General features: G+C 43.2%; 3 pseudogenes; all 3 read left to right on the forward strand.

The window, feature by feature from the left end:
- The first annotated feature begins 9,673 nt into the window (after positions 1–9,673).
- LOC124970694 (olfactory receptor 2T6-like) lies at positions 9,674–14,448 on the forward strand (annotated as a pseudogene).
- Positions 14,449–15,326: 878 nt separating this feature from the next.
- On the forward strand, positions 15,327–38,887 carry LOC124970695 (E3 ubiquitin-protein ligase ZNF598-like; annotated as a pseudogene).
- Positions 38,888–44,663: 5,776 nt separating this feature from the next.
- LOC124970697 (olfactory receptor 2T29-like) lies at positions 44,664–52,206 on the forward strand (annotated as a pseudogene).
- The last annotated feature ends 19,883 nt before the right edge of the window (positions 52,207–72,089 follow it).

The raw sequence follows: 72,089 nt of genomic DNA on the forward strand, positions 1-72,089 counted from the left end.
CCGGCCTCCTCCTGACCACTCCTCATTGGGTGTGAGGCAGCAGGGACAGGTGTCAGTCTCTCTAAGGCTGTGTCCTCCAAGCCACAGGCTGGTCCCACAGCATGATGTGGGTCAAGTCTTGGCACATTTTCCTAAACACAGAAGTATTTAGTTCCCTCCAGCCTGCTCTGCACTTCACACATGGTGATGAAGTTACCAGGGTGCTGCTGAGCTCAGAGAACCCACAGCCGACATTTGGTGACCTTAAGGCAGTTCACAGGCTCCTCCACTTAGCATTCCAGGGACATATAACACCCATTTTCCATGGAGAAGTGAGGGTCAGGGAAGGGGAAGACCTCCTGGGCTGAGGGGCTTCTGACTGCAAACCTGCCTGGAGACCCCTGCCCTGAGGTGGCTTCTCCCCAATTCTGAGTGCAGGCAAGAAGCCCCTTCATCTGGTCTGTCAACAGTCATCTGTGCCCATGTCTCTGCTCCAGGCCTCCAGCTAACACACGGGCACAGATGCCCACACACCTCCAGATACTGAAAGGCCAGCAGGCCCCTGGGCATGAGGAGGGGGCCCTAGGCCACTGTGACCAGGGCTTGCTCCATGCATCACTGGGTCAGCCCTTGGAAGACACACTCTCAGGCAGGTTTGTTAGCATGATGTCCATGGCATCTCACAAGAACATGTGTCCTGAGCCACAGAAATGCAGCCGGCTCAGGGGGAGACAGTAATCAGGGATTGCTGTGAGAGGAGGAGTGTGTCGGGTCCATGACCCAGAGGCATCGGCAGCCAATGCAGGGGGCCAGGCCATGCTGAGCTCAGCCCGGCCCACCCTGCACAATGGGTGCTCGTACTGGGTCACATCAGCGTTATCAATCCCATTATCCCCAGGCACCCTCCAGTTGCAAACAAGGACCTTGACACTCCACGTGGCTGCTCCAGGTGCCTTCAGGAGCCCAGCGGGACCTTCCAGGGCCCATGGTCACAGGGCTGGGTGTGTGGAGGTTCTGTTGCCCACGTGACTCTCTGTCCACCATCAGTTCCACCAGGCTCTGGGCTCCTGTCAGCAGTAGTCCTGAGTGGCAGTGGAGATACAGAGCCTGAGAGGAGGGGACAAGAAACAGAATGAAAGGGAGAAGCACAGAAGGAGGCCAAACAGGAGGAGATGCAGGCGAGTCCTGCATGGTGGTAGAGAGGAGAGGTTGCAGGTCCAGCGGTGGCTGTGGGGACCTGAGCTCTGTCCCCACACAACCCAGGGGAGGCTCAGCCCTTCTGCTGCCTCAGTGACTTCCCAGGTCAGTCAAAGCAGCTCCAGACATCCCTAGAGCTTTTACCATACCCCTGGGCTGTGCCAAACCTGGTGGTCCAAAGTGACCCATAGCATCAAGATGGCTGACAAGGGCAGCCTGTCCGGAGGGGAATACTCGGGAGAGCAGCAAGGCCTGGGGGACCCTGTGACTCAAGGTCCCTGAGCCATGTACCCAGAGATGACTCTGCCCTCAAAGAGCAGCTGCTAGCTGTCCCTCTCTCCCCAGGCCTCCTCGTCCTCTCCCTGCCTCTGTGCATGTCTCTGTCTCCCTCTCTCTCCTGGTTTCATGTCTGCACCACCCTCCATACCACAGGAAGGCACTGTCTATTAAAGTCCCCCAGGCCGATCATCCTTGATAACAATACCCAAAGGACTCTGTTGGGCCTGATCCAAAGATCCTGCCTCCCTTGCTGGGAGGAAACCCTCCAGGACCCCCAACTGCCTGACTGGCTATGTCCTGGTGACCTTGACCACTTGCCATTTGGGGGCTGAGAGATGTTTTCTCCTCTTCCCACCAAACTGCTCTGAGGCCCAACTTTCAAACTGGGGCACTCAGGATCAGGCCTCACAGAGGTGACAAGACAAGAGGGACAGTGCTCTGCCTGTGACTCTGCCACAGCTGGTAATGGTGACAAAACTGATTGTGGAGCCTTCAGATGGCCATGCTCTCACATGGAGCTTGCATGGGGTGGTTTAGAGCCTCCTTCCCTCGAGAGTTCAGAGCAAGAGCAGGACCCAGCCCTCATGGAGACTGTTGTCACTGCATGGCAGAGCCCTGGACAGGCCTCAGAGGGTTCTGCTCCCAGACTCAGTACTGGCCCTCTCTAACTAGGGGAAGCATCGTGTAGGGTAGGAGTGACATGTGCGTGGCCAGAAGGGAGAGGGGCATTCGCTCAGGACTCATGGGAGGCTCGTCCCCTTCAGGTCCAGGAACATGGATGCAATTAAATATCTGTGATATTGCTGCAAATGTAATAAGCAGAGGAAATTGACAGCAACTCCAATGAAATTACAATTTAAAAGACGAGGAAGGTCTCCAGGGATGCCAACAAAAGGGGACTCAGCTGACCAAGATCAGGTAAAATTGTATTGGAAATGTTCCCTGCCTGATTAGCATAACAAAAAAAAAGTTCCAGTGTTCAAAGAAGAAAAAAGTCATTCTGTTTAAATGAATGGGGGAGGGGCATCTTCCTACAGAGTTATTTCTAGATGTGGTCAGAGAGATAGAGGGGGGCGAGCTGGGCAGACTCCCAGACACAGCTCCAGTAACCCCCTCTCCAACCTCACCTCTTCCCTCTGCTCAGATGGGGCTGGCCGGCTAGTTAAAAAATTCTGTTATGTACATTTATACTTTTTGTAAGATTTTCCCTTTGACAGTAATTTAGAGTAAGCCATTGCACACATTTGGGGTTTGACTTTATTTGGAGATTATCCCCATTGATCAAAAAATGCTAACTGTTTTTATTATCACTTCAATACATTACCTTACTAGAACATGCAGCAAGCAACACGAAAACCAGTCAGGCAAAGAAGGACAAAGCATGGCTTTTGCAAGGCAACTGAAACAGGCAGATTTCCTTCCTCTCTCATTGCTGCCTAGGATGTGCTGGGAGGCCACAGCAAGCAGCCCACACCTGGCCAGCACTGCCCAACCAAGTCCACAAGCCCACAGTCAGTGAGCCCCATCAAGCAGTGAGCCCACCTCCAGGCGGTGAGCCCACCACCATACAGTGAGCCCACCACTAGACAGTGAGTCCACCAGCAGGCATTGAGCCCACCACAAGACAGTGAGCCCCATCAGGCAGTGAGCCCACCACCAGGCAGTGAGTCCACCACCAGGCAGTGAATCCACCTCCAGGCAGTGAGCCCACCACCATGCAGTGAGTCCACCACTAGGCAGTGAGTCCACCACCAGGCAGTGAGCTCCACCAGGCAGTGAGCCCCATCAGGCAGTGAGTCCTACCACCATGCAGTGAGCCCACCTCCAGGCAGTGAGCCCACCACCATGCAGTGAGCCCACCACCATGCAGTGAGCCCACCACCAGGCAGTGAGCCCCACTAGGCAGTAAGCCTACCACCAGGCAGTGAGCCCACCACCAGGCAGTGAGTTCACCACCAGGCAGTGAGCCAACCAGTATGAAGAGCTGCTGCAGGAATTGCAACCAGATTGGCAGGTCCAGCCACAGGCAGGAACACTGAGGTTCGCTGAAACAGATTTGATTCAGCTGAACTAAACTCTGGTTGGAAGAGACAGGTACACACTGTGCAGACAGAGAGCCCAGAGGTGTGTGCTCAAGACACTCAGAGAAGCAGCCACGAGGTCAAGCCCCTCCTGCCCAGGATGCCTGGATTCCCCCATGCCAACACGGGCCACCCTCTCCCTCTCTTCTTCCAGGCTGGTGTGATGGTAAAACTACAGTTGTGAGTGTTAGTGAGGGTCAGGGGTGCCAGGAGTGAGGCCACAGGAGGTCCAGAGCAGGAGATCTGAGGAGTCTCTGAGCATCAGAGACACAACTTCTTCCTAAAGGACGCCTCATGTCCCATGACAGCTGCAGTCACACTGGACTCCCAAAGCCTTCTAGAGGGCAAGATGGGGCAAGGGATAAGGAAGAGCATCTCCTGTGTCTGCACAGTCACCGGGGAGGTCGAGTACGTGCTCTGTTTGACCTCAGTGACTAACCCATGGGGACAGGGTCATGTCAACTGCAGGGAAGCCCTGGAACCCTGGCCTCCCCTTGAGACAGCTTAGCTGACCTTCTGGGCTCCAGGACTAAGACGTGCATGATGACAGTCCCTCCACAAGCTCTCCCCAGTGTGGAATGCTCAGGTTTGCTGGATGTCAGCTGGGAGTTGTCTAATTCTAGCTGGCCTCTGTGTGGAAGGTGAAGGCAGGCATCTGCTTTGCTGCAAAGCTCCGATCTTTTCTGGGACTTCTTCACCAGCCACCTCCACCTGCCTTCCTGCGCACACTACACTGGGGTGCTGGACCCCTGTCTCATAGTCCTGGCACTATGCTCACAGGTGGGTGCAGAAGGGGCAGGGGCTGGACTGTGGCTCCCTGGCCAAGGCCCAGCCCTCCCCACCCACCCTGATTCCTCTGCTCTGTGTCCACATCAGTTACCTGTCAGCCTAGCCTTCCGTGCTACATGTGAAACTGCAAAGTAGATTCCCCTTGGGCTGAGCATCTCCGAGAGTGAGGGGCTGTGGCTAGATCAGAGCCAAGGAGTAACTCTCAGACCTAAAACTGGTGGTGCAGATGGCTGGTCAGTGGCCAAAGCACCACCCCAAGGAAGGTCATGGTTCTAGTTGCTTCAAGTCTGTCTCCAAGGCCATGAGTCTTGCCTGATCACTGATGCTACCCCAACACTTAGAGTTTCTCCATGGGCACCCAAGTCTGAGCCTTCCTGCAGCCCTTGGGTACAGAATGCAGATCTAAAAACCCACCCTCACATTCCACACCAGCCCGTCCCAGACCCAGCACACAGTTGCCAATGGTACTCGGGTCCCTATTTGTTTATGGTTCATGACATGCTGGTCCTGTGCTGACTGCAGAGCACATAAGGCCTGTCACACCATCCTGTCCTCAGAGGAGCCATGAGGCAGATGTTGTAGGGTGGCTGTGGAACAGAGAACCCTGCCTCAATCAGGACTCAATCAGGAGAGACCACACTGCCCTGGTCTTTCTCTTCACCACACATGGGGGGACAACCCACCATGGATCCATCCAGGTGCCTCTCATCCAGTTGGGCTCCTCAGTACTCACACCTGGCATCACATTTGTGACTGGCATTACCTCCACCTAAGGCTGTAGTATGTGGCTATCCCCTACCCAGACACTGTGACAGTGTCCCCAGAGACACTGAGTTGATGTTCTGTTTTCTTAATACCATAGCAGGCTGACTCCTGGTTGCACTCTCTGAGAGGTTTCTGAGAGGCATTGTGGGTGGCCTCTTTGAAGTTCACCTGTGCAGGAGGAGCCCCTTTGGACCAGATCCCTGAGTGTGTCCAGCTGCCTGGGAGGACCTCCCCACCATGTGACCTCATAGGAACTCTCTCTTCACTTCCTTGGCACATCTGAATGATGCTCGTGAACCTTCTGGTTGGCCTTGCAGGGATTGTGAATAATCTGCATGTTTTTCAGATGATTTCTGATGATCTTTTTTTTGAAATATAGTGTCAAATATTTTAATCAGCCAACACCATGTGGAAATTAATGACTTATTTGTGCATCCACATGTCGTTTTTGTCATTTTTTTCACAGCCTATTTTTACTTTAGTTTGTTTTAGTTCATTTTGCTTTGTTTCATTTTGATTTTTGTCCATTTACTTCAGTCTTTTCTCAGATAAAATTACTTGTGGGCATATTCTGTCTACATTGTTCTCTCATTTGCAGCACTAACTTGTTCACTGTATCTTCCAGTGGTAGGAATTAATGAAAATATTCCTGGTATGAAAGATATCCATCTATTCCACAAAATGATACATAGGATCAGAATTTTAATTCATGAACTGCACCTTTGGGCAGTCTCTGTACAGTCCTGTAACTATTTTAGCATAGAATTTCAATTGCTCTTTTGGAAATTTGTCAACTCATTTGTCTGAATTTTCATAACTGATATTATGCTGCTGTCAAGTTGATAAGGCCATTTCCCCTAAAATTCAATAGTAATTTGACACAAAATATTATTCTATAGAGTTGGTTACTTTTAGAGAAATAGTTTAGAAAACACATGTAGCAGTTATATCTTACAATGAAGATATTATTCACATAATTTATTTAGTATGCTCAGTTGTCAATTCCCTTAATCTCTGACTTCTATAAGTACCCTGCTGTTCTTCTTATACCAGTGGTCAGAACTACCCTTGCTCTTGAGGTATATGTGTGGATGTTTTTCTAAAGGACTGTGTTACATCTTGCTTGCATCACCTAATATTTCTGTCACAGCTGCACTGCTGAGCTCCACACATCTCAGAGCTTTCCCACATGATGTAGTTACATCACTGCAGTTGCAATCTCCTTTGCCATAGGTAGTGTTTTAGGTGTGTGTTTAAGTAGTTAAATTTTTCTGACTTAGGTATAAACCTGCTATCCTATTTTAGAGTGGTAAGACATTTTTGTGAAAAAATTGTGCTATGGGAACCAACTTAATGTATTGAGCATACAATGTGTTTTTATTTAAAACTGAAATTCCAGAACTATTCCTTTCTTATTTATAACCTTATCTTAGATTATACTTGGCATGTTTCAGTTGTTCTTTTTATTGCATCTTCTTTTGTACCTTTTTACATTGGCTTTCTTTGAAGGGTGTACTTACAAGTTCAAAGGGGTTGTTCATCCTTTATAAGGTTGTAGTTGTGATTAACATAGTTGTTTTCTATCTAATTCCTGTGCCTTCTTAAATCTCCTGAACTCTGATCATCCATGCTGCCTCTTTCACATTTTCCCAGAGTTCAGAACACACACGTGGACATCCACACATACACATGCATCCAGCCTTCCATTTTAATTCTCCTGATTATGTTAGTGCTCCTCAGAATTATTCTTATCCACGTGACTTTTTTTTTTTTTTTTGGAGTTTTAAGTAAAAACTTACCATTTCTGACTACTTCAGTGAGAGAACAGTGGTGGACTCTTGGTGAACATGTAGAAATTGAATGTGTTCCCTTTGTGGCCGTGCAGAGGTGACACTGGGAATGGGGCTCTGGAGCAGCATTCAGCTAGCAGCCAGCTGATGGGAAGTGGAGGAAGTGTGGGTAAAGGGCTTTTCAGAACCTCAACTCACCCTGCTCTGTGTTGTGTGTCTGACTCTTGGGACTACCCCTGCCTCTGCAGACCTGGCTGGACATGCACACATATTCACACACTCAGTTGTTAAGAATATCTGAACTCTGTGCAGTTTTGCCAATCATGTTTGTATTTCAACATTCATTTTAAGTGAGTTCTCTGTTCACTAATACTGATATTACATACTTTCTTCCCTCTGCTTCTTTTGAATCACAAAATGAAAAGTAAGACTAGCATTTGTACTCAAATAATGGGACATAACTGACTACTCACACCCCAGTGTATCTCAGACTGTCTTAATTTTTGGTCTCGACATTATTGACATCTGAAATTGAATTTAATATTTTATGCTGTATTTTAATTAATATGATAATTTTACATATGTTCTGGGCACAGTGAAAAGGTTTGGTACATGTGTGCTCTGTAACAATAAAATCAGAGAAATTCCCACATCCGTATCATCAAGCATTTTTCCTTTCTCTATGGTAGAGCAACCAAAATTCACTTCCCACTGTTATGAAATGCACTGTACATGTGGCCAGCCACAGCCCTCTGGAGAGCAATTCAGAACACACTGTGGGCATGTGGCTGTGACTTGGCATCTGCTGACCACTGTGGCCCTGCCTCTGGGTAGCACCACCCCCATTCCTGGGAGGTCGACCTTGGGTTTGCTCATGATTTCACATGGCAGTGTTCCCTTTAACCTGACTTGCATTGTTTAGCATGGTGTCCTACAGGTTCATCCAGATTGCCACAGATGGCAGGGCCTCTTAGTTTGTATGGATAAATAGTTTTCCTTCTTTCCATGTTCCACTGTTCCTGGGCCCATCCATTTGCTGTTAGGTTGCCTTCTGATCCTGTGTTGGACAGTGTCTGATGGCACTGCAGTACCTGGGGAGTGTGGCCTCTCCTCAGCATGCTGCTCATCTTTCATTGGGCGCATGTCTTGCATTGGCATTGCTTGGGTCAACAGCAGTTCCAGTTTTAACTTTCTGAGGAACTTCCACACCATTGGCCATTCACAGTTGTCCTGATTTATTTTCCATGCACCATGTACAAAGGGCCCCTTTCTATGTATCCTTGCCAGTTTTTGTTTTCGCTTTAAGCTGTTCTAATGAGTGAGGTAGCACTATGTGATGGTTTGGTCTTTGTTTCCTGGAGCTTTTCCTGGAGCTGCACATTTTCCATATGCCTGCTTGCCATTTGCAGTACTGGGTTCCTTTAGTTACCTGTGACCTCTGGGGTTCCTTCCAAATCATCTTTGCCTAGTCTGTGGGATTTTTTTAAAAGTCTCTTCTTATTTCATTATATTTTCAAGATGGGAATGAGCCACACACAGTCTGGATGTCCACTCTCTTTCTAAAACTCTGGGAGGTTTCCTGGTGTCCTCTGGTTGATGAGGTCCTTTAGACCAACCAAAATTCACTTCCCATTTTCACCAGCCACCATCTCTAGAGTTTGTGACTGATAATTCAGGAGTCTTGTGAGAGGGAAAAGGTGTGGGAAGAAAAGTCCCAGGATAGAAGGCACATCCTGGATCACGCTGTCTGCCCCAGATGTGTGTTTTGCTCTTGCAAACCTGTAAGAACCACAATGACATAAGATTGGTAAAAACATAACGGGTTCAAATGTAAAAAAGGGACTTTTTTTTTAAAGAGCAGAATGAACATACAGTAAAGGTTAAACAGACAGTTAGGACTTTTGAGCTGCAACTTAATTCTGCTCACAGTACTTTTAAAAGAAGTTCTGATCTCCATGCCCTGCCTAGAAGAGTACCCCTGGCACCTCACTGTCCCTCACATCCTGCACAAAATTTGTGCCCCTGTCATCCTGGCTCCATTAAGCTCTGGCCATCAAATTCATCACTCACCCTTTAGAGCACCATCCTGGTCCCCCTCTTGGCTATTTTATGTAATCCCACACTGTCCAAACACTGCTGTCCCCACAATCATAACTGGTGCTGTAGGAAGCACATCCCCTGGCTACTGCCTGCTCTATTTCTCCCATAACAAAAACCTAAGGTGTGGAACACTCTCTACTACTCACTACCCTATTGCCAGCAGTGTCTCATAAATGCAGATTTGCAGTGATAGCAAATGCAACATTGATGAGTGAGTGAAGGAGGAGCTAACAGCCATGGCCAAGGATCAGATAGATGGGGTCATCCTGTTCACTGACATTCACTGTGGTTTCTAGTTTTGTCTAAAACTTAATAGCTATTTGCAGCTGAAGCATTTCAGTTTTAAAATTGTGTTGAAAATTCCTGATTTGACCAAATGTCTGACTAACCTATTTGGCTACTTGAATCAATGTCCAGTCCTCTCTGGAACCCTGGTATTCTGCCTTAATAACTAAATTTTCAAACTCTGAGCAGCAATTGCCAAGTGTCCACTTATCTCATTCCATCAAAACCAAACTTTCTAGTTGCTGCAAATCCAGCTCACCAAAAAATTGCCTGATGTCAATTATACAAATAATCATAATTTACTCATGCTTGCTGTACAGACACTTTCACATGGTCTGCCATTCCACTGTGACTCTCATCAGCCCATGCATATCTGTTTCCCAGATCAAACACAATGGATAAAACACAATGTTCTCTGGCAACTTTATGCTGGTGGGGCTCTTTCCTCACAGTTGAATCTCTGGCCTCCTCTTTGCTGTCATCTCCATCACCTTCTCCATGGCCATGACAGCCAATGGGGCTGTGATCAACTTGATTCCTGATCTACATGGACCTCAGCTGCACATGCCCATGTGTTTTCTCCTCAGCCAACTGTGCTTCATCAACATGCTTTACATCTCTACCACTGTGCCCAATATACTGGTGGGCAAGGGGACCACCTCCTTTTCTACCTGCACCACCCAGTACTTTCTCTATTTGGTCTTCGTGGGGGTCAAGTTCTTCCTGCTGAGATTCATGACCTATGAAAGCTACATGGTCATCTGTAGCTCACTGCACTACCCTGCTCTCATGAGCTGCTGCACTTGTTGGTTCATCCTGGCCAGTTCCTAGTCTGGTCGTGCTCTAGACAGTTGCCTCCTTATGTCCATCACCATGGGTCCCCCATTCTCAGTTACCCACAAGATTAACATTTTCTGCAAGGTACCCACCATGCTGAGACTGGCCTGTGGTGATAGGGCCACCTGTGTAATGGTGATGTAAATCTGCTGTGTCATGATGTTATTGATTCCTTTCTCCATGGTGTTCACATCTTATGCCCACATCTTTCTCATGGTGAATCATATGATGTCAGCAGAGAGGAAGGGACAATCCTTCACCACCTGCTTATCACACATGATGGTGGTGAACTTATTCTATGGGAAGACCTTGTATAGGTATATGCTTCCCCAGTCCTACCACATCCCACTCAAAGATAAGATCTTCTCTGCCTTCTACACCATTTCATTCCCCTGTTAAACCCTCTCATCTACAGGTTGAGGAACAGGGATGTGATGGGAGCCTTGGGGAGGGTAAGATCCTGCCCGAGGAGCCTGCAGGGTGGTGAAAGATGCTCAGACATAGAGAACCTGTATGTGTGTCCCAGGTCACCTAGGTTGCACCATGAATGATGTGGGTCATGTTGGCGATGGTTTCCAAGGCCAGTTCTGCAAAGTCCTCCTTAAGATCCCTCCCATCAGAGGCCTTACACCTTGGGGATGTGCATATATGGGTGACACCAGGGTCCTGGGAAAAAAATGACTTGGCCTTTCTTTGTTCCACCAGTTTCAGTTCTTCTGAAAAGAATAACTTCTGAAGTTCAATTCCAGTTCTCTGGTTCCAGTTCATGCAGAGAATGTCCCCAGATGTCCACTTGATATTGTATACCCTGTACATACTTGATGTCTTCATAATGACTTTATGAACTGTCCATTGTTAGATTCCAAGGAACATTGAGAGATGTCACCATTTGAAAGTGACTGAGCATTATAAACCCTCCAAGGGAATCCCTACTAAGACTCACAAGAGGGTTTGAGGATCCAGGTATCTTTTATTTGAGTAGCAACTGAAAACTTCCTTTATCTAAATTTGGTTCTGGAAAATTGTGAATCATGAGTTCTTCAGGATGTCAAATCCTAAGTTTTTAACTATTATGTTTTATTTGTTATGGGGAAAATAACCATTACTTTGGAAGTGAGAGAGGGAGTTGGGAAAGAAGTGCCCATTAACTAGCAATTTCCATAATCATGACCCAGCTTCCTCTGCAGTTAGGATTATTGATCACATGGAAACTCTTCATAGGTATTAGTGGTGGGAGGTATGATTCTATCCTCTATTGCCTTCCAAAGAAATTACGAACAGCATTTTTTTCTTCTCTACATCATTTGGTTTCACATTGGATATCATTAGCAAAATGAGGCAGAAATGCATAAATCGGTTTTCATAGGAAAATTAGAGGTGGTAAATGATTTAATACAATTTCCTTTTAGGAACCTGGAATCTGGGGAAAGTGTTTAGCCTCAATTATTGATCCAGTCATGAAAACTAGGAACACACCACAGGCCCTTTGTCCACCTCTATATGGTGATTTCAGGATTTTTCCTGTTGCAAAGAAGAACATATAGACTGCTCTTGCTAAAGTCAGTCACCCTTTGCTTGCACCTGCTCATGGTAACAAAAAGCAGGACAAAAATGTGATGGATGTTGCTGCCTGCACTCTGTTTCCTTTACTCTTAGGCAGTCTGTCCTGCACTCATGGATTGCAGAACAACAAATTCCATAGATACATTTCTTGTCATGAGAGTTGAAACTACTCCCAGGCAATAGCAACTTTCTTATAGACAAGGCTCAACCAGTACAACTGAGAAGACATCTACTAGACCACTGTTAGACCAGCAGTGCTACCTGTGTATGCCTCTTGTCAACCCCACTTCCATCCCTTCCCTAAGAAGTTCTTGTGAATCCCTTCCTCTGATGACAGGGCTGAGAAGACAGATCCCCTTGTATTTGCAGCAAAGCTACACCAATTCAGGCCCCTTTCCTACCTTCACCAGTGTTCATCACTGTGATAGGCACCTTGGTTTGGGTGGCAGAACCTGGTCAGTTGGTAAGGCTGGAGCTCAGATTCCCACCATGTTCCAGGGCTCACAGATGATGGTGGATGAATCAAACACAGCCACACTTGCTGTTGTACAGAAGAAGCAGCTGGGTGCTGGGCAGAGTCTTCAGCCAAATGAACAAGTGCCTGGGAACTTCATGTTGGACTGACTTTAGCTCACTGGGAAAGCAGACCTGCTCTTGACCAATGGTACAATGTCATTGCTGCAAACCAAGTGCAGCCTTGTGGAGGCTGTCTGTCTGGAGAATTCCCTTTTCCTCAATCTGACTAGACTGGCTGAGGAAATGCAAGGTTCCAGATGACAGCAACCCAGAAGACGTTGAGACACAGGAAGCAATAAATAAGAAGGAAAGGAGAGATTGATCTGAAAGAACACAGTGGCAATTTCAGGAATATCTTGAAAATTCTGTGAACTTCTGCCAATCATGTTATGTCCCTGAGACCCAATTTTCTATACTGTAAAATTTGAGTGGAGATATATTTCACCTTCTAAGATTTTAAAGATCAAGTAAAACGATATATGTAAAAATCCTTCATGAATACTCATCATTATCTAGTGTTCTTGCTGTTCTTAAAAATGATTTCTCTGCATGCTCATGATATTCACTATTTTACATCTCTGCCCTTTGCTTTTTTATCCCTATCTCACACATGTAAATATGTCGTCTTGGTAATTATAGTGAGGTATGGAGGGTTGGGGAGGAGCAAACCTAATATCATACATAGAGAGATTGAAAATAACTTCAGCCGGGAATGGTAGCACACACCTGTAATCCAAGCAACTGTGGAGGCTGAGGCATGAGAATTGCAAGTTCAAAGCCAGCCTCAGAAACTTGGTGAGGCTCTGAGCAACTTAGCAAAACCCTGTCTCTAAATAAAATATTTTTTAAAGGTCTGGGAAATCCACATCCCCCATTTGACCCCTTTGATCTCCTATTTCATACTTTGGGTATATAATAAAATATGTATATTCTTTTTTCTGTCAGTTTATTTCATAGACTAAAATCATGTAATCTTCATACTTCCCTGGAGTATGTTTCCCAAAATTTGGCAATTTCCCTCTTGCCAGGAGAAAGTCATCTTTCAAGAGAAGGGCACTGCAATTGGGTCAGGCCGTTTAAAGGGAAGAAACTAGTCTTTTCTCAGTGGGTTCTATCATCCATTATGAGTTCTCTTCCCTGAATCCCCTAAAATGACTATGTAGTTCAGGTGAGCATGGCTGAAATGATAGGAATTTATAAACTGAGCCCATCTCTCCTCTCCTCCACAGCTTGAAATCCCAAAACAGTCATCCTGGCAGACCTTGTTTTAGTCCACTTTTTCATTGCTGTGACCAAAAGACTCAACAAGAAAAATTTTAGAGGAAGGAAAATTTATATGGGACTCACAGATTCAGAGGTCTCTATATGGCTGGTTACATTGCTGTGCACACAAATTGTTGCAGAACATCATGGTGGATGAGTATGATGGAGGAAAGCAGTCAGGACATGGCACCAGGATGCCTAGAGAGTTTGCCTCACCACAGACAAAGTATAAATCCCGAGTGAACCCATGCCCTCCAGACACACCTTACCTGCCTACAGTCACAACCCAGTTAATCCATAGCAGTGGATTTTTTCACTGATTAGGTTACAGCTCCCATAACCCAATCATTTGACTTTTCAGCCTTCTTTTGTTAGTTCACGCATGAGTATTGGAGAACACCCCATATCTAAACCATAACATCCCCAATGTTTCTTCTCACATTGTAGCTTCTAGTCATTCCCAGGAACTGTGTAGAAGATAGTGATCCTCATCTGTAGTTATGAACTCATGCTTGTAACTGATGATTAAGAAATATAAAGGTGATGATGTATTTTAGTGGACTTGTTAATATTGTCACTCTGATCCCTAAAATCTCAAATCCTTCCACCTAAAAGCCCCATGGTGAGTTACACAAAATAAGGTACCATGTGGAATTAGCCTGATCTCAGGGTCTTACTCTGACTCTTGCATGCCTTGGTGAAGACCATCAGTACTCAACACACATCTCTTCTAAAGGATGAACTATGCCTCTGTGGACTGGTCAGTGTGGCCATCAGAGACACCAACTAAAGGGAACCTACACATGGCCCAGAAAATGAAGACTGGAAGAAAGTGTATCACAGAATGAATTTATAACACGTGTACCATATTTGAATCTTTTACATGGTTCCTTCTAACCTGAGTATGAATTAAGACAAAGTGGCTTTTTTTAAGACAAGCACCTAAGAATTAGTAATGCCGGTCTATAATGCCTCTCTGAGCCTTCTTATCTTGTCAGATCTAATCCTGTGAATTGATACTTATCCTTTTCACCTACTAGAACATTCCACAGTCTCCCCAAACCTATGTCCTGGTTTATTTTCTATTTTTTCTCTTTCCGTGCAGAAAAAGAGACCAAGAGTCACATGCTCCAAATAGAGGAGCCAAGATGGGAACCCAGACATGGCCCCAATGCTGAGGTATGAACAAGTTCCATGGGTGTGAGATCAAGATTTGCCATGCACAGGAATAGGAGTCAGGAACTCTGTGATCTTGTGGAAATCCCAGACACTAGCCACACTGAGATTGTGTCAAGGATTCTCAGCCTGGCATAGTGGTCATGATATAGAAAGCACATGTCTCCTCAGATCACAAGTTCTGAGAGTTGGGACACAGTATCTGAACAGGTCAGATTCCATCAGTAATGGGTCACTCCCCAGCACCAGTCAAACAACTGGTGTGGCTTTAGTGGTATTTGTTGGCATCATCTGAGTGACCCCTGGAAGCACTGATGACAGGATGACTGCACATCCTGGGAGAGTGACAAAGGAGAGCTCAAAGAATGCCCTGCTGCCACCCTGGATGTCACTCTCTGTGATTCTCAGATGAGAAGAACCTTGGAAAGAAAACTCTCTCTGCCCCTTGAAAAGGCATCACTGGAACAGACAGTTGGTGTTTCTCTGTCTGGGCCAAGCCTCTCTGTGCAGTACCACTTCAGTTAGAATCTGACTGGTGCCACCATGTAAGGAAATATTAGTGAAAAATTATATGTGGAAGATCATTGTCTCTTCTGAATAGTGTCTAATAGAATAATGAGGGAAACATTATTTTAGATCTCTTTTGAGATCATACAAAATAGTACAGTGAGTTATTTTGCAGTTACTAAAAAAATGCAGATCCAAGATGGCGGATAAGAGGGAGCTGCATTCCTTGTCGCTCTGTAACTCTGGTTTCAAGCAGAGGATATCTGTTTCTTAATTGCTCACTGTCAGGCACCTATCATCCACCATTTGCCTGCCTCTTGCCTGTCCATTGTCTGCCTTTCACCTATCCATCACGCACCACCCAAGGTTCACCTCCCGATCATCTGACAGCTGCCACCAGACTGACCACAGACCGCCAGTGAAACACCAACTGCCTGCTGTTGCCTGGAAGTTCTCTGTCACAGTACCTGCAGGTTTGGTTACACATGGTTGTCGCCATTTTGAGACAACAGCCAGGCCCCATAGGACTCTGGGCCAGACTGACTAAGCCTCATCTGCAGGATCTCTGAGCCCGACCGATCACTCCCTTCCTCCACACATCGAGTGACTGCTCCCTGCTGCCAGGACCCTCAGACCAACTGACTGCATCCTATCACCAGGATCCAGGACTGACTGATTGCACCCAGCCTCCAGGATCCCGCAACCACACCAAACACACCTGACCTCCAGGACCCCTACCTGACCAACCACACCCCGCCTCCAGGACCTCTAGCTGACCACGTCCACAACCAGAGCTGTAACTCACCATTTGCCAACATATTTGGAAGCCAGAGTGGCCATCTTGGATAATCCTGAAAGTTGTAGCTCCGATCTTAAGGTGGGGCAAATCCCATCTTGAGATGCCTCCTGGAGACTTGAAGCTAATTGTCAGGTAACTCTCATGCATCAGGCTACTGAACACTGGGAGGTTTAAATACTAAATGACTGTTATAGTGTAGATTTTCTTGCTTCTCCTATTGAAAAATTTTAAGTTTTTATTTCTTTACTTTTCTTGGCTCTCTTTTACTTTTGTTTACCTGTTCCGTCAGAGTCTCTTTATCCCTTTTTGCATGCTAACATCCAATTTCTTTTGATTACACTCTCACTCTTTCTATTATATAGAACTTCTATATATTGTTTTCTTATCCCATTAACAGCAACATTCTACATCCCTCTGCATCCCCTTTGTCCTCCATTAGAAACTGCAGACCTTATTGCAAATCTGTTTGTTATACTGAAGAAAATATTTGAACTCGTTCTGTTTATTATGACAATTTTCTTATGGTTCTCATAGAGGCTATTTGGTCTATGATTGCATAGTGTCTGATTTGGCAACTACTAATATTGATCTCCCCTTAAAGAAAGGGTTTTGGATACTTAACGGCCACTATAAGTCTATAGGGGAAATCTGCAATACCCCAGATCTGCACGGCTAGAGGGGAAGATACATGAACAACATGAAAAAACAAGAGAAGAAAATGATCCAAACAAATCTAGATTCTATATTAATAGAATCCAATGACAGTATGGTAGAAGAAATGTCTGAAAAGGACTTCATATTATACATGATTAAGATGATTCGTCAAGCAAAGGATGAGTTAAAAGAGCAAATGCAGGCAATGATTGATAATACCAATAAGTAGTTGAAAGAGCAACTGCAGGAAGCAAAAGATCATTTCAAAAAAGAGATAGAGATTCTCAAAAAAAACGGAAATCCTTGAAATGAAGGAAACAATAAACCAAATAAAAAACTCAATGGAAAGCATCACCAACAGACTAGACCACTTGGAAGACAGAACCTCAGACAATGAAGACAAAATATTTGATCTTGAAAATAAAGTTGTGCAAACAGGGAACATGGTAAGAAATCATGAACAGAAACCCCAAGAACTATGGGACATCATGAAAAGACCAAATTTAAGAATTATTGGGATTGAGGAAGGCACAGAGATACAAACCAAAGGAATGAACAACCTACTCAATGAAATAATACTAGAAAATTTCCCAAACCTGAAGAATGAAATGGAAAATCAAATACAAGAGGCTTACAGAACACCAAATGCACAAAATGACAACAGATCCACACCAAGGCACATTATAATGAAAATGCCTAACATTCAAAATAAAGATAGGATTTTGAAGGCCACAAGAGAAAAGCATCAGATTACATATAGGGGGAAAACAATACCAATAGCAGCAGACTTGTCAAACCAGACTCTAAAAACTAGAAGGGCCTGGAACAACATATTTCAAGCTCTGAAAGAACATGGTTGCCAACCAAGAATCCTATACCCAGCAAAACTAACCTTCAGATTGCAAGATGAAATTAAATACCCTTCCATGAGAAACAAAAGTTAAAAGCATTTACAAATAGAAAGCCTGCAGTACAAATGTTCTCAACAAAATATTCCAAGAGGAGAAAATGAAAAACAACATTGTAGGTCAGCAAAGGGAGGAACTACCTTAGAAAAAAACCACTCAAATGAGAAACCAAGCCAAGTTAAAAAACAAAAATAAGCCCAAATGCCTGGGAATACAAATCATATCTCAATAATAACCCTGAATGTTAATGGCCTAGACTCATCAATCAAAAGACATACACTATCAGAATGGATTAAAAAGAAAGACCCAACAATATGCTTCCTGCAAGAGACTCATCTCATAGAAAAAGACATCCACAGACTAAAGGTGAAAGAATGGGAAAAAACCTACCACTCACATGGACTCAGTAAAAAAGTGGGGGTTTCCATCCTTATATCAGATAAAGTGGACTTAAAGCCAAAGTTATTCAGAAGGGACAAAGAAGGACATTTCATAATGCTTAAGGGAACCATAAATCAGGAAGACATAATGATAGTAAATATTTATGCCCCAAACAATGGTGCACCCCTGTACATCAAACAAATCCTTCTCAATTTCAGAGATCACATAGACCACAACACAAAAATTCTCAGTGACTTAATGCACCACTGTCACCACTAGATAGATCTTCCAAACAAAAACCAAACAAAGAAACCGAAGAACTCAATAACACAATCAATAACCTAGACTTAATAGATATATGTAGAATATTCCATCCATCAACAAGCAGATTTGATTCACTTTCTTCTCAGCAGCACATGGAACCATCTCGAAAATGGACCATATGTTATGCCACAAAGAAGCCCTTAGGAAATGCAAAAAATAGAGATACTGCCTTGTGTTCTATCTAATCATAATGTACTGTGAGTAGAAATCAATGACAAAATAAAAAACAGAAATTACTCCAACACCTGGAGAGTAAATAATATGCTATTGAATGAAATATGGATAACAGAAAACATCAGGGAGGAGATAAAAAAATTCTTAGAGGTCAATGAGAACGACGATACCTCATATCAAATTCTCTGGGACACTATGAAAGCAGTACTAAGAGGAAAATTCATTGCATGGAGTGCATACCAGAAAAGAATGAAAAGTCAACAACTAAATGACCTAACATTACACCTCAGAGCCCTAGAAAAATAGAACAGAATAATAGCAAAACTAGTGGACAGGAAATAATTAAAATCAGAGCTGAAAACCATAAATTGAAACAAAAGAAACAATTGAAACAATTGACAAAACAAAAAGTTGGTTCTTTGAAAAAGTAAACAAAATAGACAAACCCTTCACCACACTAACAAAGAGAAGGAGAGAGAAAACTCAAATTACTAAAATTCATGATGTAAATGGAGATATCATGATAGACACCTCTGAGACACATAACATAATGAGAAACTACTTTGAAAATCTGTGTTCCAACAAAATAGAAACTACTGAAGACATTGACAAATTTCTAGAGACATATGCTCCTCCCAAACTGAACTAGGAGGACATACACAATTTCAACAGATCAATATCAAGCAATGACATAGAAGAAGCCATTAAAAACCTACCACACAAGGAAAGCCGAGGACCAGATGAATTCTCAGCCAAGTTCTACAAGACCTTCATACAAGAACTCATTCCAGAGGATTCAAGATGGCAGACTAGAGGGTGACTGCATCTCTTATTTTTCCAGAAACCAGGATTCAAGAAGGGGAGGCACTCAGAGACTTGGACTAACATAGAGCCGCAGGGTAAGTCTCTCCCACCAGGTGAAGCTTGGCCTGGGCGGCAGGCCCGGACAGGGGGAGCTTCTCGGAACAGGGCAGGGCAGCTAGAGTCTTCCCCAAGCAGCCCTGCTCCCTCCAGCGGCAGGCTCATTCCATAGCCAGCTTCTCGGAGCAGGCTGCCCAGTGAGAGCCTTTCCGCACAGAGCCAGCTCCCAGCCCTGGAAACAGTAGAGGGCAAGGGGCAGCTTTCTTCGGAAGCACTGTATTATCAAGTTCCTCCAAGACCTCAGGCTACTCAAGGCTGGGAGGTGATATACTGGAAATCTACAGGGACACCATAATCCAAAGAGAAAATCTGCAATATCTCAGATTCCCACTGATATCTGACCAAAATGAGAAAACAAGGGAAGAAAATATCCCAAACAAACCTAGATACTATATCAATAAAACCGAATGACAGCATGGCAGAAGAAATGTCACAAAGGGAGGTCAAAATGTACATAATTAAAACAATCAGGGAAGCAAATGAGGAGATGAAAGAGCAAATGCAGGCATTGAAGGAGGAGATGAAAGAGCAAATGGAGGCATTAAATGATCACACCAATCAACAGTTAAAAGAGCAAATACGGGAAGCAAGACATCATTTCAATAAAGAGAGATTTGAAAAAAAAACAAACAGAAATCCTTGAAAGGAAGGAAACAATAAACCAAATAAAAAACTCCATAGAAAGCATAACCAATAGGATAGAACACCTGGAAGACAACCTCAGACATTGAAGACACAATATTTAATTTTGAAAACAAAATTGACCAAACAGAGAAGATGGTAAGAAATCATGAAGAGAATCTACAAGAATTATGGGATATCATGAAAAGGTCAAATTTAAGTCTTATTGGGATTGAGGAAGGCAGAGAGAAATAAACCAAAGGGATGAACAATCAATTCAGTGAAATAATATCAGAAAATATCCCAAATCTGAAGTATGAAATGGAAAACCAGGTACAAGAGACTTATAGGACTCCAAATATACAAAATTACCACAGACACACACCAAGGCACATTATAAAGAAAATACCTAACATACAAAATAAAGACAGAATTTTAAAGGCCGCGAGAGAAAAGAATCAAATTACATTCAGGGGGAAACCAATAAGAATGTCAGCAGATTTTTCAATCCAGACCCTAAAAGCTAGAAGGGCCTGGAACAACATTTACCAAGTCTTGACAGAAAATGGATGCCAACCAAGAATCATATAGCCAGCAAAACTTACTTTCAGATTTGACAATGAAATAAAATCCTTCCATGATAAACAAAAGCTAAAAGCATTTACAAAAAGAAAGCCGGCATGACAGAACATTCTCAGCAAAATATTCCATGAGGAAGAGATGAAAAACAACGATGCAAATCAGCAACGGGAGGAACTAGCCGAAAGGAATAGCCAAATAAAGGAGAAACCAAATCATGTCAAAAACCAAAAATGAGTCAAATGACTGCATATACAAATCATATCACAATAATTACCCTGAATGTTAATGGCCTGAATTCATCAATCAAAAGACATAGACTGGCAGATTGGATTAAAAAGAAAAATCCAACAATAAACTACCTGCAAGAGACTCATCTCATAGAAAGAGATACCCATAGACTAAAGGTGAAAGGATGGGAAAAACATACCATGCACATGGGCACAGCAAAAAAGCTGGAGTATCCATCCTCATTTCAGATAATGTGAACTTCAAGCCAAAACTAGTCAGAAGGGATAAAGAAGGATATTGCATAGTGCTTAAGGGATGCATAAATCAGGAAGATATAACAATCATAAATATCTATGCTCCGAACATTGGCTCATCCATATTCGTCAAACAAATCCTTCTCAATTCCAGAAATCAAATAGACCACAACACAATAATACTAGGCGATTTTAACACACCTCTCTTACCACTGGATAGATCTTCCAAACAAAAATTGAATAAAGAAACCATAGATCTCAATAACACAATCAACAATTTAGACTTAACAGACATATATAGATTATACCATCCAACAAATAATGAATACACTTTCTTATCAGCAGCACATGGATCCTTCTCCAAAATAGACCACATTTGATGCCACAAAGCTGCTGTTAGCAAATACAAGAAGATAGAGATACTACCTGGTATTCTATCAGATCATAATGGATTGAAATTAGAAATAAATGACAGAATAAAAAACAGAAACTTCTCCAATACCTGGAGATTAAATAATACGCTATTATATGATGATTGGAAACAGGAGATATCAGGAGGGAAATAAAAAAATTCTTAGAAGTAAATGAGAACAAAGACACATCATATCAAATTCTCTGGGACTCTGAAAGTAGTACTTAGAGGAAGATTTATTTCATGGGGCCCATTCAACAAAAGAAGTAAAATTCAACAAATGAACGACTTAACACTACAGCTCAAAGCCCTAGAAAAAGAACAGAGCAACACCAAAAGTAGTAGAAGACAGGAAATAGTTAAAATCAGAGCCAAAATCAACAAAATTGAATCAAAAGAAACAATTGGAAAAATTAACAAAATAAATAGTTGGTTCTTTGAAAAAATAAACAAAAGTGATAAACCCTTAGGTACACTAACAAAGAGAATGAGGGAGAAAACACAAATTACTGAAATTTGGAATGAACAAGGAAATATCACAGACACGAGTGAAATAAAAACATAATTGGAAGCTATCTTGAAAATCTATATTCCAACAAAACAGAAAACCTCGAAGACATCAACAAGTTTCTACAGACATATGAATTACCTAAACTGAACCAGGAGGACATACACAACTTAAATAAATCAATTTCAAGCAATGAAATAGAAGAGGTCATCAAAAGCCTACCAACAAAGAAAAGTCTGGGACAGATGGTTCTCAGTCGAGTTCTACAAAACCTTTAAAGAAGAGCTCATTCCAATACTCCTCAAAGTATTCCATGAAATGGAAGAGGAGGGAACCCTCCCAAACTCATTCTATGAAGCCAATATCACCCTGATACCTAAACCAGACAGAGACACATCGAAAAAAGAAAATTTCAGACCAATATTCTTAATGAACATCAATGCAAAAATTCTCAACAAAATTTTAGCAAATCGCATACAAAAATATATTAAAAAGATAGTACACCACGATCAAGTGGGTTTTATCCCAGGGATGCAAGGTTGGTTCAACATTCGGAAATCAATAAATGTCATTCACCATATCAACAGACTTAAAGTCAAGAATCCCATGATTATTTCAATACATGCAGAAAAAGCATTTGATAAAATACAAAATCCCTTCATGCTCAAAACACTAGAAGAAATAGGGATAGTGGGAACATTCCTTAACATTGTCAAGGCCATCTACATTAAGCCGATGGCCAATATCATTCTAAATGGTGAAAAACTGAAAGCATTCTCCCTAAAAACTGGAACAATGCAGGGATGCCCTCTTTCAACACTTCTATTCAATATCGTCCTTGAAACTCTAGCCAGAGCAATTAGACAAACCAAGCAATCAACAGATATATGAAAAAATGTTCAACATCTCTAGTAATAAGAGAAATGGAAATGAAAACTACTCTAATATTACATCTCACCCCAATTAGAATGGTGATTAAAAAGAATACAAGCAACAATATGTGTTGGAGAGGATGTAGGGAAAAAGGTACACTCATACATTGCTGGTGGGTTGCAAATTAGTGCAGCCATCATGGAAAGCAGTGTAGATTCCTTAGAAAACTTTGAATGGACCCATCATTTGACCCAGCTATCCCACTCCTTGGCCTATACCCAAAGCACTTAAAATCAGCATACTACAGAGATACAGTCACATTAATGTTCCTAACTACTCAATTCACAATTGTGGAACCAACCTAGATGTCCTTCAATTGATCAATGGATAAAGAAACTGTGGTGTATATACATATTCCACAATAGAATATTACTCAGCTATAGAGAATAATAAAGTTACAGCAATTGCAGGCAAATGGATGAAATTGGAGAATATCTTGCTAAGTGAGATAAGGCAATCTCCAAAAACCAAAGGACGAATGATCTCGCTGATAAGCAGATGATGACACATAATGGAGGATGGGAGGGGGAAAAGAATGGAGGAAGGAGGGACTGAACAGAGGGAAAGGAGGGGTGGGGGGATGGGAGTGGTGGCTAGGAAGGAAAAAATAACAGAATGAATCAAACATCATTACCCTATGTAAATGTATGATTACACAAATGGTATGGCATTACTGCACGTACAAACAAAAACAACATATATCTCATTTTTAAAATAAAAATAAATTTTAAAAAATGCAAGTGTGCTCTATTAACAGCTTTGGGAAATGCTCATAATATGCTTAAGTTTAGACAACTTTCCTAATAATATCCTATGTCACTTTTGCAAATAAATTTTATGAAAATATGTATTTTATATATTGGTTAAGATTAGAAAAAAATGTTAAAGCAGACAGACCTGTCAGTTTCAATGAGAGGATCTCTAAGGGAGTAATTAAAGCGTACCTTCGAATAGTAGTTGATTTTAATGTAAATAGTATTTGCAAAACCATTGTATAACTGTTTATACTTTTTGTACCTACCTGTCAGTCTCTGAGTCAGTTCACATTGAGATTACTTGGTGGTGTTGAAAATGGATTATGAAACCTGAAGCAGAAAGCAACCGAAGTCATCTTTCCAAAGTCACTGGAATCATATCTGTTCTCATCTCTTTACACTGAGTGTCAGGTCCTGAAGGAAAAGGCACAGCAAAATATTGCATGGAGTTTAACATAGACTAATAAGTGTTATAATGTATTACCTATATATTATGCCTCTAGATGTAGCCTTAATTTTCATAGTTTTTGGGAGAAATCTCTCTTAAGTACCAGTTACCCAACTTACCTAATTTATAGTTAGTTATCACTTAATATATTGTGAAATGTGAACACTCAAAATAGATTGAAAGTAACAAAAACCATTTGAGAGAAAGTTCTTGTTTTTTGACTGATGCAGTAATATAACAAAGATAAATCCCAGAGTGATATGTCTTAACAGAATTGGTAAGTACTTCGCCAAAATTAAAAGAGAAATTCAAGAAGCTATGAAGAAAGTGTTTCTGTATATACAACCAATTGTAAGCAGAGGAAATTAAATATTGAGGTGTGGTGTGGTGTGGTGAACAGGGGAATGAGAGCAGAACTTTTATTTTTTTCTATGCTATATGATTTGTTTGTAGGATAAATAAATAAATGCATCATTGCAATGTTGTAAATATTTTCCCATCACTAATGTTCAGTCTGTTCTCTGTCCAGCTATATTACTCATGCCAGACTGTGCAGAACAATACAGAAAAGAAAACAGTCCAGATGCAGAGGAAAAGAGACAGAAAGCAGCTATTTTGGTTTTGAAGAAGGTAATGTATAGCTTGCATTTGATTTTCAGGTAGGAACTTTGTATGCCTGTCTTGGTTTGGTGATTTTAAACACCTTGATGTTCCACTTCTCCAAAACCAGTTAGGTTTTTTGCAAACTGAAACTTTCCTTCATAACAATCAATTCCACTGGATTCAGAACAAATCTACCCATTCATCTGCTGTTTATTAGTCTGCGTCTGTCCATAGATTATTACCTGTGCATCAACAGAGTGCTGATTACTGAGTTGTCAATCAATTACAAATGACTTTGTCCCTGTCACATAATATCAGTTAATCTAATCTGACTTTGGTTGGTTGTGATTCATCCTCCAGCTTCAGTTTTTCCCTCAACCTTACTTCTCATCAATCTATAAAATATTATCCATTCCACGCATGCAGGTTACTTCCCCTACATACACCAAGATTTCTAGATTACTTACCCCAAGGAAGGAAGGAAGGAATGAGGGATGTATGGAAGAATGGAAAGAAGGAAGGAAGGAAGGAAGGAAGCAAGCAAATGCAAATTTTATCAATTTATTGAAATTATATCAACTTGCTGAAAATTTTCATTAAGACTCAAATGATAATTCAATGAAATTTTGACATTTAGTCAGTAATACTATTAGGGAGTTTGTGTGTGTGTGTGTGTTTGTGTGTGTGTGTGTGTGTGTAAGAGGGAATCAAACAGGCCCTAATGTATATATCAGTTATTGAACTATTTAAGGTCCATTCCTGGATAATTTACTTCTGCACAGCTTGGCCTGCTTGCATGGCATTTGTCATCTGCATATTCCTATTTGTGGTGGTTATTTAGTGTTGTGCATATTAACACCTGTGCTTTCTGAAGGTCTTTTCAGTGTGTCTTTGTCCTCTCTTGCTTAGCCTAGGGACTTATGCATCACTTTTTAGGCTCTCCTTCCCTTCTGTGTCTGAGGGGTCCCCCCAGCTCATAGCAGAGATTATGACCACTCTCCACCATGCTCAGAGTTGCATGGACAAGGAACTGTCAGGGTCTACTAATATAAGGGCTATTTTCCACATCTTATACTTCATTGTATTGATTTCAGAAAATCCTGAGGAACCCCATGGATGTCTCCAGAAACTTACCTTATCCATTGCAAAAACTTGGTCCACCAGGGGGTGGGTGCAGGTCTAGATGAGAACTTGAGGGGTCCTCTAAGAAGCTGCAGAGAGCAGCAGGGAGCTCCACTGCCACCTGCTCCTGGCATTTCCTCCTCATCCAGAACTGTCGCCTGGACTCTGATCTGGGCCACTAAGACTATTTGTAATATGAAGGATAATCATTCTGAGTTTGTCTTATTGCTTTTGTTTATTTTAAATGTTTTATTGGTTATACATAATTTTTACTTAAGGAGAGGACAAACAGAATTTTTTCTTTCTTCATTTTTTTGTGACATTAAAATTAAAGAATCAGGAATTTAAAGGCTTTGGAAACGAATTAGGTGGCATGTTGCTAGCACTGGTATAGAGTCTTTGCATGATGCTCTGTGGGAAAATTCCCTACATGACAGTTGCTGGCTGCATGGCACAGAGTTTCCAGCTTAGCTGGAAGGAGCAAACTCCAAGTTCTGCCTTCTTCACAGACTGACCATCTATAAGATGACTGTGATCATATCCTGACAAAAACAGCTCAGTGATTTCCAGGCTTGGGAAAATAGAAAAAGATAAATCAGGCAGTAAGGAGGAGTGGGATGTGAAAATCACTGTGGCAGTGTTTTAAAGAAATCTAATGGACACCATTAGTATATGTTTAAATAGAACTGTTCTCATTAAAACCTGAAAATAGTCATATTTGTTTAATTTTTAATTTTATTGGTTCTAATTAGTTGTATATGACAGTAGAATGCATTTTTACATTTTGATAGATCAAACATAAATAGAGTATAATATATAGTTCCAATCACCATTAAATTTACAAACACAAGGTATAATTCCATGGCTCCTAATGTGTTCACAGAATTGGTAAATAATGACACAATTTCATTTTGGGCATTGACTTTTTTTTAGTGGTGCTGGAATTGAACCCAGAAACTCATGCATGCTAGTCAAGCATTCTATCACTGAGATACAACATGAGTCCTTGTTTTAAATTTTGGTTTTGAGACATGGTTGTGCTAAATCACCCAGATTGAATTCAAATTTGTGATCTTCCCTCTTTAGTGTCCTAAGTACTTGGGATTACAGGTGTGTACCATCATGACCAGGCATCATTAAAATATCCTTTATCAGCATCTTTCCTGGAATGTACATATAATTTAATATTACATTATATTTTAAAATTTATTTTAATATTAATGTAACACAATTCCATGTGTCCAGTGTTGTGCTTTGTCATTTTTAATAGTGATTTCTACCTAGATTTATGTAGATTTTACAGCATATCTTTCACCACATCAAGAAATTAAAATGGGGGAGAGGGCCTGCGCACAGTCAAGGCGGCAGTGGGCGCCTAGGGGCGGCGCAGGACCCTGGAAGTGGCAGCGACTGCAGCGCCCGAGTGGGGCGGCAGGAGTTGCGTGCTGTGCTGAGGAGATTTGGAGGCCATGGCGCTGGGCCGCTGCGACCATCCGGTGTGCCACCGCTGCTCCACCAAGATGCGGGTGCTGTGCGAGCAGCGCTACTGCACCAAGTGCTGCAAGGAGTTGCGCCACGTGGTCTTTGGGAAGAAGCTTCCTGCCTTTGCCACAATCCCCATCCACCAGCTGCAGAACGAGAAGAAATATGACATCTACTTTGCAGATGGAAAGGTGTTTGCATTGTACAGGCAGCTGTTGCAGCATAAGTGCCCGCAGTGTCCCCAGCTGTTGCTCTTCGACCTCTTCGGCGACCTGGAGCAGCACATGGGGAAGCAGCATGAGCTTTTCTGCTGCAAGCTGGGCCTGAAGCACCTCAAGATTTTCACCTATGAGCACAAGTGGTACTCGCGCAAGGACCTGGCTCAGCACCACATGCAAGGGGATCCTAATGACACATCACACAGAGGACACCCACTCTGCAAGTACTGTGATGTGCAGTACCTGGACAACGATGAGCTGCTGAAGTACTTGCACCGATACCACTACTTATGTCACTTCTGAGACTCAGATGGGGCCCAGGACTACTACAGCGACTATGCGTGCCTGAGTGAACACTTCCGGGAGAAGCACTTCCTGTGTGATGAGGGCGGCTGCAGCACAGAGCAGTTCACCCATGCCTTCCGCACTGAGATCTACTTCAAGGCACACCAGACTGCCTGCCACAGCCGCAGCCATGCTGAGGGAAGCCAGAACTGCCAGATTGACCTGCAGTTCAGCTTTGCACCACAGCACTAATGTCGGAGTGAGGAGTTTATCAGAGGTGAGGACTATGAGAAGGTGGACAGGTACAACCGCCAGGGTTGATAGGGCCGGGCCAGCAGGTGTGGAGCCCAGAAGAGCTGTGGAGGAAGCTGGAAATACAAGAGGGAAGAAGAGGACTGAGAATTGGCCACTGTCATTCAGACATCAGTGGCTGCACAGCATGAGGAGACTCGCAGGAGCAAGGACCTAGAGGAGGGTAGCAGGCCTAAGAAGGAAGAGGCTGCAACCCAGGGGCCCAATGAACCCCACAGCTCCCGGCACCTAACCCGGGCTCAGGGTGAAGGCCCAGGCCCCAGGAAGGCCTCAGCAAATGGTCCTGTAGGCCAAGAAGACTGCCTGGGCCTGGGCCCAGGGTTCACCCCCCAAAGCACCCTCCTACCTGCTCCGAAACTCAAGGATGAAGATTTCCCCAGTCTCTGTGCTTCTACTTCCTCCTGCTGCACAGTGGCAGCCCCAGGTCTTATGGAGCTAGTGCTGGTGTACCCTGGTCCCGCCAGGGGTAGAAACACCTTCCAGGAGGAGGACTTCTCTGACCTGGTGTCCTCTGCATCCAAGCCCAGTACCACCCCGCCAAGCCTCATCTCTGCCTGAAACAGCAGTTGCAGCAAGAAAGGGCCCCACCCACTCCAGGGGCCCAGGCTGCTGGTGGGAGCAGTCAGATCGCCAGGAAGGCTGGGAAGGGGAGCAGGGTGGATGGAAGTGTGGCCTGCCTCCTGCGGAGGAGCAGGGAGGTGACCTTGGTGCCCAGGAGTTGGGGAGCATGCCCACTGGGACAGCTGCTTCTCTGCTGTGGCCAGCCTCCACCCGGACCTCCACCATGATTGGCAAGAAAAAGAAGGTGGGCTCTGAGAAGCCTGGTACCACACCGTCCCCACCACTGCCCTCTGACCATACCCCAAAGCCCTGGGCTGAGCAGGCCCCTGAAGCTCCTGTGAGTAGAGCAGAAGGGCCAGTAGCTGTCATCATCAATGGACACACAGAAGGGCTGAACCTGGCTTGGAGCACCCTCAAAGAACCTCAGGGGCTCCCAAGGCCCCTGGGGCCCCTTCTCTGCCCCACTCCCCAGGGAGACTTCCCAGTGCTGGGAGGCCCCTGCCCACCCAGGACACTTCCTTCCCCAGGCTTCAACACTGTGGTACTCCCGAAAGGCACACCACCCCCACCCCCACAGGGTCTGGCACCTCCTGCCAGCAAGACACCCCCAAGATTCTCCATCCTTCTGTCCAGTCCCCACCCCACCTGCATCCCCAGCACCACCACCACCACCACAAAAACACCCATGCTGACATCTACATCATGAGCCTACTTGGTCCCTGAGAACTTTCGGGAGAGGAAACTGCAGTTCATCCAGTCCATCAAGGACTTTGTGCAGAGTGACAAGGCCCACTTCAGCAAGTTTAAGAGCCACTTGGGAGAGTTCAGACAGGGAATGATCTCTGCAGCCCAGTACTATAAGAGCTGCTGGGACCTGCTTGGGAGGAACTTCCAGAAGATCTTCAGTGAGCTGCTGGTGCTGCTGCCTGACACAGCCAAGCAACAGGAACTGCTGTCTGCTCACACATGTGATGTTAATACTCACAGGAGAATAATAGGAGGCACAGTCCTTGCCCAGTTCACCACACTGGGTTGCTGTCATATCTCCCAAGGGTCTCTCTCAGTACTTTTACTCTTAGTGTACAGGTAGAGCTCCTCTGAAGGACCTGCCTATCCTCTTAAGGTATCAACTGCACTTGGTTAATTTTGTCATACAACCTAATTTGTCAAAATGTAATACAGCAGTAGGAAATGAGGATGAGAGTGGGATCATATGACCTCCCCAGGTCCTTGGCACTCTAGGAGGGATCCAACCCAGGCATCATCCCCAGCACCACCCGTCACTCACACACATCTCTGCATAAAGGCCATACAGTCTTTCTGGGTGTTTAAAGTCTACCCTATAATCCATGATCATCCTGAAGCTCAGCTCTGGTTCAACTGGCTTTGCTGGGAGGCTTGTGAATAATGGAATCAATTTTTTTTTAAACTTTGTTCTAAGCGGTAATTTCACCTTGATTAAGAATTTCCTAATTGACACACAAAATGAGCTTGATGGACATGTTCTTTAGGAAAAGCATGTAACTTCTGCACACAGGTCATCTATGCTGGATTTGGGACCTTTGAACTGAGCACTGTTTCCCATTCAACATTTGATCCTCTCCAAGAGAAAGGAAAACCCAAGAAACACTGCAGGACAAGACCTGCCCCAGAAGAGACTTTCTTCCTCTTGCTGAATGCTCTGTACCCTGATCCTCACTGCTTTGGAAAACTAGAGGAAAATGAAGAAGGGAATTCCCTGCTGTCATTCAGGAGAACTTCCCAGGCCCAACTTCCTGCTGGGGATGGTGACTGGGCAGTGGTGTATGGAACTCTTTCTACAGGTAAATGTCTAGACCTGCTCTACACAATAGGATGGAGGTGATTCATAACTAGGAAAGAAACTACCACTCTTAGAGATTATTTCTTTACTGCTGGACTTAGGTTCACAAAACCCTCCATCCCAAACATACTGGGCATTTCTGATGTGTACTTGGCACTAAAGACACAGAATTTTCTAGAAGTTTTACTGGACTTATGTGCTCTGACCCCATTTCTTGCCTGTGGCAGCCCCCTGTTTCTCTCCAGGATCCTCTTCATTGCAGAATAGATACATCTTCTCTGCTCTCACTACCTCTATTCAGGCAGTGAATGAAATTATGAGAAATGACTCGGGAAAATGCAGTGAATTAATCCAATGGGCAACTGATTCCACTTTGCCTTCTCAGTTTTGAACTGCATGCCTAGGTCCCAAGCACTCTGATCAGTCACTGCCTACCTAGGCAAAATGCATGTCAACCCAAGGACATGGATTGCTATTACAGCATCTTTCCTTCTGCTGTTTTGTGTGACCATTCTTAAACCTAGACATGGGAAAGTCCCCTGGCTGGTGGGGTGTACTCAGTGGAAGTATAAGGTGGGGCATGTGCATATCATAATGGGGCTTTCTTCATGGAATCTGAGGAGAGAACTGTGGGAGGCCTACTGGCACAGACTCAGTCACTGGTCTGCTAGTGAATAACATGGAGTGCCTGCCTTCTCTCTTGGAAATAGATGGCCAGGAAGCTTCCTCCCATCCATGCACCTCAGTCACTGTACCCTCTGGCCATATCACATGCCTCCCTGCCCAGACCCAGCAGGCTGACAGCCCTCAGCCAGCTCCACAGCCAAAGCCCTCCCCTTCTGGCTTCTGCTCCCTACTTTCCCTTCTCTCCCTGGTAAGTTCTTTTCCCAACACCCTGTCTAGAGGGGCTCTGTGCCCAGCTCTTCCTCTCTAACTCCCAGACCACCCACTTGCCACCATCCTGTTTAAACTGCCTACCCTTTCCAGTCACTCCCCCATCTTCACACCCTCTCCTCCTCCAAGTCTTCCATTCCAGTTCCTCATTCTCCAGTCCCACTCACAATCCAACCTCCCCAACCAGGTGGCACGATGGACAAACCTCACCCAGGGGAGATGGTCTCCTTACTATGGGTGCAGGTCACAGTCCCAGGGACTGATTGTCTTGTCAGATTCCTGAACAGGTGGACACAGGAACATAGGGGAATTGTGACTCAAAACACAACCTGGAGCATTTCTGTGGTCAATTTCAAGACCTCTGGTTCCACAATCAGATCCTGCTTGGCCTACCATTGTCTGTGTTTCCCTTCATTCTGGCTTAGTAGATCAGCAGAAAGAGCTTCAGCATGTCCTTTCTCAAGAGAGTCAGTTCCTGCCCTCTACTGCTGATCAGTCATCTGTAGGAGCCATCAGAAGCAGCAGGCACTGAGGCAAGGACCCCTGGAATAACTGACTGCACCCAAGTACCTGCAGAACATCCATACAATGTGTCTAAATAGTGTGTTCCTGTCCTAAGTACTCCTGAGACAACCAGTGCTACAAATACATGAATGGACCAAGGAGAAAGGTCCGAAGTGTGGATATCCCAGGCTTTAGAGTCAGGGTGGGGTGCTACTTGGGCCAGAGGAGACCCAGAGTGTGAGACCACATTAGGCTCTTTTAAAGTAAACTGTGTTATATAAGGCATCCAGTGAGGTGACTCTAGAAATAGGAAGTGGAGAAGTGGTGGCTAGGGGCTGGAGGAGGGGTCAAGGAGAGCAGCTCAGGGATATGAATCAACTCTGGGCATGGGCTTCACAGGATGTGATGCACTTAGCAGCCCTCAACTGAGTGCTCAGGAAGGGCCAAGATGGGAAATTTCCTTCCATGCATATGTCATCACACTTAGAAATCTGAGTCCTAGGAACTTCAATAGGGAAAGGGTGGTTTTGTCTGTAATCACACTGGACATAAAGTTTCTCAGGAAACCTCTGGTGTGTGTGTGTGTGTGTGTGTGTGTGTCTGAGTAAGCCATAAATCTTGATTCAGTGCATCTGCTTCAAGGTGTAAGAGGTTCCTGACTCCTCTACAAACATTTTCTAGGAAATGACTGCCAGTGTGAGGTCCAGCCATCAGTACTTTTCCTGAATCTGCCACTGGTTGGTGAGCCCATTCCTGATGATGTCTGAAGCTCCAGTTCTGGGGTTCTGACAGGAGAAGTGGGGCAAACTGGGGTCCTGATAAGAGGAAACTGGGGGTAGTGAGAGGAGGCTGGGGACTGGGCAGCCCAGGGTAGGGCTAAGTCTGGAGGCTACTGCATTCCAACCAGAACACTGTTGCCAGGAAACAGCCTTGAAGCTGTTGCTTGGAGACTGCAGAGGACATGGCACCACTCCAGCGAGAGGGGGCCTGGACAGCCTCAGAGTGCACAGTGTGATCAGGTCATGGCCAGACACCAGAGGGAGAAGGTGATCCAGGAAGAGGTTCATCAGAACCAGTGCCTGTGGAAACAGTACCTGCAAGAGCCGTGCACACAGAACTGTACACCGTACCACATGAATCCCCTGAACCAGGGAGAGGAATGTGGGGCCAGAGAGACAAGGACAGAGTCATAGTGTGGGGCCACTCAGGCTGGTCAGGGGGAAGGGGGGCCTGCCCTGGTCTCTGATCACCAGAGAGGATGGTCCTAGGGTTGCCTGGCATCTTGAGACACATCAGATGCCTTGAAATGCATCCACAATGAGATCAGATGAAACATATTCCAAGTAAAAAGGAATGTTCCATTCATTTGGTTTTTTTTTGTTTGTTTTCTCTGTGATTTTATGTGTGTGTGTGTGTGTGTGTGTGTGTGTGTGTGCGTGCGTGTGTGTGTGTGTGTGTGTGTGTTTGTGTTTGAATGTGTGTTTACCACAGATTGAATTCAGGGCACTCAGCCACATCCCTAGCACGTTTTCTTTTCTCCTTGAGATGGGGAATGCTAAGTTGCTGAGGCTGGCTTTGAACTTTTGATCCTCCTGCCTCAGCCTCCCAAGCAGCTGGAATTTTGGAATGTACCAGCCCATGCAGCTAGGAGTGCCTTTCAATACTCTTGCTGTAGAAGTAATTATATTTTTCAGTCTTCTTAAATTTTGAGGTTGTTTATATTTTGCTTTCATTTTCATACCCTAAAGGGCATTTAGGCTTTTAACAATGTCCTAGCTCATCATTTGGAAAGTTCAGTGCAGTGGACTCTGGCAGTACTGCTCCCTGTCCTGTAGGATGAAGGTACCTTCCCCTCCACTCCTCTCACCATGCACAGACATGTGAGATTCATCTGGTCCTGAAGCAACACCACCTACTAAATGACAGTGAGTCTCAAATGAGCTCCAGATCCACCACTTGACCAATGCCAGCTATGCATTCCCATGACCCATGTATAGGGACCTCAAACTGACCCACTTAAAAACTAGGAAGTTGGCATCTCTTGCCATCCTTTGCTTCCCCAGAACATGCTTAGGCCAAAAAAGACAGCTGGGCCTTTCCTTCCCCAAATTAGAAGCCAAGATTCAGCCCCCAGCCTTCTTCCCTCACTCTATTCACCAAGTAGTAAGAAGTCCTGGCTGCTCCTTGACATTTCCCAGACACTTTCTCTTCTTACCTCAGGGAAAGACTCCATAGTACACTGGGAGGCCTCTCCACTCCTCACTCAAATGCACCCTTTGAACAGCAACTGAATCTGCCCATCTCCAGGCTCACTCCCCAAGCCCCAGAAGGGTGACCACTCCTGCCTGTTGCTCTGGGGTGTTCCAGGCACACTTCTTTCCCCCAAAGCAGTCACCGCAACCCCAGTCCTACTCCACTGCTGGGTACCAGTCCAGTTTGATTAGGTCCATCATTCTGCGGATCACTTCTGTGGTCTCTGCCACTTCTGAAATAGCTTAAGGCAGTCAGTATGTGAGGCCTGTTTGGACTTGGTTCCTCACTAGCTTCATTCTAACCTGCCTTCCCCATCCCACCTGAGATCCTTTTATAAATATTGTACTGCCTACTCCCTGATAGATGCTTAACTCCTTACCATTTTCCTCTCTCCTCCACCTCTGAGTGCCTCATTGCACACCCATTTGGTACATGCCCACCTGTTCCTCTTCTCTGAGCTTCTCTCTAACCCTGTGCCTCTGTAACCAGTGCCCCTGCATCCTGGATGTCTGCAGGGTACGTGGTGACATTGTTTTTCTTAGAACTCTCCTAGTCTTTTTCTGGAGTCTGACCACTGATTTCAGGAGTAAAGTTACTGTCCCTTCTGTTAACGTTGGTTCATCTAAACAATTTGAATAATCCCTCAGGCTATGTCCAGGGTTTCTCGGAAAAGTCATTTCTTCTGGTTCTTTTCCTTGGGCACAGGATAAATATGGCACTGGAATAAAGTGAGAAAATACAGTGGCTTGTTTTTCTGTTTACTTGTACTACAGCAAAAATTATTACACTTTCCTAATATGCAGACAATATTACATATACATTTCATAAGTAGACATTTAAAATGTTAAGAACACATTCTCAAAAGTTCTTTCATTGCCAGACATGGTGATGAACACCTATATCCTGGCAGCAGAGAGGCTAGGGAAGGGAGATTGCAAGTTTAAGGATGACCTCCGTAGGGTATCGAGACCCTGTCTCAAAAGCAAATAGGACTGGAAGTATAGCTTACTGCAATAAGTAAATGAATGAATTACCAAAAGTAAGTCCTGTTAGCTATTGTGACTGGTGATCGTGGCCCTGCACAGTGCCAGGCATGACTCTGAGGTTCTTGAGTGCTTGTGGGGCCTTGTTCCCAGCACCCTACCCAGAATTTACAAGATCAGGTACTCAGTACCTATGGAAGAAGAACCTGGTCTAGGATGGGTGGTGAGGAGGACAGGGGCTGTTCACTAACCTGAGCTGTATTGTTGCTCTTCACCAGTCCACAAAATCACCAGAAAGCACATGTTGTGGCATGATAACTTGGAGGAACCTGTGGTCTTGGGGTTGGAGACTGGGGTGAGGTGGGGCAGAGAGAGGAAGACTGATTCAGAAATCACACAGGCAATGTCTCCAGGGAAAGTCTCGGGGTCCTCTGCTGTGTTACTGGAACCTGGAATGGACTTACAAGGCTCACAAGACACTGACGTGCAACCACAATGTCAGTGCATTACCATCATCCAGCAAAAACTCCCTAATGGCCTGAACATTCCATTCATTCATTCAAAAAATTCAGTCATAACACATGGTTTCTGAATGCCTATGATCTGGATCCAAGGCCTGTGACCTGGATCTAAGTCCTGGCGCCTCCACTTATTATCTGCTTAACTTTGCCTGATTTTTACCCTCTCAGCCTATTTCTTAGAGTTGTTAGGGGGACTAAGTGAAATGCTACAGGTGGCTAGAACTGTACCTGCCTCATTTACCCTCAGGACAGGCAGGGGTGTTGGCCTGGGAGGTCTCAGCAAAATGAGCCACATTCAAGGTAGCAACCTCCTAAATACCTAGAGAAGCACTTGGGGACAGGATTGGTAGGCGATTATGTGGACAACAGGTGCTTCCTTCACTTAGAGGATGTGGGAAAGTTGGAGCTGGTAGGCACAATTGGTGCAGGGCCCCAGGTTGGAAGCCTGTGGAAGATTGTTTTGTACTGGTTTGGTGCAGATGAGCATCACCCACACCTTCTGAGAACTGAGGAGTTTGCCTCTGCTTCTGCGTGGCCTGGGCTTCCCCTGCCTCTTCCAGGTTTGGCTCCTATTAGAGGGTCTTCCTCAACCCAGTGCAGCTACCCTTGCCTTCGTACTCCCCTGCCCACTCCTTCACAGTGTGAAGATCAGGTCTATTTATATTCTTTCATATTGTGCCCCTATACCCCTTCTGGACCACAAGCTCCACGGGAGCAGGGTCCAGGTCAAGTTGCTCAGTGCTCTGTCCCCATTGTTCACAACAGTGCCAGTCATGGTTTGCACTTGGCATTTGCTGAGAGATGGCTGAGAACCAGACACCTCTTTCTCAAGCCCTGGCTCTGCACACAGGATGCTCTGGCCCTGAGGAGCCAAGTTGCCAGGGAAAAGGATATGGACATTTTGGTCTCCATTCTGGTAGCTTCTAATTGAGCCTCTTGTCTCAGTCAGGTTTCTGAATCTCACTCAGCATGCTGCTCAGAGACCAAAAAAGATGTATGCAGAGACACAGATGGAGAGCCAGGAGATCAACTGGGAGGCAGAACCCTTGTTAAGCTAGGCCCCTACTTCAGGCAGCAACAGTAGGAATCACAAGGTGGTGTAAGAAGCAGCTGAGAGGAGAGTGGAAACCTAGTTGGCCTGACTTTCCTTCCCATTTGTGAGACCTGGATGAGTTACTAAGCCATCTGTGATGGTGATCCTTGTCATAATTGGGGACACTACAGAACCTGTCTCACAGGGTTGATACAAGGAACATAGCCTGGAACAGTGCCAAGTATGTACTACCTGCTCAGTAAACATGACTGAGTTCCTGTGATGCTAATGGGGAAGAGTAGAAAGGAGATATCAAGCTCTGCCTGGGACAGTGAGGTACTACTCCAGGCAGGGAGATGTGTGCAGAGGGAGCCCCACCACTCACACTGAAAAGGGTTCACTCCTAAAGCAGGAGAGAGATATGGCTCAGAGCTAGAGAAGCTAGGGCCTCATGGAGAGAAGGAACTGCCAGAGAGGTCTAACTTTCAGTGAATGAGGGGCCTTAAAGAGGAAACTACTCAAGACATTGAACATGAAAAATAAATCAGGGATCCCCTGATTTCTAAATACCACAAATAAGTCTTTATAAATGGGAGGCTGTGGCAGGTGTAGAGGCACCAGAAGAGTGGAGAAAGACTGGGCAGCTGGATGAGCAGGGCCTGCAGCTAAGAATGGAGCTGTGGGTTCAACAGATTGAAAGTCACTGTGGGAAATGTCAGGTGAGGGGTCTTGGCTAAGTTGACCTGCATGGGTTATTATTGAAGGAAGTGTAGAGACCAGACAAGCTCTGGGGGGTAGACCATGAAGAACCAATCAGACACAGAGGGCAGTAGAATCTTTGCGTGATAACTGTGGTTATATGCTTAGTTGGAGTTTTGCTGAAACTGGGTGATGCAGAGATGAGCATTGAATGTTCTAAATCAGGCCTGGTTGGAGAAGATCCAAGTGCAGCCTGAGTGGTCTTGTAAGTGTGAAGGAAAGGAGCAGGGTGAGAACAGTCAGTCCAAGGGAGGCTGGGCAACTTAGTCAAGGACCACAGGGCTTGAACTTCATGCACCATCCATTCCTCCCTAGTTGACACCCAAGCCCATGGTGCAGTGAGCCTGTGGGAAGGTTGTGGGAAGGGTGTCTCCTTCAATTAGCACATGTGAAAGGAAGGACGCGTGTCGGGCCCAGCCAGGCCTGCCCCACTCAGACCTTTCCAGATCTTGACGTTAGAATGCTGGGTCTGAGTCCCAACGTAGTCAATATGTACTCAGTTTCTGTCCATCTCACATTTGGTGATAGTGCCATCAGGTGGTGCAGGTAGCAAGGTAGGAAGTAAGCCCCAGATTAGATCCAGGTATTGTGGGAATGCCAAAGGTAAATAAACTGGGGTTTCAGAATGATGTGCTGGGGGCAGAGGGTGGATGTGCTGAAGTGCTCACTCTCCCTCATTTCCCTGTGAACTTGACACCACACTCACCTATTCATTCAGCAAGTATGTGGCAAATGCCTAGTGTGTGCCAAAACTGTCCTGGGACAGAAAAAGCACTGCCCCCCCAAGTGTCCCTGGCACTCCAGCATAGAGGCCCTCTTGGCTTCTGGCAGCCTGGATTTAGTTGCCTGCCTGCAACAGTGGGAAGAGAATATGACATAGAAAGGGAAATGAACTTAATCACAGATTGGCCAAAATTGAGAAAGCAGTCGAGCATCCTCTATTGATCCTGCAGGATTGTACAATTTACAGGATTCAAACCACAAAAATGTTTTTCCATATGTACACTTAACCAGATGTACTAGACAGAGATGTGCTGCAATCTGGATTCCTTGGGTCCATGGGGTGGGGGTGGGGAGATGCTTCTCATTTTCCATTTTCCCTGAATAAAGCTGGAATGGAAAAAAATTGGGGTGTTTGATGCAAAAAAACCCATGACCTAGGACTTCTCATGGGGGAGTCCATAGGCATGTCCTTCATGTAGAAAGCAGGCAGGGCTCAGTTCCAGCTCTGTAAGGTAACACATCTAGCTCTCCTGACACACTAAGTGCTGCCTTTCCAGTCTCACAAGCTGTCTTGAGCAGAAAAAGCCCTATGGCCACCCTCTGGGAGACTTGATTGTGTCCAGGTCTTCCCCTTCCTCATCAGCTTCTGCTGCCCCTGCCTCCTCCTCTCAGTTCAACCCAAAACACCAGTACCACATGCTGAACCACTTCAGGTTTTACAAATACATCAGTCTGTACAAGACCAAACTGTGGCTCCTGGGGGAGAAGAACCACCACAAGTAGCACTCCATGGTGAAGTCAGCCTTTGGGCTGAGTGCTGGAGTGTGCACTGTCTGGAGAAATTAACACTGTTTTGTTAAAAAAAAACTGCAGTCAATCTTATTTTACAGGTCACAATCACTTTTATTTGTAATTCCAGTTTGGGCAGCAGTCTGGAACACAAATGGTCAGGAGGCCCCACTCCACCTCATGGGTGGTGGTGTTTGAAGTCAGAGAGGGCAGAAAGGGAAGTGAGGCTGGAGGCAACTCCTTGGGTTCAGTTGCTGCCCTTTTGATTTGAATATGTGAGGAATGGTGGCCACTGAGATTGGCAGAACCACAGTTAAGTATTAGGAGATTAAGTTGCAGGGTTTGCAGATGAGGTTAGGCTGCAGCTCACTACACAAGCAGAAATATTTAAACCAAACTTACCCTGCCCTGGGGTCACTTAAGGCCACACAACACATTCAAGCACAAATCTTCCTTCTCCTGCTGAGTACCACATCCTCATTTTTCCCAAGTCTACAGGTACACCAGTGAGAGAATCCCATGTGGAGAAGCAGACTAGGGGTACACAGTGATCTCTCTGCCTTCCCAGACACCAAGAAGTTGTGATAAAGGGATTGTAAAATAAGGCACAAGTCCACAGTACAGAGAATGGGGCACATGGGCCATCTGGAAAACTGAAGACATACAAGGGCAGAAAGCATATTGGAGGAGGATGGAGGAGACCCCCTTGCAAGCTGAAAGTGTTGTCTCTGTGCACAGAAAAAGAAAAACAAAGCAAATGATAGGAGAGGATTCACATGCCTTGTGTGGCTGACCCCACCTCTAGAAAGCTTTGCATTTTAACCTGACCTTGCTAAGCACCCGCAGTTTCTTCAGTTCCTCTGGAGAATAGGTACATGCAGTGAACATTCCAATGTGCTACATTTTGACATCTATACATTCAGCATCTCCACATGAAGTCACCTTGTTCCTGGATTGCTTCCAGTTCTGCCTGCATTCTCTCATTTGGGCAGATGCTCCACCTTCTGCCAGTCCCCAGTTGGAGGCCTGTGTGCCAGCTGTGAGTACACCTGCTGTCATGCTTACACCCAATTCCATTATGAAAAGCTGATCCAGGCTTTTCAGTGCATCAGACTATCTGCTCTCCCACCTTCTGAACCTTCAGAGCATTACCACTGCTCCTTTGGACTTGTGCAGTATTCACTAAGTTGTCCCAGTTGCCTCAAGTCCATCAGTTACAGTAGAGCTGTCATGATTTTTAAACTACAAATGTGAGTTTGTTAGAGTGAGTGAGCACCTGAGTGCCCCCCACTGCCCACTGGTAAAGTGCCAGCTCCTCTCTAGGCAGGTAATCATTCCAGGTCAGACTCCTGTCCTCCCTCATTGTCTGGCACTGATCACCTCTGATGCCATGGTGACTGGGTCCTCCCTCAGTGTCTACCCTCACTCACCTCTGTGCCTCTGCATGGCCCACTTCTTGCCTTCTCCTGAAGGCAACTTTCCTCCTGCTCTCCTGTCTCCTCTTGCTAATTCCAAACCATAGGCTCAACTCTGGAGATTAAAGAGGAAGGATGCAAGTTTTAGGCCAACCCTGGCCACCTATCAAGATCCTGTCTCAATTAACAAAAAGTGATGGAGGTCAGTGGTGAATTGCTCTAGTATGGCAGAAACAAACAAGAAAAACGATAATAAATAAACACCTTCCAAGTTAGGTGGTCACCAAGGATTGAGTCAATTCTTGAGAGCAGTTTTTTCACTGAAAATGACAATATCCAAAGAGGAAAGAAAAGTACATCAAGCTCCTTGCTATTGGATCCACTACTTTTACAGAAGAGAGATGAGGAGCGCTGAGGAGAGATGCCAGCAGGTGGCTGTCACTGTTGATGCATTTTGCCTAAGGCTGACCTAACTGTCATCTGGTTCTTGGAACTACATCTCCTATTATATTTCTCACGTGCAAGTTGGGTGAAAAGTGACTTCTCATGATGTCATATTCCACATCCATGGAGAAACAGAAGGTCTGTATACATCACTCACTTGAACTCATTCTTCTGGTAGAACTAGAAGTTAGGTCTCATTGGTGTGATTTTAAAGGACAAATATTTATATCCTTGACCTTACAGATAACTCAGAGTTTCACAGTTCTCAACAGTGACCAAAGAAATTCTCAAGGTTTTAAAATACTGCATATTTCTAAAAGCATGACAACTGAATTAAAATAGAATTATATATTAGTTAAATATCTATATGGGGAATAAATTTCCCAAATGAACACAGAGTAAAAAGTGACAAAGCAAATGTTTTAACTACATGAATATTTAGAACTTTTATGGCCAAAATAAAAAAAAAGTCAAAATAAAAGTAAAATTTGGGTATGGTAGTTGCAACAAATATTGTACTTAGAAGAATGCTGTTATTCTATAAAGAGAGCATGTCAATTTTGAGAAAATCCTAATATATAAAATGGCAAATGTCATGAACAATTAAAGACTGAAATAAAAGAAACAAAAAATATACATATGAAAACATGCTTAAATTTCTTAGATGCAAAAAATGTATATCAATGAACAGGCCAGAGCCCTGAATATGCTCTGTGGTTGGTTGGCATCACGGGTCCACAGCTTCTCTAGCACTTTGGTGATGGAGTTCTAAAGTCCATTAACCCACCTTCCATGGCCTACCCAGAGAAGCAACTGCATGATACAGTGTTTCATAAGCAAACTTAAAAGCAATGTTTGTCAACCAACCAAGCAGCACTTGAAAGTGTATGTGACATCAATCCTCCCTCAGAGTATTCTGAGCAGACACTGCACATCTACATGGTTAAAGTGTCTTAAACACCATTAACTAAATATCAAATTGAAAGCATGCTAAAAGAGTGATGAGCAGTGACACACACCTGTAATTCCACCAGCTTGGGAGGCTGAGGCTGGAGAACCTCCATTTCAAAGCCAACCTCAGCAACATAGTGAGGCCATAAGCAATTTAGCAAGACCCTGTCTCAAAATAAAAAGGCTGGGATGTGGTTCAGTGGTAAAACACCTCTGGGTTCAGTTCCTGGTACCAAACAGTATATAAATAAATAAAGAATACTAAAGTATTAAATCATGCATTTAGCTCTTGTGTGCTCCCATGACTGTGTTTGCACAGCATGCAGAGGGCCCTACCTGCAATCCCCAGCACCACCTAAATAGATCAATGAAGAATAGACATAATAATAGTTTTTGTACAGGGTCATCAAGTATTCCAAGTGATTCCTTTAATTTTTCTAATTTTCCATATATTCCTCAGTGTTATTACACTCCTTTGTATTGGTTTAGAAACATGACATGAGACTATAAGGTCAGAGAGAAAAGAAGATGCTCTTATAATCTGAGGAATGATGGAGCCTTACAATCTCCTTTACCTTCATGAGGAAGGCAAACATTTATGAGCAAGGACAGTTCCAGGAATGTTCATGGTCCGGGCTTGGGACAATAACCTGATGGGAAGACATCTGTGTCCATTTGTCCCTCTGTGTTTTGACATCCCATGGCCTGATGGCAGTAATTGTGTCTAGTCTCCACTGACCACCTACCATCCCCTCTGTTTATAGTGCAATAATAAGCACAACCCTCCTCGTAGTTTGTTGTCATTAAATTGCTGGAGGTTCAGAGGTAGGAGGCAATTCTCTCTCTCTCTCTCTCTCTCTCTCTCTCTCTCTCTCTCTCTCTCTCTCTCTTTCTCTTTATCTCTCTCTCTCTCATTTGGATTGATGCTGAATGTTTGTCTTTAATTTCCTCAGAGGTTTAGCACTGTGTGGAGGAAGAAGACAAAATTAGAATGGGACGCACCTCAGGAAAACAGATGGAAAGGAGCTCTGCTGGGAAGCTGGTAATGTCTCAGGAGTGAAGTCAGCAATTTCTCAGGAGTGTGGAAACTGGAGAGTGCACATGGAGCAGATCTCCTTGGTAGAGACAGACTGAGGTTCATTCTCCATGATTGATATCCATCCTTGGTGGCTTTGGCGAAATGCATAGAGGGTCATGATCTGACTTCGTGTGTGCAGCCCTGGACTCCATCTTGTGTTGCTGCCACTGCCCTCTCTTCTCCCTGAACTTCCCTCTTCTTTTCTCTTGTGCACCAGTCAGAGAGAAGTTGAAACCCTTGAGATTCTGATCAAAGCATGTAAAAGCAGACATGCTAAGCCAGATATGTGACTTGCAAGCTCAGAGGTCAAATGGGGTTCGGGTGATCAAGTCCTAACTGCCCTTCACGCAGTAAAGAGGAGGTTTGAAGTGAAGACTGGAGGAAAGATATTCCACATAAAGGCTAACCTGAAGGAGTTTATTCAGACAAAATAAACAAAAGCAAATGCAGAAAGAAAATGTCACTGAAAATATAAATTATACAACAATACAAATTATATACTGGCAGTTCTTGCAACACTCCATCGAAGAAGTGATGGGAGCTGAAGAGAAACTGGAAGCTGGTGGAAGGGTGGACCAGAGACACTATCAAGTCAGACAGCTAGGCTAAGGAAACCAGTGTCCAATACAGTGGACTGAACATCAGAACCCAGAGCTGGCAGATGACAAAATAGCAAATTCCATCTCCACCAGCAGCATGAATTCCATGGCCCCTACCCAGAGAAACACACATAGCTAGGTGACACACCTGTGTAGATGATGGTCTTTTCTGGCCCCCAAATATGGGACAACATTTGGAACACACAGGCCAAGGTTAAGAGGAGGTACAAGAAGGAAAGATTGCTAAGAAAGAAGTACATGGGGATGAGGGAGCTGTGCTTAGCGAGTGTCAAACCAATAATTATCTCAGACAGTGGTTTATATTTATTCTTATTTAAGTATTTATTTAAAATTTATTCATTTTATATAAAAAACAAAAAAATTAACAAATCCAAGTACTTTTCTGCAGAGTTCATTATAAGCTTAATTTGCATATCTATTTCATGTTGTGTTGAAATTTTTTTTTTTTTTTTTTTTTTTTTTTTTTTTGCGGTACTGGGGATCGAACTCAGGGCCTTGTGTTTGCGAGGCAAGCACTCTACCAGCTGAGCTATCTCCCCAGCCCTATCTTGAAAATCAAAGAATTAAAGTTATAAATAGGTACTCAAGGGTACTCAAGTTGATGAACTGAAGCATGGTATCTCATAATACAATAGCAATGACTGCCAGGTGTAAGACAGACTTGGCAGAATTATTAGTGCAGAGGTCAATAAGCATCATGTCTGTTTGTTCAGTTATAAGAGGCAGGATTCAGAGAACTTCATTACTTGCCTTTCTTCATTATCACACCTGAGATCATATATCATTTTTATCATCTCCAAGCAGAGTGGACAGGGAAGTGGAGGTTCAGGGCATCAGGAGCCAGGGTTGGAAGCCAGTCATGACCTGAGTTTGTTACATGATGCCCCTCAGGTCTCTAAAATTTGGTCCTGTGTGAAGACTGTAGTCTACTGAAGAGAACAGGGAATCACCACAGAGACTCACAGAACATCCAGGCATGGCCTGGTACTATGGATATAGTGGGTTAAAATTATAGGTGTGGATTTCCCCCTAGTTATGTTTCACTTACTTTCTAAATATTTCTAATGTAATATAGGTCTGAGAGTTTTTAGGATGCCAGTTTAAACCAGGTAGTTAAACCAGGAAGATTAAAACTTATTTCAATTCACACTTTAATAACAAAATTCAGGAAAGAGGGGGTGTGATTTCCCTTGTTTTCAATGTCCCCCTATTTGTTCAAGCACTGGGAAGTGATTCTGTAAATATCCAGTTCTCTCTGACAAATGGCACTCTTCATAAAGCTCATGACCTTGAAATGTGGCAACCTCATTACAAATTACCACCTCATTTCACCCACAGTTGTGAGCTTTCAGATTCTTTTTAAAAAATATTGTTTACTATAGTACATCTGAACTCCTGGGATCTGCAGTTCCTGGAAATTCCTCTGGTTGAACAATCAGGTGGATACATATATGTGTGACTGCTCACCACACATTCATTTCAGCCTGTTGCAAGAAATTAACTGAATGCTTTCTTGGTGGCCCTGGTAGAACCTCATAGACATCAACACACAGATGACCAACTATACAGGGTGGACAGGTTTTTTTTCTGGTGGGACTCTTCAGTCAATCTTAACAGATAGCTCTGCTTTGTGCTGTCATCTTCCTGGTTTTCCTGATGACCTTGTCAGGAAGTGCTATCCTGATCCTCCTGATACACTCCAATGCCCAGCTCCACACCCCCATGTACTTCATCATCCAGTCGTCCCTCGTGAACATGATGTACATATCCATTACCATGCCCAAGATGTTCCTGGACTAGGTTCTGGGTGTGAGTACCATGTTTGTCCCTGAATGTGGAATGCATGTGTTCCTCTATTTGACATTAGGTGTTTCAGAATATATCTTTCTGAAAGTCATGACCTATGACTAGTATGTGGCCATTTGCCATGCACTTCATTACCTTGTCCTCATAAACAGCAGGGTGTGTCTCCTGCTGGCATCTGGGTACTGGTTCCTGGGATCCATACAGGGTTTTATATTCACTCCCATAACCATGACCCTCTCATTCTTCAGATCCTGGGAGATCAAGAACTTCTTCTGTGAAGTCCCTGCTCTGAAGCTCTCCTGCCTAGACACTTCATTGTATGAAGTTTTCATGTACTTGTGCTGTGTCCTCATGCTCTCATTCCTTTGACAGTCATTTCAGTCTCCAATTCCTGCATGAAAGAAGCGCACAGAACCACAGTCCAAAGCTAATCACGGGAGAAGTCCTGTTTTATTTTAAAAATGCACACATTTATATAGGGCTGGGAAGAGGCTGATTGGTTGGGGCAAGCAACGGGGTGAGAGTTGATTGGGAGAGCCTTGTTGCTGGGGGGCAGGGCGATGGTTGATTGGGTGAGCCTTGTTGCTAGGGTTCTGGGCGAGGTGTCAAGCACCAATTGGGTGTGAGTTCATGCCAGTGGGAAGAAGTTGTGAGGAGTAAAATCAGGAAGAGAAGCTCGGCCAGCACCATGTTGACACCTAAGGGGAGAGTGACCTTATATTCCTCCCTTTCTTGTTTTATATTGGAAGGGGGTGTCATTCAGTCCAGCTATTTCCTGCTGAATGGGGGCAGAGTCAGGGATGGGGTGGGAGAATTGGGAGGAACATGGTCAAGAAGCTCCATAACAAGGCCAAAAAATGGAAGTTTTCTTGGGGGGTAAGGTTGGTGAATGTCCCTTGTAGCGGCCTTGGGTGGAATGAGCCAGGCGTCCTGATGGAGGGCCGGAGGAAGAAGGCCCATAGGTTCGTTACAGTTCCCTCAATAGGTAGTGAGGTGTTCCTGAGAGGATGCGCTGGGCTCATCTGTTGCCAGTAGTTGATAATTCCTGAGGAGAAGCTGGTTAAAAGCCTGGTTAGAGATTTTACCCACTTGGTTCTGAAGAAACTTAATGATACAGAGTAGAAAGAGCCAGACGAGAAAAACGATGGATAATGGTCCTAGAATGGGCCATATCCATGTTAGAAAGGGAAACTGGAACCACAAAGAGAATGGGAATTGGGGGGGCAGGATCTTTGTAGGTCTGCTGCCAAATTACATAATTTGACGATATTTTGTTCCACTAGACCGGATTCATTAATACAATAACAACATTCTTCTTGAAGGAATACACAGGTTCCCCATTTTTTGGCCATTAGGAGGTCCAGAGCCCAGCGATTCTGGAGAGTCACCTGGGCCAGGGAGGTTACCTGCTTTTGCAGAGGTAAGGGAGGAGGCAGTAGAGGAGAGAGTACTCTTCAGCTAGGTGTTGATATCCTCAACGGCCCATAAGGAGTGGGCAAGTGTACCTCCTGATAGACCTGTCCCAGCAAGGTCAGTGGAACTTTCCATCCACCTTGCTGTGAACTTTCTGGTCAACTTTTGGTGGGCTGGCCTTTGGTCCAGCTGCTCAGCTGTGCCCCCTACAGTCGCCTAGTTTCCAACCTCACATCTGGCTTATTTTGGAGACATTCTAACATGCAGCCAGGTGAGGCAGAGCCTTATTTCAGATAAGGCAGGGCTTTTCACAAAACACAGATTTTGAAGATTAAGCAGAGATCAGATGGAACTCTGTTCTCTGATGCAAATGCAGTTCTAAAGAGTTACATCAGCAATCTTTATATATGTCATATTATCAGGTTAAAGAGTATGTAAGCATTATTCTTTGTTTTCAGGAAAGTTACAGAGATTGGACATCTACGTAACTTTTCACAGCTGCAAAGTGCAATGTTAGCAGCTCTGTGTAGCTCTCAAGAAAGTCCACTGTCCAAAGTTACTGTAAGGCAGGCAGGAACCAGAGAAGGGAACTGAGGAAACACTGGTTATCTGGCAAAGGAATTCCTTCCTGCCTGAGATCAATGTCAGAGCTGATAGGATTCTTGCACAGAGCCTCCCCAGCTAGGGCACTGCCAAAGCAGCCAGGCATCTTGTGCCCCTGCACAGGAACATTCCTAGGTACTAGGCCACAGCCTGTCTCATGTACATATAACCAAGAGTTACATGCAAACTCATTGAAATTTGACCTTTACTTACACAGGCTTTCTTAGCACTTACTTTGACCCTCATATATTCCATCACACAAGAATTTTCTTACTTAGAAACGTTCTTCTACTTTCTACTGAATACATTCCCATACTTAGAACACTTTTTCTTTTCTATCTGGTGAGCACTTTGTGGTGAAAAATTCACACTCCTTCCATATAGCTCAATGTGATTGAACAATCAGGAAGGCATATTTAGCATCTGTATGGATGTTGACCTGCTTACCTTTGGATAAAATTAGAGCCCTGATCAGAGCAAAGAGTTAAGCATTTTGGGAAGTGGTCCCTTCTGGAAGGCAATTGGCTTCCAGAACTGAGGCGGTGGTAACAACTGCATAGGCAGTTTTACAGCATCTGTCGGGACTCAGTACAGAACTGCCATCTACAAAAATGATTAGATTAAGTGGTGAGGGGAGTGAAGTGGGTAATTGAAGAGGTCTTCATGAGGTGAACGTAGCGTCTTTAGCACCTGTGGGAGTGGGAGGGATCTACGGTTTAAGAGGTCCTGCAGTTGATGGGTGGAAAACAGTTATTGGTTGAAGTAGGGTGAGTTTTAGAGCTTCCTTAGTTAATTCAGCTGCTGTCACCAGTGCTTGGAGACATGGTAGCCACCCATGAACTGTGGAATCAAGCTGTTTGTAGAGATATGCTACCAGTCTGTAAGAAATTCCAGTTGGCTGCATGAGGAGGCCAGTGGTAACACCCTGTTTTTCATCCATGAAGAGGTGAAAGGATGGTTAGGGTTGGGGAGAGAGAGAGCAGGAGAGGATGTGAAAGCATCCTTGAGCTTGTAAAAAGAGTTAGCTATCATCTTGGGGGAGGTAAGGGGCTCATGTGGAGTCTTCTTTGCTGCCTAATATAGGGGTTTGGCAAGAAGTGCAAAATTAGGAACCCAGTGTCTGAAAAGAAACAGTTAAACCCAGGAAGGAGAGAATGTAATCTACCATTTTTGGCGACTGTAAGTCACGCAGGGCTTGGATTCTGTCTGTTGTGTCTTAGAGGTAGGAGTGAGGAATATGTCCAAATATGTGACTAAAAGGGTGGTGAGCTGGGTTTTGGCTGGAGAGACACGATAGCCTTGAGAACCTAGAAAGTTCAGGAGCTGGCCAGTGTGAGTCTAGGACGCCTTGAAGGATGGGCTGCATAGGAGGAGGTCATCTACATATTGTAGGAGTGTGCTACTTTTCAAGTCACAAGTAGCCAAATCCTGAGCTAAGGTTTGCACAAAAAGGTGAGGACTGTCCCAGAAGCCTTGGGGTAAAACTGTCCATGTCAGCTCTTGAGACCTAAAGGATGTAGGATCCTCCCATGTGAAGGCAAGGAGGTAATAGGAGTCAGGGTGAAGGGGAACTGTAAAGAACGTGTCTTTGAGATCCAGGATTGTGAAGTGGATGGTGGAAGGGGGAATGTGGGAAAGAAGGGTGTAAGGGTTAGGAACCACTGGGTGGATGGGAATAACTGCCTCATTAATTAGACGGAGATCCTGGACCAAGCAATAGGTTCCTGAGGGTTTACATACTGGCAGTATGGGGGTGTTATAAGGGGAGTCATTAGGGATAAGGAGTCCCTGAGTAAGCAATCAGTCTATAATGGGTTTAAGTCCTCCCCTGTGAGTACAGGAAATTGGAAACTGGGGACATGAAGGAAACTTAGCTTGAGGTTTCAGTTGGATAAGGACTGGCTTGTGGTGGGAGGCTATGACTGGCTTGGAAGTGTCCCAGACTTGGGGGTCAACTAGGTCTGGGGGCAACGGTAGGGTAGGTGGTGTGGGAGTACTAGAAAATGTATGAAACAGAGGTAGAAGAAGGTGAGCACTAGCAGTGTGCCTGGGAAGAAGCTGTAGGGTGGATCCTAGGAGTTGGAGAATATCTCTTCCTAGGAGGGGGACAGGACAGGAGGAATGAGTGTGTAAAAGGATGTTCCTCTAGGGCACAGGCTAATCTAGCTGTTCTGCTTGGAAAGGAGGGTTATCTGTCAATTCCCATAACCAAAACCTGGGAAGGAAATAAAGGCTTAGAGTGGGCAGGCAAGACAGAATAGGTGGCCTCCCATGTCCACAAGGAAAATTATGGATTTACCTATTACCTGGAGCTTTTACCCTGGGCCTGGATAGGGTTATAGGAGTCCTCGAGTCCGGACTCCTTCAGTCTTCTATGAATCCCAAAAGCTTATGGGAAGAGATTGCCTGGCTGGCCACACCTCTGCATAGAGATGCTGGGGAGGGACCCGCCATAGGGCAGTCACTCTTTTAGTGCCCTGCTTGTTTGCAGGCAGGACACAGCCTGGTGGGGGGTGGTGGGTTTGGACATTGAACCCAGTGACCTTCAAGTTTGCACTTGAAGCAGACCCCTGGCGGAGAGGATTGCTGGCTCCCCTTTGAAGCTCTTGCTGGAGCCACAGGCCACAGGGCGGTTACCAAGGCTTGGGATTGGAGTGTCACCTTTTTCTGTAAAGAAGCTTGCCTGGACAATTTGGCTGATTTTTTGGGAGCATTACAGACTTTAAAGGTCATTTTTTACCAGATCTCAGATAGGGGTTTGAGGGCCCTCCTCAGCTTGTTTGAGCTTTTTTCTTATATCAGGGACTGATTGAAAAATGAAGTAGGTTGCTAGCACTACAACCCCAGGAGGAGATTTAGGGTCCAGTTTAGTATATCTAGTAAGGGCCTCTGTAAGGTGGTTAAGAAACAGAACTGGATTCTCATCTGGATTCTGGGTAATTTCCCTCAGTTTATCAAAGTTTACCACCTTATTGGAGACTGCTTGCATGCCTGCTAGGAGGTATTGGACCATGTGAGCACAGTAATGGTGGCTTTGATGGCGTTTCCGATAGTTCCAGCTTGGTTTGGTTATTGGAACCTGCCCCGTGGGTGAAATTATGTCTGTTAAATGGGCTTGGTTAGCGTGGTCCTGTGCTGCCTGTTGGATACCGGGAGTGGAAGAAATGATATTAAGAGTATAAGTTTGGGAAAGATACTTAAATTTCTTAATATAAGTAGAGGAATCAGCAGAGATAGACCCTAAACGAGAATGGAACTTAGATTTGCATAACCCCTTTGCACTAGCTACCTCCCTAAGAGGATAAAGAAGCTCTGGGTTAGAGAGTGGAAGAGTCTGATAAAGTTGTGTGGTAGTGCTGACAGGGGAGGAGGGAACAGGCTGGGCGGAGAGACGTTCTGAAAGAGGAGTTGGGAGGGCAAGTGGGAGGGCTCCGAGAAGGAAGTGGGGAGTAGCTGCATCCACAGGAGGAGGGGGCAGGTTTTCAACATAGGGGATCTCCTTCCATCTTTTCAAGTGCTGGCAGTAATTGAAAAGATCCTGGAGAATTTGGGGGTGAAGGGAGCCTTTGGGTGGTTACCAACTAAGATTGTCTAACAGGTACAAAGGCCAATCTTGGGTGCAGAATTTAATGAGGGTTTTAGGTTTAATATCTGGAGTGGGTGAGACACGAGCCAAGTTGGAGAGTTGGGGAGTAGGCATTTTAAGGGGGAGTCGTTTGGGAGGGAAGAAGAGGCCCCCATTGTTTACTGCGGAGAGGAAGTGAGGGAGATGAGAGACAGAGGAGGGGAGGGAGAGAGAGAGAGAGAGATATCTTCGGACCAAAGGAAGTGAACGGGTGACTCATTCAGGCATCCCCAATAAGCAAAACCATTCACAGGACTCGATAGAGTCGGTGGCAAGGGAAAAGTCAGGTCATCACCTGAGATTTTCCCTGCTGGGGCGAAATGCTGGAGGTCACGGAGTACCTAGTGCTAGGCTTTTGCCAGTCAGTGTGGAAGAGGAGAGGAGAGAGGAGAGAAAGATCGAGAGAATAGAAAAGAGGAAGGGGTCTGTTGTTCCCTCCCGCCCGACTGAGGGAGGAAAGAGGTGCCTAGGAGTCCACCATGGTCATGAAGGCCGTGGTGGGGTGCGATCTTCTCCCTATAACCAGATGTCAGGGGCTGCTGGATGATCACGGCCAGACACCCTGCAATAGTCAAGTTAAGGGCGACTGCCTCCTGAGAGGTGACTCACCTAGAAATTGGCTGGTGGCGGTTGCAGGGTAGCCAGCACTCAAGAAGGTGGATGAGGGCAAGAAGCTTTGACCGGGGGAGATGGAGGGGGTCCTCAATATTTGAGGAGTTTCCCTTCCCAGGTTTCGGCACCAATGAAAGAAGCACACAGAGCCACAGTCCAAAGCTAATCAACGGAGAAGTCCCGTTTTATTTTTAAAATGCACACACTTATATAGGGCTGGGAAGAGGCTGATTGGTTGGAGCATGCAACGGGGTGAGAGTTGATTGGGAGAGTCTTGTTGCTGGGGGGTGGGGCGATGGTTGATTGGGTGAGCCTTGTTGCTAGGGTTCTGGGCAGGGTGTCGAATTGGGTGTGAGTTTGCACAGGCGGGAAGAAGTTATGAGGAGTAAAATCAGTAAGAGAAGCTCGGCCAGTGCCATGTTGACACCTTAAAGGGGGAGGGGTGGTGACCTTATACTGCATTCTCTTCACCATCCATAGGATGAATTCAGCAGAAGGTAGGAGAAGGCCCTGGCTACCTGCTGCTCACACATTTTGGTGGTCACACTCTTTTATGGTGCTGCTGTCTACACCTACATGTTCCCCAGCTCCGACCACAACCCACAGAAGGACATGGTGGTGTCTCTCTTTTAACACCATACTCACTCCTGTGCTGAACCAAGTAACCTACAGTTTTTAGAAACAAAGATGTCACTGGTGCTCTGAGAACGATGTTGAAAGTAGGACCTGTCTTTCAGGAACAGTAATAGAGGGAATTTTTTAACTTGTGGAAAGTTAACTTGTGGAAAAGTGTAAAAGTGAAATTAACCATTGATGTGTCTATAATAAGATTACATGAGAATTATTTGTGTTAAATTTTTTCCTGCTAATTCTCTATAAATTTGAAATGCTGTGTAAATAAAGAGTTAAATAACAGGTAAAATGTTAAAGAATCAAGAATTCATTCTGAACTTGTTTACCTGTCTTTCAATATTTTCCATAGATGGAGAGGTATGCCTCAAAATAAAAACCTTTATGTATATATTTAAGGCCTGCAATGTAAGGTTTTAGCATGTAACATGTTGAATGTGATTACTGGAGGCAGTTAACTACTGCATTCATTACCTCACATCTGGTTTTACTTGAAAGCCCTTGAGTGAATGTTACTCTTACTACTTCCACAGAAGGCTTTTCACATTCCTACACTTATCTCTTCTTTCTCCTTCACCCTTCCTCATTATGAAAACCTTTCCCTAATGAAAATGTTTTGGTTAGATGCACGATTCAACCGAGGATTCATTCTGCACTTATTTAACTGTAGCTTTCCAATTCTTTACACATTTAGAGAGGTAGGCCTTACAATAAAAACTTTTGTGTATTTAAGTTCTACAATGTATAGATTTAGAATTCCACATGCTGAATGCAATTACTATAACAAAATAACTGACACATTCATTACCTCAGATTACCGTCATTCTTTTTTTGCACTGAGAACAGTTAAGGTCTGCTCTCCTGCAAAATGTCATACAAACCACACAGTACCATTAACCATAGTCATTATGCTATACTTTATATTCTATTCTCACAGTCAAAAAAAGTGAATAAATGAAGTGTGAAGTGTTTGCTTCAACATTTCATTCAGAACATTTCAGAGAAATACCACAGACCAGACAAGAGCATCACCTACTCGGGTATGTCATCCCGCTGTGCGTGTTCTCTATGTTGGAGTCACGGAAGGTGTGCTGGTGGTGCAGATGGACTTGACCACTGCATTGCTGTCTGACAGTCGCTGAACCACTCTGTTCTCATGCACTGTCCACTCTTTTGGAGGCTGGTTTTCCTAGCCTGGATGTGATGCTTGAGGGAGCCTCTGAGAACAGTGTGTTCTCATTCTAGATCTTCTGTGCCCAGAATTTTATTGAAGAATTTCTACATGACATTCCCGTCCCTGTGGAGATCCTCCACCAACAGCCCCAGATGACCATGGCAGTTGTGGACTTCTTCAAGGTTCTGGCTACTCCTGCTCCTGCCATGTGATGCACTCTGTCATGCTCTGAGCTTCACAGGCTGGTGCTGAATGTTCACCTCATGCACTGTGAGTGTCAGTGAGCCTTTGTTTACAAGTCATTCAGTCTCAGGTGAGGTGCTTGACAGAAGCATGAAATAAGCTGGGACAGTGAATGTGCACACACACACTCCCTGCTGAGCTGTGCATCTCCAGACCCTCTCCCCTCAGAAGGTATAAGACCCTTCAAAGGAACAGAGCATAGCAATAAAGACCCTTGGAAGAACTGCCCCTTGGAGCCCCTAGGCACTGAGACCACTGTGCAGGTGGCTTCCCAACTGGGTGAAAGGGTCTCATCCAGACCCTCCCACCAGTGGGTATAGGAGTCCTAAGACCCAAGGAAAGCTTCTTAAACCTAAGGCAGGAACAAATAGAGTCCAAAGACAATTGTATAGCCTGCTCATTGAAAGGGCCTGTAGTGAACCTGCTCAGAGGTCAAGAGAGGACAGATGATGGAACAGAATGTTCTGAAGTTAGCATCAGGGGAATAAAAAGGGAGTTTTTGAATATTTAAATTCTGACAGCAGAAACATGCAAGAGAACAAGACTGGAAGCAATGGCAAAGGAAGCGAGAAGTAATAACTCAGAGGTTCTGGGCTGGTGCAATGACTGCATTGGCAGAGCATGGGATGTGTGAAGCCCTTGTTCAACTCCAGGATTCAAACAACAGGAATGGTAAAGAATAAGAAGTAATTAAAGGGGAAGTAGTAAAGAATAAGAAGTAATGAAAGGGAAAATAGTGCAAGGGTAGATATGTTCTGTGATGAAGGAGTTGCATTTTGAAGTGGCACTTTGTCTCCATCACCTACACAAATGCTGACAAGAGCCCCCAATCAAGGCATGTCACTGAGGTCTCAGTATAGCCGCTGAAGGAGTTCTCAAGAGCCCACAGTGGATGACACTGGGTCACACAGGACATTTAGCTCAACGTGCATTGGAATTGTAAGTGTAGTGCAATTATCAGAAGTCAAAGGAGTGAGGAGGGGAACACTTTCCAGCCTCAGGGTGACACCAAGCCAAGTGTTGGGTGAGAGAGGAAAGACAGTCATGCCCATGTATGCAGACCCTCAGATCATTTTCTCCCATGTGTGCTGCTATAAACCTGTTGAAGTTTGTGTTCCACCACCAAAAAGGGCCCTGGAGAAAGAGGGAGGCAGGGTACACAAAGGAGAAAGAGTGATGGCAAAGAGGCACCAGGACCCTCAGTAGCCAAAACAGGGTAACCTGTCTGGGTTGGTGCAGGTGGACAGGGGAGACACAGTCACATTGTGGCTGCCGATTGGTTGTCAGTACTCACAACATCTTGGTATAACCATGCAGTCTATTTCACCAAAACTGGTGGAGCTCCATACTATCAGGATGATATCACATGAGCTCTTGCAAGAGTGACTTAAGGCAGTGTTTTCCAATATTTATAAAAGAAAACTACTTTTCTTTCTATTCCTGTGAATTTCCAGAGAATGTACTGATGTGGGTTCCCCAAAGTGCTACAAATATCACTTAATATTAATATTCACATGCTTGTATATTCCTTCCCTACTAGTTTTAGGATAAGGATTCCTCTTTTCAGTCAACGATAGGGACTGGCTCCTGTCATTGTGTATAAAATCCAGCAAAGTAGAATTAAAAATGATAATTGAAGACAGAACACAAATGTATTTTTTCAGTATGTATGCATAAAATTGAGCAAAAATATATGAAAATAAATACTAGGCATTTTATTAAAGTGAGCAGGTGCCAGTGTTAGGGAGTGACTGGAACTTTTTTTCATTCTGTTGTTCTTGTTTGAAACTCCACTACATTGCTGCACCTGTTTTCACCCTTGTTCCCAGAAGGACATTGAGTGCTTGTCCTTGATGTGCACACATGCACACAGTCTTCAGTTAGGCAGGGGCATCTGCTGTGCCACTAGATGTGCATTCTAATAAGTGCTGCTCCTCATGTCCAAACAGTTGACTGAGGCTAAGTGCATACTGGGAAAGCTGTCAAGTTGATCACATGGAAATTAACACAGAGGAAGCCCCAGTGAGTAGACCACCTGAGTCAAGAAATAGAGAATGACAACACTCACAGACGCCCATCCAGCCCCAATTGACCACCAAAAGTAACAGTGAACCTGACCTCAGATGTGGACCTCAGCCAGCAGCATTCCTCAGGTGAAGCTCTTTGCACCACACGCCTACCAAAGGATGAGCTCAGAGGGAAACTGGCTCCCACCTGCATGTGTACCTCAACCTCCTTTATGCCCAACTTGCCCTCTGCCAGCACCAGCAGAAGGAACTGGCTTTTTGAAACTTGTTCACCAAGTCAAGATCTTACCTCATCAAGATAATATTTGATGTTGACCATTCCATGCACCCTAATAATGGCAGAAATTCAGGAGATTATCTAATCTTGATGGATAAATTAGTGTTAGTGTGTGTGTGTGTGTGTGTGTTCCTGAGAATGGAAGCCAGAGCTCCATACATATCAGACACAAGCTCTGCCACTGAGCTACATCCCTAGCCCCAAAACATTATTTTTTTTTCATTTTTCATTGTATTTTGTTGTGCATTGACACACAGGTATTTTAAATACATGAATTTAGTTTTAATTCAGTCTCCAGACTGGTGTTACTTAGAATGCTAGGCAGATTCAAGCTTAGCACTCAAAAGTTTTTTCTACTTTGCTATTGTTCTTTGCATCTGTTGTTGAATTTCATGTATAATTCTGTGTGTGTGCATGTGTGTGCATTATCTAGTATAGGTTGTCACTGCAAAAATTAGAGTCCTCCCCTAAAGTTTCAGATGAACACTAAAATAGGTACATTCATTTATAGAACTTTCAAAAAATGGTAAGAAAAATTAAACCGTAGTGTTTGGGAATTCCTATTTGCCTGGTAACACAATAAAAATCCAGGAAATGATTAATATGAACTCATTCTGAGGAACAGCCAATCAGTATCCTTCAATAATTTCAAGGTGTGACTGAGGCAATGTTAGAGACTGGAAAAGACTTAGTAAAATTAACAACTAAATGCAAGATGCACTGAATAAGATATGGAAAAAGAATTGTTACAAGGAGAAAAACTGCTGAATTGTGAATTTCTTAATGCTTGCAATTACAGTTAAGGTAAGATGTCAAAACTGAAATTGTGAAAGCAGGGGACTCTGCCAATTTTGCACACATCTAAAAGTAGTTCAAGGTAAAAGTAAGTGAGGTGTAGTTTTCCCTTTATCTCTGCCATGAGGCTGGAGTGCTGACTGACAGAGCCACAGAAGTGTTTGGAGAGCTGAGCATGCTTCACCTCCATATCAGGGCCTTTCATATTGCCAGGTCACTAAGCAGGAGACTGTTTGGTGGCTCCCAGTGCTATGTTGTATTTCATAATAAATATGAGATTTACAATCTCCTGTCTTGGCCTCCATAGCTACTGGGATTGCAGGTATGCATCACTGTGACTCATTGTCATTTATAATCTTGATTGCTACAATTCCAAGTGGAGTGAAAGGAAATCTCAGTGTTTTAGATTTGCATTTCTTAAATTTCTTATAATGTTGAACACCATTTCATGTGATTTTTGGGCATTTCTCTTTCTTCTTTTGGTAACTATCTGTTTAGTTCATTTGCCCAATTGTTAACTGGGTTATTTCATTCAGTATTCTTTTTTTTTTTTTTGACATTAAACTTTAATTGTTCTTTGTATATTCTGGATATTAATCCTTTGTCAGAGGAAGAGTCAGCAAAAATTTTTCTCCCATTTTTGAAGTTCTCTTTTCACATTCTTAAATTCTCACATTGCTTGTAGATTTTTAATTTGATGCCATCATATTTAACTCTTGGCATTATATCCTAAGCTTTAATGGACCTAGTGAGAAAATCATTTCCTGTACTTATATATTGAAGTTTTTGACCCTATGTTTTCTGATAGGATTTGCATAGATTCTGTTTAATTCCTAGGTTTTTTAATTCATTCTGAGTTGACTTTCTTGCCAGGTGAGAAATGAGAATCTAGTTTAATTCTTCTACATATGGAAAGCAGCTATCCCAGCACCATTTGTTAAAAAGTCTTTTCTTTTCTCCAGTGTGTGGTTTTGGGAACTTTGACAAGGATCAGATGACTGTAGATGTGTGGATTTGTCTCTATGTCTTCTATTCTGTACCATTGGTCTAAGTCTGTTTTTCATCCAGTACCAAACAGTTTTCATTACTATTGCTCTTTGGCATAATTTGAAGTCAGTTATTGTGATGCCTCTAACATTGCTTTTTGGGCTCAGTATTTCTTTGTACTGTGCCTTTTATTATTCCAAATGAATTTTAAGAATGTTCTTTCTAATTCTGTGAAGAAAGTTATTGGTATTTTGATGAAGATTGCACTGAATCTGTATATTGCTTTTGATAGTATGGCCATTTTGACAATATTCTGCCTATTCAAGCTCATCGTAGGTCTCTCCATCTTCTGAGACCTTCATCAATTTCTTTCTTCAGTGTTCTTTAATTTTCATCAGACTATTATGAATGCGACTGTTTTACTAGTGTCTTTCTCAACAGATTCATTGTTGATATATATAGAAAAACTATTGATTTCTATCTTTATTTTAAAATCTGAAACTTTGTTGAATTTCTTAGCTTTAGCAGTCTTCTCATGGAGCTTTTTGAATCTTCTAAGTATAGGATCATATCATTACAAACAGTGATAATTTGACTATTCTTTCCTATTTTATTTTCCTATTTTATTTCCTTTATTTCCTTAGCTTGCCTAATTGCTCTGGCTAGAATTTCCAGCACTATATTGAATTGAGGTGGTGAGACTATACATCCTTATCTGGTCCTGGGTTTTGAAAGAAGTATTTTCATTTTTTTCCTCATCCACTCTGATACATTTGGGTTTTTCATACTAGCCTTTATGATGTTGAGGTAAGTTCTTTCTCTTCCTAGTTTCTTCAGTGTTTTTGACACAAATGGTGCTAAATTGTTTTGATTGTTTCTTCTGGATCTATTGAGATGACTTCATAATTTTGTCCTTAATTCTATTTATATGGTGAATTACATTTATTGATCTACATATGTTAAACCATCCTTGTATCCCTGGGCTAAGACCAACTTGATCATTATGTACAATCCTCTTAATATTTTGTTGAAAACAATTTGCTAATATTTTATTAAGGATTTTTATACCTAACTTCATCAGTTATTAGATATTGATTTGTAGCTTTCTTTCTTGACATGTCCTTATCTGATTTTGGCATAAGTATAATAATGACTTCCATTCCTTTCCATTTTATGGAATACATTGAGGAACATTGGTGTTAGTTGTTCTTTAAAGATCTGGGAGAACTCTGCTGATGATCCAACTGGTCCTGGGCTTGTCTTTGTTGGATGGCTTTTTATTAATGCTTCTATCTCATTACTAGTTATTGGCCTGTTTAGGTTTTCTGTGTCCTCTTGATTTAAAAAATGACAGGCCTTGTATATGTTTCTAAAATTGTATCCATTTCTTCCAGACTTTCCAATGTATTGGAGTATAAGTTTTCAAAATAATCACTAATTATCCTCTGAATTCTGTGATGCCTGTGTTGTTGATATTTCCTTTTTCATCTTGCTTTTGCTTTAGTCAATTTTGTTGTTGTTGTTGTTGTTGTTTTGTTTTTTTGTTTTTTTGTTTTTTTGTTTTTTTGCTACTGTGACCAAAAGACCTAAGAACTATTAGAGGAGGAAAAGTTTATGTTGGGGTTGAAAGTTTCAGAGGTCTCAGTCATAGATGGTGAAATCCTTTCTTCTTTGGGATCTGAGTTGAGGCAGAACGTTATGGTTGAAGTATGTTCTGGAGGAAAGCAATTCAGGTCATGATGATCAGAAAGCAGAAAGAGGCATCTGCTCAACAAGGACAAAATATAATACCCAAAGGTACATCCCTAGAGACCCACCTCCTCCAGCCATACCCTATTTTCCCACAGATGCCACCCAGTTAATTACTCTCAGAGGATTAATATACTGATTAGGTTAAATCTCTTATAATTTATTCGTTTCATCTGTCAACTTTCATACATTTTATTACACAAGAGCTTTCGGGAAACACCTTATATCTAAACTATAACACATTTCTAATTTTATTAATATGGGTCTTTTTTCTTTCTTTTGGCTAGTTTGGCCAAGACTTTGCCAACCTTTGTTTTTCTCCAAGTAACAACTTTTCAAAAAATTATTTTTGTCATTTTTTTTTAATTCTCTAATTCATTGATTTTAGTTCTGAACTTACTTATTTCCTGCCTTCTACTGATTTTGGAATTGGTTTTCTTACTTTTCAAAGGGTTTTAGGTACATCAGTAGGTTTTTTGGTGTATTTATTATTTTCTTATGCAGTCATGCATGGGTAGAATGCTTGCTCAAAAAACCATTTTCACAATGTCCCGGATTTTCTGATATTTTATCAACATTTATATTTGATTCTAAGGTTTTCTTTGTGGGGTATTTATTTATTTTTTCTTTAATTAATTTTTATTTTTATAGACTGCATTTTGATTCATTGCATGTGAATAGGGTAAATATTTTCATTTCTATGGTCGTGAATAATGTAGATTCATACCATTTGTGTAATCACACATGTACATATGTTAATGATGTCTGTCTCATTCCACCATTTTTGATACCCCCCTCCCTGATTCTGTTTTTATAAAGATTTTCCCCTTTAATTTTTCCTATCACCCATTCTTCATTCAAAAGTGCATTGTTCAATGTCCATGTGTTTATATGGCTTCACTAGGTATTTTTGGTGTTGATTTCTAATTTCATTCCATTATGTTCATACAAGAGATAAATAATTATATTAACAGTTTATATTTGAGAGAAGTATCTTTGTGATCTAAAATATAATCTATTTTTGAAAATATTCCATGAGCATCTGATAAGGAAAAGAAATTAGCTGCTGTTGAATGAATACTCTATAGTATCTGTTAGATGTATTTGATTTATAATATTTTTAAGTATGAAGACACTCCACTAAGTTTATGTCTGGATGATTTTTATTTAGCTTTTGTACCACTGTGATCAAAATACCCAAAAAGAACAACTTAGAGAAGGAAAAGTTTATCTGGGCTCATGTTTTCAGAGGTCTCAGTTCATAGATAGCTGGTTCCATTGCTCTGGGCCCAAGGGGAGATAGCTCATCAAACGGGAAAGGCCCAGCAGAGGAAATCACTGTTTGTGATGGAATCAGAAAGCAAAGAGAGGGAAATAAAGGGGTTTCAGAATAACAAAATTCCAGATCATGAAACCAGTGACTCACTCCTTCAACCACACTCCACCTGCCTATGTTTACCACACATTTCATTCAAAGTAGAACCAACTGATTAGGTTACAGCTCTCATACTTTAATCATTTCACTTCTGAATATTCCTGTATTAACTGGAATTTTGAGAGGACACCACATATACAAATCAGAATAATGAACTATAAACTAATGAGAAAAGTGAGATGAAATAATTCAGTATTATTGTACTGGAGTCTGTATATCTGTAATTCAGGTAGTGTCTATTTTAGGACATTGAGTGTCCCAATATTTGAGGCATAAAAATTTGGTAGCAATATATCCTGTTATTGGATACTAGTATAAATTGACCTACTTTGTCTGAGTTTTTGGCTTGAAATATGCTTTTTTTGAATATGAGATGAGCTATCCCTGCTTGTTTTGGGACTTCAATTGTATGTTATATAAATTTTGATTATTTCCTCTTTCACACTGTGAAAAATGAATTGTCTATGTGAATACAGTGAATCTCTTGTAAACAATATATATTTAGACCTTTTTAATCCATTATGCTAGTCTATGTATTTTAATTTGAAAGTTGAGACCATTTAAATTTAATGTTATTACTGAGAGATGATTAATTCATGTCACTTTGATTTGTTTCTGATGATTAATCTTGTTTGCCTATGAGTCTTCAAAAGTGAACACAGGATTTGTTTTACAAGTTCTTCTATGTGTATTTCTTCAAGTATTTTCTGTAGGGCAAGCTTAGAAGTCATGAATTCTTTTAGTTTCTGTTTTGTTTTATTTCTTTGATTCTAAAGGATAGCTTTGTTGGATATAGTAATCTGGATTGACAGTTATTTTCTTTTAGGGCTTGAAACACATGATTCCAAGTCTTCCTGCACTTTTGAACTTGTGCAGAGAAATCAGAAGTAGTTCTTATTGGCTCCCCTCTAAATGTGAGCTGAATATTTTTATCGAGTCTTTGAAAAATCTATCCTTGCTGTGCATATTAGTCATTTCAATTACAATGTGTGGTGAAGAGTTTCCTTTGTGATCTTGTCTATTGGGGTTATGAGTTCCCCCACATTTGAATGTCCATCTCATTCTCAAGATTTCAAAAATATTTTGTCATTATTACCCTGAAGATGATTTACAGGTCATTAGCTTCCATTTCACAATCTTCTTCAATTCCAGTGATTCTTAAATTTATTCCCTTAATGTTGGCCCAGAGTACTTGTATGCTGTGTCCATAGTTGCTTATATTCTTTTTATATAATACTGTATAAATATTCTAGACCAGTCTCTTCATCTTCCAGATATGACATTCTGTCTTCATTAAGGTCTACTCTATTAGAGGGATTTTGAGTAAACATTTTATTTGATTTATTATGTCCTTCACTACTAAGTTCCTGCTAGGTTATTTTTCAATATATCTATCTCCTCATAAAATCTCTTATTCATAGCCTGTTTACTTCTTTAATTCATTCAGTTATATTTCTGTGTTCTCTTGGAATTCATTGATCATTTTTATAATCATGCTTGTGAATTTTTATCTGGTATTTTATCCACTTCGATATCTTTGGAATCAGTTGCTGATGAATTATGAAATTTGGGTGTTGTTGCATTACCTTGTTTTTTTTCCAATTTCTTGTATTTCTTTATTGAGTTGTATGCAACTATTTGCATAAATTTCCCTTCAATTCTTATTTGTGGACCTTTTTAAGGCACAACCTTCTCTTGCCAAAATATCCTATATTGTTCTAGATTGAAACCCCTCATAGGTAGGGTATCTATAAGCTTTGTGTTAATTATCTGCCTTTTCTCTAGGAGTAAATGTTCATTAGTTGGGTTGAGTAGCCCTTCCTACTGTCATTCCTACTCAGGGCATGTTTGTTAATTGTTCTTTTGTTGTTGTTGTTGTTATTCTCTTCTATTCATTGTACTAAAGTATCAAAGAACAGTGGTACTAGGGAAGAATAGAGTTAATTTTTATTAGGTAGAGGGGAGTGCAAGGAGGGGAATAGGTATGGGTGTAGGAAGGATAGTAGAGTGAAACAGATATTATTACCTCATGTATATATATGACTGAATAACTGATGTAATCCTACAATATGTACAAGAGAAAAATGAGACATTATACTTCATTTAAGTTAGATTTAGCAAAATGCATAAATTCATTCTACTGTCATGTATAACTAATTAGAACAAATAAAAACATGACTAATGTGATCCTGCAAAATGTATTATCAGAAAAAGGAGCGATTTCACTGTATTCATGTATAAACTATCAAAATGCATGAATGCATTCTACTGCTATGTACAGCTAATTTTAAAAATTTTTGAAAAATTAAAAAGTGCTTGAATTCATCATTCTCCATATGGAGGAGATCAACCCTCTGCCATCATTAGAAAAGTGACTCACTGTGGCCTCTAATAGTTACAGGATAATTCCCAGAGGTACTTTCAGAATCTTTGAAATATTTTATGTTTTTTCATGACAATTGTAGTTCCTACCACAGAGTAGTTGAGTCCCACTATTTACAAGGAAAATAATGAGTGTCTGATATTTTCAATGCTTAGGTGTGGGGATCATTCCCCAGGAGGAATCTTGTCGTTTCCAATTAATTCAGGTTTACTTGGTTTACCTTGGGCCTTGGATGAAGACCCTTCCCACTTGCTAATGGGTGCATTCTTTCCCAGGTGAATTACTGTAGTTTTTTCTCCAGGTTTCATCACAGGACTGCTCGTCTCATCCCAGCTTCTCTCTGTGATAATGAGAACAAATAGTTGTCTGGTTCAGCTTTGCTGATATGTCCCTGAAGGAGAACTTCAGAAATGTGGGGACCTCACAGAAAAAGTGGTCAATTTTCTGAGAGGCAAAGAAGGGGAACAGCGTTGTGACTGGGGTGAGCAGGAAACCTTCCACAAACCCTCCCAGCCAGGTTGCCATCATAATCAATAGGGAGACCCTGCAGCTCATCAGGACAGGGTAGTGAAGAGAGTTGCAGATGGCTAGGTAGTGGTCATAGGACTTGAATCCTAAGAGGAAAAACTCTGACCCTGCCAAGATCATGCAGAGGATCTGCTGGGCAGTGTACCCTGCAGAGGAGATTGCCCTCTACCTCATCGCCTGGTCCAGTAGCATCTTGGGCACAATTGGTGGATATGTACAGGAGGTCCCTGTGGAGGAGCTGGCTGAGTAGGAAGTACATGGGTGTGTGGAGCCACAGGTCCATGCAGATGAACAGAATCATGGTGGAGGTGTTGGCTATGGAGATCACAATGACCAGGAAAATGAGGGCAAAGGGAAGCCAGGGGAGGTATCTGCTGCTGAACAATCCCAGAAGCATGAAGTCAGGATACAGGAAGCCATTGATCCACTCCATATCACTGCAGGTTGTTGCTCAAGAGAGTTGGAACACAAAGCTGAAATATGCCTTCTTGACTTAAAGAGTCACAATGTGGCCATTAACAAATCAAGGCTCATGATTCTGATCTCATGAAGCTCAGATGAACCTGAGCAGGTATCTCAGCATCATCCACTCAAGAATTGGATGTCCACCCTGTGACCTTGCTTTGATAACAAAGGTCAAGATGCAGCAAGTTCATCTCCTTTTGTTTAAAGACACTTCTCTCTCTCTCTCTCTCTCTCTCTCTCTCTCTCTCTCTCTCTCTCCCTTTCTTTCTCTCTCTCTCTCTCAAGAACTGTCCTAGCCTGGAGAAGAGCAATCTTGTTGATCAGAGCAGAGTGGAGGGTGAGACAGAGAGTGACCCCAACTTCCCCCTGCTCCAGGTTCTGCTCCTCACACTGCAAACTCAGATCCACAAGTCAAGAACAGGTGTTCTGCTTACAGGGATATGACCACATTGAATTCACCTCATTTGTACCATTCTTGAATGTTTGCACACTGTAAAATTTGATGCTTAACATAGTTACCATGTGCTCAATATTTGTAGACAAAGACCCTCTGCTGAGGTGTGAACCACAGAGCTCTCAGCTATGAGAAACATTCCAGAAATCAGCAGTGAAAAAGCTGCCAACTGGGAAATAATATTTAGGATCAGGAGCTTTTACTTTCTTCCTTTCAACAGAAAACTATGGATTATTAACATACAACTTACTAACCTGATGAAGTGAATAAATGCAATTACTGTATAATGTTTTAATAGAAAAAAATTAAAAATTAACAGATTTATATAATACTAGAACTTATTATTTCCCAAGGTACTTTGCTCTTATACTTGAAGTTAGACCATGCACATACAGCCATTTCAATTACATAACATTTTACAAAATATATGAACACTATGGATCACTTGGACAGTTTATTTTGACGCCATTGTGCAGACTGGTGTCCAGTTGTCCCATGATGCCATTGAATACCTGAAACATTACTTTAAACCGAGGATAAGCTATAACCATACAGTGATTACAGAGATCTGGTGGCTCATAAATATTGAATACTTTCCCCCACACCTCATTAAAAACTAGAGGACTCTCTACCCATTCCACAGAGGAAATAAGTGAGACTGAAAGAGAGTCAGAAAGTCCCCATAGCACAGGGCTCAGCTACAGCAGGACAGTCTAACTGCTTTAGGTTGGTTTCCATTGAGCCAGAGTGGACAGAGAGTGTCATTAAATAAACATGAGTTAAACAGTTAATATATCAATGTCTATGTAAGTCAAACATGTAGATTTTGAGTGGATCCAAAAGACTGTGCCAGATCAGGTCCCTTCTTACACACAGCACAGAGAGAAGGGTTGTGAAGATCCCTTGCATTGTGTATAACTGCGCTAGCAGACAAGAATGACTCTGTTCAGAGTATCCAGTGTTTCAACTTCTGTCTGCTGCACAAGAGAGAAGAAGAGGGAAGGACAGGAACAGGGAGAGGACAGGGCAGGGACAGCAATACAAGCTGGAGCCCAGGACTGCATACACAAGGTTCAATGAGGACCCTCAATACACTTTTCCACAGACACCAATGATGGATGTCTATCATGGAGAGTCAGCCTCATCCTGCCTCTACTGAGGAGACTCACTCCATGTGCACTGGAAGGTTCTGAGCAGAGCAGGCCTGACTGGTCCCCACACCATTCTTCCTGTCACGTGTGCTAACTGAAGGAGACACCTTAAGGAGCAGGGACTAACTTTCCCACAGGCTTACTGCACCATGGGCCTGGCAGCCAACTAGGGAGGAGTGGATTGTGCATGAAGCCCAACTTCAATGATCCTTGTCTAAGTTATCCAGCCTCCCCTGGGCTGACTGTCCTAACCCTGCTCCCTTTCTTCACACTTCCCTCTCACTGAAAAGAAGACCTGGACCAAACTCCATTTAGATCGTTCTTGTCTTATTTCAACCAAGAGTGATTTGGGCCTTCACTGTTCATCTCAGCAACTTCCAGTCTCAGCAAAACTCCAAATAAATGAATGTATGGTCAGTACTGCCAGAAGAGTGATGACTCTTCTTGAGTGTCTGGTGGGTTCCTCACTGTCTAACCCCCATAGCATGTCTGGTCCCAGCTCTGCCTTCAACAGGAATCCATGCAGGTCAGCTTAGCCAAGACACCTCACCTGACAGTTCCCACAGTGACTTTCCATCTGGTGAACCCACAGCTCCATCCTTAGCTGCAGGCCCTGCTCATCCAGCTTCCCAGTCTCTCCCCACTCTTCTGGTGCCTCTACCCCTGCCACAGCCTCCCATTTATAAAGACTTATGTGGTATTTAGAAATCAGGGAATCCCTGATTTATATTTCATGTTCAATGTCTTGAGTAGTTTCCTCTTTAAGGCCCCTCATGCACTGCAAGTTAGACCTCTCTGGCAGTTCCTGCTCTCCACGAGGGCCTTGTTTCTCTAGCTCTGAGTCATATCTCTCTCCTGCTGTAGGAGTGAGCCCTTTTCTGTTTGAGTGTTGGGGCTCCCTCTGCAGACATCTCCCTTCCTGGAGCAGTACCTGACTGTCCCAGGCTGGGCTTGACATCTCCTTTCTATTATTCCCATTAGCATCACCAGTCATGTTTACTGAGCAGGTAGTACATACTTGGCACTGTTCCAGGCTATGTTCCTTGTATCAACCCTGTGAGACAGGTTTCTGTAGTGTCCCCAGTTATGACAAGGATTACCATCCAGATGGCTTAGTAATTCATCCAGGTCTCACAAATGGGAAGGAAAGTCAGACCAACTGGGTTTCCACTCTCCTCTCAGCTGCTTCTTGCACCACCTTGTGATTCCTACTGTTGCTGCCTGAAGCAGGAGCCTTGCTCAACAAGGGTTCTGCCTCCCAGCTGATCTCCTGGCTCTCCATCTGTGTCTCTGCATACATCTTTTTTGGTCTCTGAGCAGCATGCTGAATGAGATTCAGAAACCTGACTGAGACAAGAGGCTCAATTAGAAGCTACCAGAATGGGGACCAAAATGTCCATATCCTTTTCCCCGACCACTTGACTCCTCAGGGCCAGAGCATCCTTTGTGCAGAGCCAGGACTTGAGAAGGAGGTGACTGGTGCTCAGCCATCTCTCAGCAAATGTGCCAAGTTCAAACAATGCATGGGACCATTGTGAACAATGGGGACAGAGCACTGAGCAACTTGACCTGAACCCTGCTCCCCTGGAGCTTGTGGTCCAGAAGGGATATAGGGGCACAATATGAAAGAATATAAATAGACCTGATCTTCACACTGTGAAGGAGAGGGCAGGGGGGCACGAAGGCAAGGGTAGCTGCTCAGGATTAAGGAAGACCCTCTAACAGGAGCCAAACCTGGAAGAGGCAGGGGAAGCCCAGGCCAGGCAGAAGCAGAGGTGTCGTTCTCACCAGCAAGAACGACCCGGAGACGTGATGGGTGGCAAACTTCTTTATTAACAGCAGATTCTTCTCTTCCTCTTAGGGAAGTTACTGTCACTTATATGGGTTATATCAACTAATCAGAATATTCATGATATGGGGAGAACATAGACGTATATGGGTATAACTTGGAGCACTTAAGAATAACGCAAGAATCATGCAGAGCCCTGACCAATTACTGAGACTTCCTCAAAGTGACGTTAGTTGTTTGCGCACAGAATAGCAGTTTCCAACCACACTGGCAGCTTGCCAGGTGCCATCTTGGCCAGGCTCCACCTAGGGCCAGGGGTCCGTACGCAACCCCGACAGTTCCCCCTTTTTTCTTTTAAAAGAAAAAGCTCGGGACCAAGCCTGTCTTAGGCGGAGTGGTGAACTACCGTCCTTACCCGTCATCGGATAACTGTAGAGCATGCTACAGCTCCTGTCTTAGGTCAGTACGGCGTTACCTCCTTCCTTACCCGTCTGGTCAATGGTCCAGCCTCGCGAGCCACACTTGTGGGGAGCTGCCGGCCTCTAGGGCAGCCATGGCCTGATGGAAGATGATACATCTCTTGCTTGACTCTGGCGCACACGCATGATAGTGCGTTGAGAGGAAGATAACAGCAATGATCATAAGCATGCATAATGCTCCCGTACCAGCCCACTGCTTAATAAAACTGAAAGGGAGGATAACCAATTTAGCACTTCGCATTGGAGCTACATCAACTCTAGTAGCATTAAGGCTAACAATTTGAGATCTAAGAATAGCTGTAAGATTATCAAATTCATAAGACCAGTTGGAACGTAGCTGAACAGACAAGATTCTAGACAAATTTGCTGCATAGCTGAAGTTATGATAAGCTATGGGTGTAACACAAGTCCTCTTAGGTGATAAATGCATCCTACGCTTAACAGTTCCTGCAAAATGTCCATTTGTTCCTGGAGTAAGTCCACCCTCTGGTTCACCAAGAGAATTCCCGCTTTCATGTGTTGATCTACTGTCTGTGAGTAGATAAGGCTGCTGCCGTTTGTTCAACGACGCTGTTAACTGCTTGAGCCATTTGAACAAGATGTCGATAAAGCAACAGCTGCTGCCGTGGCTGCGGCTGCTGATGCAACTACGGCGGCAACAATTGCTGCGGTGATTCCAAAATCTCTCTTGTTTCTAGACAGCAACTACTGGCAATTCATCATCTGTAACAATAGACTGGGACTGGTAGGAAGGTAGGAACACACATTAAGTCTGCCAGCAGGAACCTAGAAGCATTTTAACATTGAGAGATAGCACAAATCTGAACGTACAATTGAGAGAAGCAGTTGTTTGTACATAGTTTTGAACTGTTCCTCCTAAGAGACTAAAAAGAGGTTGTAAGTTAGTCTATTCCGTGGAAACACACAAACTGAGCCACAGCTCCAGTAAGCACGGGTTACCCTTATTACCCAGAGTTAAAAACCCCCAAACAAAGAGACAAAGAGAAAGTTTCTCTTTAGGGGACCTGAAGGTCTCCTCTATTCCCCCTTTTTGTTTATCATGGATAGAATCTTATACCCATTGTCTATCCTGCCTCGGTTATCAGTTGTTTAATCATTTGGTACTGTTGAGTAAGGACCATAGTTGGATTGTTAAGGGAATAATACAGACTTCTCCCGGCAGGGAAGAAAGGGGCCATGGCTGATATTTTAAAAGTCCCGAGAAGTGAGCGCACCCTACAAGGCAGATGGCTTCATGGCTTCATTCCCTCGATTGACCCGATTCCCTATTTCTACACTAAACTACCTGTCCTTAATTTTGACTTCATTACCCCTCTAATACTAGGAACTCCTTCACTGCTGTAGGGAAAATGGGCGATGACCAATCTGACTTCTTCGAGCTGGAAGTGGGCAGCGTGGGGCAAGCAGTTTGGAGTTCCCTTTTTAAAATCAGGTCAATCAAGGGGTCCAAGGTAGAAGTCTGGTTGGGGAAGAGCAGGTTGTAAAGTCATCTGGGGGTGGGTGCTTCTATGATAGAAGAACAAAAAGCCATGAGTACTGAAATGAAATTAGTACAAAGTAAATGTTGCAGCATCTGGAGCATGCCACTGAGTATCATGAAATGACAGAAGTCAATCTCTCACCAGGAGGTGGAAGAACTGAGAAATTGTTCCCCATAACTGGACCTAGCAAAGGCTGGAAAGGACAAGGCCTTTATTGAGAACTTAACATTTGTCCAGGTTATCAGGAATGTAAAACAAACATGTAACTTTTAATGTCATAGATATCCCAAAAAATATAGTTAAGCTACTTAAGTCATCTGATTGTGTAAAATATCTCTTTATGGTATAACCTCTGTAGGCCTTAAACTGACTAAACTTCTGACTCTGGCAGTTTCTCTGATAGTTATCAGGCACATTTGCTGAAGAATCTTTCTTTCATTTGTAGTTTCCAGTCTTATTCTAGTGGACTAACATAAGTGTACATCTTAAGTTACATTAATTATTATTTTTCTTAAATGCCCAAGAATGGCTATATTTTGGTTTTACTGTTTTGTTGGGTGTCTAGGATCAAGTTGGTCCAAATTGACCTGGTTCCTGTCTTGTTAAAGAGTCAGCTGAGTTCCCACAGGGGCCACTTGTAGAGAACTGAAGAGCAGCTTCTTATCTCCAGTACCATTGGTTAGGCAGGGTCTCCTTGATGAGGTGACTTCCTTAGGAAGCATTAAGGGATGTCTCCCTTTTTTTATGACCTCCTCTGCAGTAGATGCACTGAGCGATTCTTTATCCTCTAGTCTCAACAATCTCCTTGATCAGGAGGTTGTGTGACCCAGAGTTGTAGCACTCCTTAGAGAAGTCCTCTTATTCCCTGGGTTCAGGCTGACTGAGGGCAAAAGATCCAAATACTGGCCTATCTTGCCTTCTGTACTTAATTCCAATCTCTAAGTTTGCTCTTAATCATCCAGCAAGCCAGATTCCAGTCATAAAGTGAGAGTACTGGGCTTTAACTTTAATGTCCATAACTTTACAGTATTTACCCTTTTATCACTGGAGTCTGCATTAGTTCTGGAAATTACCACTATCTGTTCTGATATCTGTTACCATACTGTTAGTGATGGCTTATTATCACAAGTTACCTAGGTTGCGTGTTCTTGAAGCAGCTACTTCTGCAAACATTAACAGGTAACAGTTTTACAAAATGAAATTAGCAAGAGTAAAAATATATTTTGCTTGTATAATAGCTATCTTGAATTTTGACTGAGAACCACATTATATTTTCTATTTGAGATCATAGTAATTTGACAACAAAAACCAATCTTTTGATTATAACTTTAAATAAGCTGAAGTTTGATTTATTTTGGAGTCACTCTAACATGCAGTAAGGTGGGAGGCAGAGCCTTATCTCAGGTAAGACGTGACTCTTTATAGATCTGTTTCAATCCTACAACTAATTTTTGCCCCTTTTGCCATGACCAGCATGACCAAATTTTTAAGTTCAGTGAGGGTCAAGGAGTATTAGAAAATAAAGGTTTATAACACAGTTTTGAAGATTAAGCTGAGATCAGATGGAGCTCTATTCTCTGATGGAAATGTAGACCTAAAGAGTTATGTTAGCAATCTTTATACATGTCTTATTTTAGAGACTATGTAAGCATTATTCTTTGTTTTTAGGAGAGTTACAGAGACTAGACCATCTATGCAACTTTTTCCCACAACTGCAAAGTGCAATGTTAGGATCTCTGTGTAACTCTCAAATAAGTCCACTGTCCAAAGTTACTGTAAGGTGGGCAGGAACTAGAGAAGGGAACTATGAAACATGGTTATCTAGCAAAACAATTTCTTTCTGACCAAGAGCTGTGTGCCTAATATCAATGTAAGAGCTGATAGGACTCCTGTACAGAGCCTCCCCAGGGAGGTTACTGCCACAGCAGTTAGGCATCTTGTGCTCCTACACAGGAACACTCCCAGGCACCAGGCATGCTACAGTCATGAAGTCAGGACCCCAATCTCAGTCATTGTTGTCCCATTTTTGCTATGAGCATTATACTCTTTCTTAAATGTCATTTTAAGAAGTTCACATATATTGATTTCTGAGTCCCTATGAATATTAGTTAACACAGTCTAACATTATATCCAGAACAGGAATCAATCAAGAAAGGCTGAGAGAGCTTTAACTTTTCTTTTGGTAGCAAAGTGCTTTTACCTTCTACAATATGAACCTTTAAACAAATCAGGCTGTCACTAACTTTTAGTATACATTACATTTAAATTTTTATCTCAGTGAAATAAGTAACCAATTTTACATATACCTTACTGATAATATGTCCCATAATAGAACATTAAATGATAGAAGTAAATCCCCAATAAAATTTACTCTTTAAGTTTAATATTACCAGTACAGACAAGTTTTATTCTGGAGAATAGCAGCTTGACAGATTTCCTGCTTTAAAAACTTGTATACCTGGAAATATGAATACATTTAATATACAAGGAGTGACCATTTCACAGTTACCTTGACACTTTAATCTTACTAAATTCAGTTTTTAAAGAAAAATTAGACTCTG

This window comes from Sciurus carolinensis, chromosome 18 (genome assembly GCF_902686445.1).
Source record: "Sciurus carolinensis chromosome 18, mSciCar1.2, whole genome shotgun sequence".
NCBI lineage: Eukaryota > Metazoa > Chordata > Mammalia > Rodentia > Sciuridae > Sciurus > Sciurus carolinensis.